Below are 72089 nucleotides of genomic sequence, written 5' to 3'. Positions count from 1 at the left end.
AAAATAAAAACCACAGAGGCGATCAAATACCACCAAAAGAAAGCTCTATTTGTGGTGAAAAAAGGACGTCAATTTTTTTTGGGTACAACGTCGCACGACTGCGCAATTGACGTTTAAAGTGCGACAGCGCTGAAAACTAAAAATTGGCCTGGGAAGGAAGGGGGTGAAATTGCCCTGTATTGAACCGGTTAAATCAGAGGTTTATTTCAGCTTGAGTCTGAGTGGCTGAGCTGGGTTTAAATGTGTATGAGAATGTTAATATCGGTGAATTGGTGAATTAATTTTACATTGTGTTTTTGAAAAAAAGCAAGGAAAGAAGCCGCGGCCAAAAAAGATCCAAAAAAAAAAAAAAAATGATGAAAATGAATAGATATATTAAATAAATAAATAAAATTGATTATTTTTTTTGGTGTTTTTGTTATGTTCAGGCCATCCTGTCTGCGATACCATAACTTTCCCAGGATACTGCGATGCAATCCCGAGTGTGGCTCGGGGTTACCGCTTTTGGTAATGAAAATTCACCCAGAGCCACAATCGGGATTACCGCCAGGGGGGTTAAGGAGAATCTTATTCAAGAAGTGTATCTAATATTATTATGGGCTCATAAAATCCAGGCGTGCCACATCCAAAATACTGTATCTATAAAGGAAAAAGGATAGGTATATCAAATGGGCTTTTGTAGGTACCCACCACACAATACACTTCCTAAAATCATAGATTTGTATGAAATACAGTACTGTGCAAAAGTTTTTGGCAAGCATGAAAAATGCTGTAAATTAAGAAAGCATTCAGAAATTGAAGTGTTAATAGTTTCTTTTTATCAATTAACAAAATGGAAAGTAAATGGACATAAGAAAAATCCAAATCAAATCCCTTTGCCTTCAAAATGGCATAATTTCTTCTAGGTACACTTGCACACAGTTTTTGAAGGAACTCAGCAGGTAGGTTGTTCCAAACATCTTGGAGAACTAACCACAGGTCGACTGTGGATGTAGGCTGCCTCAAATCCTTCTGTCTCTTCATGTAATCCCAGACAGACTCCATGATGTTAAGATCGGGGCTCTGTGTGGGCCAAATCATCACTTCCATCCGTGTTCTTCTTTACTCTGATGATAATTCTTAATGACATTGGCTGTATGTTTGAGGTCATTCTCCTGCTGCAGAATAAATTTGGGGCCAATCCCCCATCACTGCCTCTCTGATAGTATGGCATAATGGATACATATCTATCTATAAACTATTAACACTTTTTTATTTACAGCATTTTTTTTATACCTGCCTAAAACATTTGCATGGTACTGTATATGTCAAAGCTTAAATTGCATGTATCATAAAAACATATAGTGACATGAGTTAGTGGTTTCAATTACATATGATTTTTTCAACTTTGACATTTACAATAAAAATAATTTTAAAGGATTGCATTGGGTGGTGGGTACCTCAATAGTCAGTTTAATATACAGTACCTATCGCTTTTCTTTTTTTGAAGAAACAGTGTAATGAGCAAAGTGCAGTACTGATGCAACCAATCAGAATTTACTTTACTTTAGTCAGACTAGTACAAAGTAGATTCTGATTAGTAGCGACTGCACTGCTTTATTGAGTAAGCTATATCTAAAAGGTTCTGACAGTCTAACTTGATTATTATATTGTTGTCCTACACTTCAAGAATCAAATCAAGAATTTCTAGAACTAAACAATCAGGCCTCATTCAGACGAGCCTTGACACCAGTCCTGCCCGCAGGCTGCCTTTGAAAAAGCACAAGGTTTCTCAACCGGGGTTCCTCTAGAGCAGGGGTAGGCAACCTCGGCCCTCCAGCTGTGGTGAAACTACAAATCCCATCATGCCTCTGCCTCTAGGAGTCATGCCTGTGATTGTCAGGGTCTTGCAATCTGTCATGGGACTTGTAGTTTTAAAACAGCTGGAGGGCCGAGGTTGCCTACCCCTGCTCTAGAGGTTGCTCTGGGATCCTTGAGAAATGAACAATTTCTCCCACATAAGTTCTGCCTCCCAGTTCCCACTTATCTGGAACAATTCTGCCTCCCAGATAAGTTCCCACTGACACCATTGATCTTTTTAGCTATCTTAAAAGGGTAATTCTTCCCAATGACCACAAGTGTAAGGTGTATTGTTCCCACAACCATCACACTAATGTATCATGAGTTCCAGATATAGTAAATTTTAGCAGGAGTTCCCTGAGATTGCAAAGTTATTTCAAGGGTTCCTCTGTTGATAAGTTTGAGAAAGGCTGATCATCAAATCCAATAAGCCTCTGAGAATGTCAGATTTACCTAGCTATGCTTCTTCTCACATAAACCCCTACATCAAAAAGCACAAAGGGGTGATGTATTCAATGAAGGCTCGCCAAACCAGGTACATAATAACTGTCTTCCACTATGTAATTGCTCAAGGCTGCCATATTGTGCAGTATCTGCCTGTTTTAATATAGCGAGATTATGGTGGACAATACTGAGCTCACCCATCTGCGTGTTGTATGCCAATAGAAAAGGTATACAATATTCTTCAAGGACTCCTCACATTTATTTTATAAAAAAGGCAAAGGTATCATTAATTTGCTATACTGTTTAAGAGAATAAGTATAGCCATCCCGCCGTAAGCTGGTGTGTCTATTCAAATTTAGTGGTGCTAAGCTGCGTCAGCTTAGTTGAATTGATAATTCAGCTTTTTTATTAGGTTAAGTTACTGTCAGTTTCTGTCTGCTGCCAGTAGGTGTTGTTGGTGCCTTTGGCTGTACTAATCAGAGCTAGGAATACTCATCTCCCTGGCCAACCACTAGAAGGTTTATTGCTAGTGGTGCATCCTAGGAGAAGGTACAAATATTCTGAGAGTGTCATTGGGAAGTCAGTTCTCTCCTGGGCGACAAGAGGAAAATCAATCACAGATTGAACTAAAGGATACTGCGAATGGTAGATAAAGAGCCAAGGAATACTGCATATGAGATACATGCTGAATTGCAAAGTCAAGGTAGATTGGGCAACAGTGGGCTCAAAAGGAAGAAGACCCACGTAGAGTTTGACTACTGAAAGAAAAAAAAATCAAAGAACCAGACCGTAATTAGCTAAAATGCATACTGACAAGCCATAATGCTTCTGCATGAACATCCTTTGGACAGATGAGACAAAGCTGAAGCTTTTTGGCACATTACATCAGCTCTTTACTCACAGACTAAAAAAAAAAAACTTTCAAAGAAAAGCACACCATTCCTACTGTGAAACATGGAAAAGGCGCAGTTTTCTTTTGCGGCTGCTGTGCTGCATCTGGCATACAGTGCCTTGAATCTGTGCAAGTCACAAATAAATCTGAGGACTATCAAGGCATTCTGAAGAGAAAAGTACTGTTCAGTATCAGTAAGCTCTGTTTTAGTTGAAGGGCATGGGTCCTCCAAGAGGATAATGTCCCAAAACACACAGCTTGCACCCAAGAATGGCTAAGAACGAAACACTGGACTATTGTGAAGTGGCCTTCGACGAGTCCTGATTTGAAACCTATCAAACATCTGAAACATGTATTCTGTAAAAGGCACCCTTCAAACCTGAGACAACGGGAGCAGTTTGCTCAAGAGTGAGCCAAACTACTTGTTCGTGGGCGAAGTCTCATTGAGAGCTACAATTTGCAGTGATTGCCTCTAAAGGTTGTGCAAAAAAATGTTAGGTTAAGAGACCCATCACTTTTGTTCGTGTCATTTTCATATGTTTTATTATTTTAAATATTGCAATGAATCAAAATCTGATTTTTATGTAGCCCCCTGGTCCTAAACTGGGGCTACTATGTAAATTTAGTTTTTGGCTGAGCTGTAGGCAGCTCAAACTGATCGTACAGTTTATATCTGGTCTTTGCCTAAGCTCAGTTGAGTTATGCATTTCTCACTGTCGCCAATAGGTGTGACTAATCACAGGCCATAGTATGAGATTTCACAAACAGGCTGAGTTATGAATAATTATATTTCTTCCAGCCAGCCCAGTAAGAGAGTCATGGCCACTGGTGCATTCTGGGAGAGGATATATAAATTTGGGGTGGGCCATGTGTTCGCTCTCTTGCCTCAGGCTGAGGCCTGAGGAGGTGCTGCTGAAGTGAGCTTGGTCATAGCTCCCAACTGTCCCTGATTTCGAGGGACTGTCCCTGATTTGGAGCAAAGTCCCTCTTTCCTCTTCATTTGTCCCTCATTTTAGTATGATCTATATAGTTGTATATAAAATGCACTTTTTATCTTTCAATCAGTGTTTCCCAGTGCTAAACCATTCATCCAAATTTCTAAATGTCTGCATTGTAAATTTCAAAAGCCAATATAAAGGAATTGTAGTGGTTAAAAAAAAGCACTTATAAATTTAACTAATCATTTTTTTTATTTTATAATTCTCTTTTAAGGGGGGCGTGGCAGTGTGTGTGTGTCCCATGCCTACAATTCTTTTGCTAACAGGTGTACCTTGTTCCCATCTCAAAAAATTAGGAGGTATGAGCTTAGTGCTGAGGCCCAGAAGCCTGTCTGAAGCCTACAAATGCTGAGGTGGTCTTGAGGCTATTTTTGCCCAATGTGGAGGAAGCAAAGCCAAGGTGAGAAGACCCATGGGGGGCCCCTTGCTGTAGAGAGCCAGGATGAAGGCTGGTCTCTCAGAAGGGCCTGGTGACTTGCAGGACACACCAGAATCTGAAAATATGCTTTCAGTGTTGCTAGGTCAGTTCTGACACCCTGAATCTGTATCTTGTTCTGGATCCTGGGAGTCTGTAAGTAATCTGCTGTGGTGTCTGAGACCCCTAACCTTCTCTCCTACCTCCTTTCAAAGCTCAACATTAAAGCTTTAAAAAGACCAAAAGAGATTGGCGCCCAATTTCTGTTCAAAACTCTCCATTATCGCCATGGACTCAGCCCTGGGGTAAATGCTAGCTCGCCCCCTGCCTCTGGAGGTGTTATCCTGCCTTTAGAAGACCCAGGAGGGTGCTATATTAATAAAATATAGAACATGATGGATGCCAATTGGCTTGGTTAGTTTCCAGTTATTTCATAGAAAAAAAAAACTGTTTTTGTTTTTATGTTTGTGTTTTTAAGGGTACCAACAAATTTGCTGCAGAAGGGAAGGACTATTTTATAGATTTCAGAGCCTGTAGTGATTAAAACCTAATACTAGAGGCTGCAGCATATGCCTTCTAATAAAACTTTCCATAAAAGCTATGACGATTAAAAAAAAAAAAAAAAATGCTCATTTACTATAATAATCAGTTTCATCTATTGTGTCCTCGGATATAGGGTGAGCATTGAGTTCTGTAAATTATGAGCTTGTTTAAAAAAGCAAAGTAGTCTGTAAAACATAAAATGATGACCAGCTCCACCTGCTGACTCAAAAGAAAAATGCGTCATGCTGATTATAAACAAAAATAAAATACATAAAAAGTCATACACATTCCTTTAAAAGAACAATAACGATTTCTATTTTATATTGGGTTTACTAGATTACTATCGTGCTCCATAGTTAGACTAATGTCCATAAAAGTCTGCCTCTTAAATATCCTGTAGTTTAAAGAATAACTAAAGGCAAAACTTTTTTTTAGTGTTGGATAGAGTGGAGATGGATTAGAACACCTGTCAGTTTTTATTACTGTCTGTGCCCCCATTAAGGTGAGTCACCCTCTCTATTTGTCCTGTTTACCATTATCATTGAAAGTAAAAGAAAATCCCAAATGTTGGGTTGTCCCCAGAAAAGTAATAGAGGGGAAATCTTCCACTAGGGACATTAGTTCTATTGACCTGGAAGTCCACAAGGAATTCCCTTAATTTACAGAGATTTCCCATCACTTTCTGTTTTGACTATGGGACAGGAAGTGCAGGTAACTCTCCCCAGTGGGACACAGATGTAAAAAAAAAAAAAAACCTGACAGGTTATAACCCTCTCTTACCTGTACTGTGTATATATGTAGATAGCCCTGGCAGCAGCTACAAAAGTGACAGCTGTGTATAAAAGACAGGAGCTGCCGACCATTCCCCATCTATGCCCTGAAGAAGCCCTGGTCAATGGGAGGGGAGAAACGTGCAGGCGGAAGGGGACACCCCCCCTCTCCACAGAGTACCTGTAATTGCTGCTCGCATATCGCAGTCCATGCCGATGTGAAAACTCCATTGTGGACTCTATGGACATCTTATGGACACCCTGCATCATGGCTCAATTGTGAATTACAGCTCAAATATGGGTGGCTTTATTTTGGATGCTGCAATAGTAGCCTTACATATATAGAAGAGGAGTCTGCCTCATGTCCCGACTGGAGTGGTGAGAGACTCCCATACTCTAGCGATTACATTTTGCTTAATCCTACACCTGCAATTGTCCTACTAGCCCATGCAGAGTGGAGGTCTCAATTCACCGATATCGGTGCCAATACCAAGCATTTGCGTGAGTATCGGTACTTGCCCAAATACTACTGATACTTTGCAGGGCAATTTGCGTCAATACAAAATAAATGGTAGCAAATGGCACTGCAAAGAATAGCATGCGATTTGAACAGGAATTTCCCCCGCTGCTCCTGTGTTTGTGTGTGTATATAGAAAGGAATTAAAGCGCCATCTAGTGGGCAGTTTAAAAAAAATGTTAGAACTCACCGTACATAGAGCTTGCATGCACAGGGCGCTGGAGGAGATGTAGACGCATTCCGCCCCCAAGCTGACATCACTTCCGCTATATACCCACGGGGTCCCAGAACCTCTCTTCCAGTATTCATACTGCAATCCCCTGTACAGCAGCATTTAGACAGGGAAATGGATGGGCAGGACTGAGAGCCAATCAGGTGTGCTGCTGCAAATAAATATGCCAACAAGGAAAATGCTGATTTGAGGAGAGAGCAGACTGAGCAGAGAGATGACCTCATCCATCTGCTGCTGCTCCTAATACAAGGGGCTCTGTTACGTGAGGGTCACAGAGGAAGGCATTTTGTAACTCTGCTTTTGAGAATGCTAGTTTCCTGGAAGTCATGTGGAAGCTTTGGCTTGAGTCACTGATCCAGAACATGTATAGAGATAAGAACTCTGACAGCTTTATGACACTCATTTTCAGCTTGTTCTAGGTCTGTGATTCAAAAGCACTTTAGTCAGGCACAACCGGGCAACTAGCATTTTCTACAGAAAGCCAGTAACAGCAGCCTCTGCACTTCCCTCGTGATAGTGTCACTTTCACTGCCAAGTCGGCAAGCTGGAGGTGGAGGGAAGACGTCACTGCAACACATGAGCAGGTTAATTCCCCTGATTGTGCTGTGTGACAGAGCTGTATACATTTCAGGACTGCATACACAAATATAAATCCATTGATTGTTACTGTATATGCATTTCATAGTTATATTTAGCAATATGTCTGGAGTTAAGCTTTAACCTATAGGAAAAAGGAAGGAAGTCATCCCTAACAGGGAGAACACCCCTATAATAGGGTTCTCTCAGCTGCAGGCTTAATCGTAGAGGATATGATTAAGCTTGAAAATGGGTGAAAGGTGCTGGGTAGGGTGTTCTTCCATGGCTGGGGATTGAGCTGAAGCCATTCTAATAGCATTGTGACTGTTAGTGTACCTGCACAGATTGCAGACGGGTGCCATTTTGATGTAGTCCTGATTGAGCTGGATGAGCCTATGTTCACCTTGACCAGCACCTGGAAGCAGCATAGACAACCAGCTGGAGCAACTGAATGGGGAGATTGAGCAGTACCATTTTAGTTGTTTTTTGGGTAATAACGTGGGTTGCAGATGTGTATATACATTTAACGGCCACTTTTTTAAGTACACCTGTTCAATTGCTTGGTAACACAAATTGCTAATCAGCCAATCACATGGCAGCAACTCAATGCATTTAGGCATCTAGACGTGGTGAAGATGACTTGCGGAAGTTCAACCCAAGCATCAGAATTAGGAAGAAAGGGGATTTAAGTGACTTTGAATGTGGCATTGTTGTTGGTGCCAGACGGGCTGGTCTGAGTATTTCAAAAAATGCTAATCTACTGGGATTTTCACACACAACCGTCTCTAGGGTTTACAGAGAATGGTCCAAAAAAAGAGAAAATATCCAGTGAGTGGCAGTTGTGTGGAGGAAAATTCCTTGGTAATATCAGGGGAGAATGGGCAGACTTCTTTCACCAACTGCTCCACGTTCCTCAGATTGGAAGGGTTCTGTTTCCCAATTGCTGTTTTGAGATCTCTGCACAGGTGCTGTATGGGATTTAGATCTGGACTTATTGGTGGCCAGTTCAGTATTCTCCAGCGCTTTGTCTTAAACCATTTCTAGGTGCTTTTTGACGTGTGCTTTGGGTCATTGTCCTGCTGTAAGACCCATGACCTGACAGAGACCCAGCTTTCTGACACTGGGCCCTACATTGCACCCCAGAATTAGTTAATAGTCTTCACATTTCATAATGGCATGCACACGGTCACATCCAGTGCCCAAAGCAACCCTAAACATCAGTGAACCTCCACCATATTTGACTGTAGGGACTGTATTCTTTTCTTTAAAGACCCCATTTCTTTTTCTGAAAACAGTAGAATGATGGGCCTTACCAAAAAGCTGTCATTTTGTTTCATCTGTCCACAACACATTCTCCCAAAAGGATTTTGGCTTCCTCGGGTACGTTTTGGCAAATTCTTTGATCTATTTTTCTCATTCGTTCTCTCCCAGGGAGATTAGCTACAGTGCCATGGGCTGTAAACTTCTTGACAATGTTGCACAAAGTGGACACAGGAACATTAAGATCTCTGGAGATGGACTTGTAACCTTGAGATTGTCCATGCTTTGCTACAATTTTTGTTCTCAAATCCTCAGACAATTCTTTGCTGCCCTTTCTCTTCTCCATGCTCCGTGTGGCACACAGAGAGACACAACAGAAAGGTGGAGTCCATTTTTCACCATTTTAACTGGTTGCCAGTGTGATTACTATATTGTCAGCACCTGTTAATTGATACAAGTAATTACAAATTACAGGATCATCACAAATTTGGACTGCAACTATTTCTTACAATTTGAGAAGGTGCCAATAATGTTGTCCAGTCCATTTTTGGAGTTTTGCGTGGAATGTGTCAGATTTGGCTTTTTGGTTCTCCACTTTTTTGTGTCATACCATTACAAACAAAAGAAATAAACAGGAGAATGCCTAAGCATATGTAGTTGCAGCAATTTTCTGGTGCATTATCTGACAGAAATGCAGGGGTGCCAGTAGTTTTGGTCATGACTGTTCATGTTGCTGTTGTGTGCTAACTACTCAGCATCCCCAGCACTATGACTGATCTCCCACCCAATGGTGACAACTGGGAGCTAGAAGAAGAAAAAAAATTGGCTTAACATTTACATTCACTAAAGCATACTATTAGCACTGCTAAATTTGGTCTGGGATCTAGGCATCAATAACCACCCCTAGGTATGAAAGAGTTAAAGCTTTTTTACACTCGCAGTTGGACGGGCAGTAAAACCTTGTAGTTAGGCCACATTTTTACAGCCCCTCAACCATTCCACCTTCTGCAGAGGCATTGGCCAGGGGTGTACACATGCAGCAGCCACAGCAGGAAATATACCCTGTCGTTTATTTTTTTGTTTTTTTTTTCCTCTGCCTGTAAACTTTTTTCAGGAGCTTAGTGGCAGGGGAATATACAGGCAAAAAAAAAAAAAAACCATCACTAGTGCATTCAGGAGGAGCTTTTGCGCATACAAAATGCTAGGCACATTTCTGTATTAATGCATTCGATTGGCCAGAATTCTGGGCAATAAAAAATATTAACACCAGATGCAGGGACGCTCTTTAACACTCGGGAGTGCACATTAACGCCCATTTTTTCTGCTGCTAAACTCTTGTCAAAGAAAAAAAAAAAGCATCAAGAGCATACAGAGTGCATGAGGCCTTAGGATGGCCAAACAGTAGGTTGAATGAAAAAAACTGACCAGATTCCCCCATCCACACATTCAAGGGAATCCTCCCTGCTGAGCTATTGTATTCTGACAGCAGGGAGATTATCCCTGCTGTCAGAATACACTGATCAGCGCTGCAGCCTATTGCCTGTGGTACAGATTGAGCGGAAATATACAGACAGGGTAGTTGAACAGATGTCAACAGGGGCGGACTGATAACTCATGGGGCCCCCGGGCAATAGGAGATTATGGGGCCACACAGTATACACACACACAGTATACAATCACACAGTATACACAGACAGATGTAAAAAAAAAAACACAGATTTATACATACTGTCCCTGGTTTTACTGAGGCTGGCAACCCTGATGGGGCCCCCTAGTGGCCCAGGGCCCTCGGGCAGTGCCCGAGTGGCTCAAGGGTCAGTCTGCCCCAGGTTAACAGGTAGATCAACTTCTGTTCAACTACAGTGGCCACACGTGGATTGGAATTTGTATAGTCCCACAGAACCACCTGAATTTTGTTCCATGTATAACTGGCTTTAGAACCCCATCGCTTTTTTTTTTAAACAGAATTTTTTTTATTTATTTATGCTGGAAAAAAAAAATTTAAACAACCAACCAAAAGTGACATTACCACCATAGGTCATACTATGGCCAATGTCCCAGCCTGTGAGATTTACCCTCTGTATGTGTGGCGGCATTGTCAGTGGGGTAGAAAATGATGGAAAATCCAACTAGCAATACAGTGGAAGTTTTCCAACTTAGACAACTACAGCTCCTCACACACAGGGCAATCTAAGAGCAATGTGCCCCTCCCAGCTTTTTTTGTGTGGACAGGAGAAGCATCCAGCTCCGCTGCAGGCAACCTGTCAAAATCGACAGCACGAATCAACTGGAAAGGGCTAAACGCTGCAATCAGTGATACCCTCCACACCAGCAGGTTTGTGTATTATGCTCTGTATAATGTACACCCGCCTGCTGAGTGTTGTGTAGAGGAGGTGCAAGGCATTAGTACAACACATCACACCGTTTACCTCTTTATTTATTTTTATTGAACAAAATGTCATACAACTTCAAGCAATGTGCTGCATTAAAGCATGCAATCTGTCCTACTTTTTTGCAGACGTACACAAACGCAGTGCAGTGGGCATAAAGCATTTTGCCTTGTCAATGCATCTGGGCTGATATGAATGAGCCTCAAAGTGAACACTCCCCCAGGGTTCCCAGGCAGCCAAATACCTAAAAAAACAAAAAAAAACAAAAAAACACTCACTTAGATATACTTTAAAGTAACCTTCTGAGGAAAGTGCATGGGGCTACACAAGGCCTGAAGTAGTGCACAATGAGGTAACCCATGGTAACCATATTGCTGTGAAATGTGATTAGTTGCCCTAGATTACCATTAATCTAATAACGGCATAAATACAACCATATGGTACATGGGCTCTCTCAGGTGACAGTAAGGCACTTAGAAATCGCTTCACTTGACCATCTACCTCACTGCTCAACAATTCACCACCAAACTACACAACACACCTGGTGGATGAGAGGGAGGGCCCCCGACTCTCCAGTCCTTTGTCATCAGGTTTGCTGGCCAGAGATAGCCAATCAGGAAGCAGCAAAGGCATAATCCCTGCCCATGTTCTGTTCCGGGTGCAGCGCTCAGCTTCTAGAGGCTGTCCACTCCAGCGAAGAATAAAGGAACAAGTTAGGCGCTAATAGGGCGCAGGGCGAGCGCAAGTTAGGTGCTAATAGGACGCAAGGCGGGTGCAAGTGGACCTCAAGTTAGGCACTAAAGGGGCGCAGGGCGGGCGCTAGTAGAGCCCAAGTTAGGTGTTAAGGTGCTGGGTGGGCACAGCATGGGTGGTAATGGAGCTCAGTCCAGTCTTACTTTCGCCTCTTGCTCCCCGTCCTACCTCTCCCAGTTCCACAGTAGCTGACAAACCCCACCCCACACCTCTGCCCCCAGCACAGAATATTAGCGGGGAGTCTACCTTGCCGCTTTCTGATTCACTGGGCGGCTAGAAATTAGGTGCTGGTGGGTGAGAGGGAGAAGTCAGACTCTCCGGTCCAGAGTCTTCTGCTTTGCTGGCCAGAGATAGCCAATCAGGAAGTGGCAAAGGCATAATTCCCACACATGTTCTATTCAGGACTCGGCTACTAGAGATGACTTGTCAGTCCCAGTGAAGAGCAAAGAAACAACTTAGGCACTAAAGGGGCACAGGACAGGCACTGGTGGAGCCCAAATAAGGTGCTAATAGGACGCCACAGGACAGAATATGGGTGGGGATTCTGCCTTGCCACTTTGATTTGCTGGGTGGGTAGAAAAAGTATGGGGAGGAGAGTAGTATAGGGATATCGGACAGTGATTGGAGGAGAGGAAGCATGTGACTTCTCCAGTTGTCACATGCACAGAACTCGGCCTGTATTACGGTGTATACATATATAACATTCCCCGATAGCAGCCCTCACCTTCCCATCATATATGTGACAAGCATCACACACCTCACACTTCCCTCGTGTACAGCCATCTACTTAATGATAATGTACTGATCATACAGATGAATGGCTGCACATGACTATGGGAGGCAGCAGTGAAATGTGCCTTTCTGCTCTATGGTTGATGCAGTGATGACCAGATTTCCAGCTTCATGGGGCTCATTCACTCCACAAAGTACATTAAATATATCACCATCATCCACAGCAGTATTTCTCAACCTTTTTTCGGTCAAGGCACCCTTTAAAATTCTGCACAACCTTGAGGTACCCCATTCTATAATGTAAACTAATATTTTTACATAATACAGCAACATCCACAAGCGTAGGACACCCAACGTTAGGGGTGATGCAAACACACCTTTGCATGCTGGTACTGACTAGTATTCCAGTGTTTCTTTTTCCTGAGTCAGCTAACGTGACCCCACTGCTGACAGAGAGGGGTAAATAAGGAGATGTGCAGGGACCCAACATCTTTCTTATGAACAGATTATGTCATTTGGTTGTTAGGACATTGGCAGCTTGAAGGTTGTAATGGTGCACAATGAAAACCCGTGGCTTTGTGTAACTAAAAGGCAGGCTTGATCCAGCTGTTGGCTTGTTGCCAATTTTTAAGCATTTTGCCAAGGAACCCCTGAGCACCCTGGTTGAAAAAGGCTGATCTACAGTACATATCATCAAAAGATGAAATTCGAAAAATTTCTGTGCGCAAGGGAGAAGACCAAAATGCAATATTGAATGCCTAAGATCACTAGATTAAAAACAGGCATGACTCTGTGATGGACATCACTGCATGGGTTCAGAAATACTTCCAAAAAAAAAAAATAAAAAAAATCACTGCATGTGAACACATTTCGCCAAGCCTTCAAAAAATGCAAAATAAAGCTCTGTCATGCAAAGAAGTCATATCTGAACATGATCTTAAAACACTGCTGCTTTCTATGGGCCAAAGCTCATTTAAAATGGTCTGTTGCAAAGAGGAAAACGGTTATATGGCAGACAAATCAAAATTTGACATGCTTTTTGGAAACCATGGACTCTGTGTCCTCTGGACTAAAGAGAGGAACCTTGTGGATTGTTAGCAGCGCTCAGTTCAAAAGCCTGCATCTCTGGTGGTTTAGGGATGCACTAGTTTGTATGGAACAGGCAGCTTGCACATCTGGAAAGGCGCCATCAATGCTGAAAAGATATATCCAGGTTTTAGAGCAGCATGTGCTCCCATCCAGACAATGTTTTTTTCAGGGAAGGACTTACATATTTCAGCAGGACAATGCTAAACTATATACTGCATCTATGACAACAGAATGGTAGAAGGATCCAGGTGCTTAACTGGCCTGCCTGCAGTCCAGTCTTTCACCAACTGATTTATTTGGTTTACATCTTGAAACAAAAAATACAACAAAGACCACCCAGGAATGCTGAGCAGTTAGAATCCTATGTCAGACAAGAATGGAATGGAATTCCTCTTCCAAACCTCCAGTAACTGGTCTCCTCAGTTCCCAGACATTTACAGAGTATTGTTTAAAAGAAGAGGGGATGCTACACCGTGGTAAACATGGCCCTGTCTCAACTTTTTTGAGATGTGTTGCTGCCAATTTTAAAATTGTTTTTTTTTTTTTTTTTTAAATGGTATGTTTTCTCAGTTTAAACATTTGATATGTTTTCTACTGTGAATAAAATATGGGTTTATGAGATTTGCAAATCATTGCATTCTGTTTTTATGTAGATTTTACACAGCGTCCCAACTTTTGTGGAATTGGGGTTGTATTATAGCAGGTGCATTAACTATCTTCTCCCTTCTCCACAGCCCTCTATATATCAAGTGTTACCTGTATATTGTTCTGAACAGTAATATAATTAAAAGGAAAATGAAGACTAGTTCCTTCTAGAAAATAGGAGCAAATATGAAGTTTTATGTCACTGCTGACAAAACAACTGTTGTTGAATAATTTTTCCACAAGGTAGCAAGGTCATGATTGCTGTAGAAATAGGTCATACAGAGGAATAGCATATATACACACACAAGTTGAAATTTGGTTTTCAAATATTAAAAATCAGTCAAATTTGGTAAAAGTGTAGAGTTCAGAGTTATTCAGAGTTCCTTTATACACTGTCAAGCATCCAGGTGCTTGTTAAGCCTCCGTATTTTTTCCTTCTTGTTTTTATTTCCATGCTTTTTCCAAGGCTTTCCTGATATACATTCTGTGCTGGTTGTAGTTAATGGCATAGGGCCACTGCCTGGCTTGTACCCCATCACACACTGCACACCTTTGGTCAGAGCACGGACATTTGCCTGCAAATAGAAAAAAAAAAAAAAACAAACAAAAAAAAAAAAAAAAAAAAAGGAAGTCACTACAGGATAAAATGCTATAATATGAACTAACTAGCAGGCTGATTTCCAACATTTTCATATTATCCAAACCAACTGACTTCTAGACCTAAAAAGATAACTGATCATTCTTCATTCACTTTTCCTAAATTACAGTTTATGTATAGCTGACCATTTCATGACCTTTTACTTTAATGATATAAGCAGCATGCCATTGCTAAGCACTCCTTGTAATAATTCTTATTGCTCATCATGCTTACCCAATATATTCACTACTTTGGGTCGCTGACCCAGAACAATCAAGCAGCTTCGGTGTTCACATTTTACTGCAGTGTGCTGCAATGGTTGCTACCAGTCACTGACTCAAAGTACAGAATCCAGTGCTGGCCAAAAAGATTAGCATTAAAATCCTTCATAACTATCAGTACATGTTTGCTGGGAACCTTCTGTGATCACCCCTGTCCTAGTCATAGAAGCACAGCAAATTGCAGGAAGGAATGCAGGATGTCAAAGCTATAACATGAGATGGTCGAGTTCAGGGGCTCCCAAGAAGAGCAACGAAGTTAGGTTTAAAGCACCTTTGAGGCTTACCTTTAAATTACTTAGGCTAACTTTTTTATTTTTTTTGCCACTATAGCTTTCCTTGGAGGTTGTTGTATTGTACCACCTTGACTGAAATGTGGATGTTGCAGTAAGGCCAGATTTCATAATGGGAAGTATAGCCAAGGTGTGAGCACCCTTCTAAAAAAAAAAAAAAAAAAAAAAAAAAAAAAAAAAAAGGGGAACAGTTGGGAGGCTACCCTCCCTCCAGTGACACGCATTCACATCAACAACATCAAGTGATGCCATCTATAACATGGCCTGGTGATGGGAGCCTGCAAGATAGAGGTGCCTTTGTACACCCTGAAGGAGACTGGAACTATACTAGGAGAAGACTGGCTATCAGGCAGCTACCTGGACAGAGGTGGTATGGGGATTGCTTAAAAGAGTGGTAATGTGAAGGAATGTAATGTAGATTATGATAATCAGAAAATGCCTATTTTCTTATGTGTATACATGTTTCTATGCAACTCCTTACTTATTATATAATATACAGCTTAGCTCTGCTTTGGAACTGAAGATGGCGACTACCTCCCACTCCCCCTCATTGGAAGAATGAGGAAGTGAAGAGGGAGCCAGCAACAACCAAGCCTCAGCATCAACTTTCTGCATTCTTCCTGCATTTCAGCCAATAAGATGCTCCTTTTAGACTGCTGACCATATTTACATAATAGTGACATATAATCTATTGTACTTTGTGTATAAAACCTTGATCACAGCCCTGCAATAAACAGAGATAAGGAAGTGATCGTACTGAACAGACGTGTCAGAGTGACTTCTTCCAGCATGCACGCATACCTCCACCTTATAATTAGAAACAGCAACAGAAATCTAACCTTGAACTCGACTGAAGTTCTTAACCATTACAGTAAAGTATACCTTAGTACTACTATTGGAAGCAAGGACTCACATACTTTAAATTAGGAATTTTGGTGAAACCAGTGCATGCGAGCTGTTGCAGTGAGGAGGTCCGGGTATGGATCAAAAGCATAGTCAGATAAAGACTGACTATGCACACAGATATCAGTGATTGAGTCAAGCCTGCTTTGCTGCTTAAGCTTATAGCGCTATTGACCTGCTGGACTGATCAAACTACTTTACTGTCAGCACTGATAAACTCCAGCTGCATGCTGCTACTTTTATGCTTTTTTGTTTCCCCTACCCCGCCTGACACTATCCATCTGTCTTAGGACAGTTGTACTGAAGTCAATCCATCAATCATCTTCAGTACAACCAGCCGTTGCGTTTTTCTTGTGCGATCACTGCCGACGGCTACAGACTCCCTCTGTCAGAATACAATAGCATACTGACTGTGTTGATGGGGGAATCAAGTAATTCTCTCCTTCAATCTGTGGTTGAATGAAAAAAAAAAAAATTGTATAATGTATGGCTTGCTTAAATAATCCATCTGAAATATATCCAAACAGGCACCCTTCCCCCTACACAGGTCTTGGTAGGTTGTGTTGATGTGATACTTCAGCAAAAACTTCTCCGCAGGACGTGGAAACCTTGCAAAAAGATCCGAACAAATTAATGGGGTGCGCAACTACATGGCAAATGAGGTTCAATGTAGAAAAATGTAAAATAATGCATTTGAGTGGCAAAAATATGAATGCATCCTATACACTGGGGGTGGGGTGGGGGGGCCCTCTGGGGGAATCTAGGATGGAGAAGGATCTGGGGGTCCTAGTGGATGATAGACTCGGCAATGGCATGCAATGCCAAGCTGCTGCTAACAAAGCAAACAGAATATTGGCATGCATTAAAAGGGGGATTAATTCCTGAGATAAAACGATAATTCTCCCGCTCTACAAGACTCTGATCTGGCTGCACCTAGAGTATGCCGTCCAGTTCTGGGCACCAGTCCTCAGGAAGGATGTACTGGAAATGGAGCGAGTACAAAGAAGGGCAACAAAGCTAGTAAAAGGGTCTGGAGGATATTAGTTATGAGGAAAGGTTGCGAGCACTGAACCTATTCTCTCTGGAGAAGAGACCTTGAGAGGAGATATGATTTCAATTTACAAATACCGTACTGATGACCCCACAATAGGGATAAAACTTTTTCGCAAAAGGGAGTTTAACAAGACTCGTGGCCACTCATTAAAATTAGAAGAAAAGAGGTTTAACCTTAAACTATATAGAGGGTTCTGTACTGTAAGAGTAGCAAGGGTGTGGAATTCCCTTCCACAGGCGGTGGTATCAGCGGGGATAGTTTTAAGAAACTATTAGATAAGCACCTGAACGACCGCAACATACAGGGATATACAATGTAATACTGACATATAATCACACACATAGGATAGACTTGATGGACTTGTGTCTTTTTTCGACCTCACCTACTATGCAACTATGTGACTTTAAGTGTCCAGCTTTATTTATGTTGATCTGCAATTGGTCCATAGTAAAGGCAATTGGTGCAGGACTCCAGCTGTGCTACAAAAAATATTTTAAGATAAAATATCTTAATTTTCTGGCCAACTTAATTCTTTGCAGTGATAGACGAGAGAAGGTCCGCACTATCCTAAAATTCAAAGAAGGGAGGTAGGAAGTGTAATTACAACCATTATATGCAGGGTTATACAAGCCAGAGTTCATGCTAAAAGCATGCAGGTTGTAAGAAGCCAGGTAATACCACTGATTTTATGACATAACTAAAAACTGTTTATTTTGTTTATCACTGTGAGGCAATTGAACTATTTTTATTGTAACTGCTCCGATCCCCTATCTAAAGTGCTAAACAAACATTTCTGTAAAAGTGAAGCGAATATAGAGATTCATGAACCATACCTGATGGAAAAAGTTTTTGTCTACTACGTTTTCAATGTGTTTGACTTTCTTGCTGTTCTGAGTGCCTGTCTCGGCTCCATCACATGCCACTTTTCTTTCCTGATACGCAGTGTGCCGAGGCTGGAAATCTGATGCATTTATCCCAGGAGGAGAGTGACAATACAGAAGCTTGCCCTAACATAGAAATACATTTTTTAAAAATGGTCCAGAGAAATAATATTTTCCTGAATGTCTCATTTTATTTTAAGGCTTCCAATAAAAATGTGAGAAACGTACACTGACATAGTCCTTCAATATGTATCGCGCTGACCTTGGCTGATCCGGCTGTCCGTGTGCGGTCATGAATCCCCTCATATCTGCAAGAATACATTTCCATTACTAGTGTATATCAACAGATTTATCAGTTCTGCCCATCTACATGAAGTAAATGTGCACTAGGAGAATGTCTAAAGAGGAGTGGGATCTTTTGAAAGGCCATTAAAATAGCCATCCTTCAGGCTTCCCCATCATCCAGTAGCTACATAAGCAGACATGCTCAAATAAGAGGAATGTGCCTGTTAAAACAAAAGAGATAGGATTGAAAGTAAAGCCGGCCATAGATGAATCAAAACTTGGCCAGTTCAGTATGGATTGTCGAATTTTGACCCATCTATGGGCAGGCTGGTTGCACAGATCTCTTGATCGACTTCTGTATAACCAGCCTGTTGGAAAAGCTTTGCTTGATCAGTGCCACCAGCTATAGCCAGCAGTGTTGAAGAGTGTATTCTGACAGCGAGGAAGCCTCCCCACTGTTAAAATATAATAGCTCTGCAGGAGGGATTCCCCCATCTACTTGAATGTGTGGTTGGGGGAATCAATTCATTTTCTTTCGTTCAATTCACTGGTTGAGCAAGACCATGAATCAAGTATGGCCTGCCTAAGGAAACAGCATGTCTTCTGATGACCATGTGTATTTAAAGCCAGTGCTTGCCAGACTTTTGAAAGGTTCCTTAACCTTTATCTCACGTACAAAAGATTCTTCTATTAATTCTAAACACTTTATCTGCTAGAAGAGTATAGCCCCATAGAAGTATACGGGGCCCGCCCCCAGTCACAGAGGTGCACAGGCCCCAAAGACTTCTATCGGGCTCTACTGCAAAAGTGTAGGCAAGAGACAGGTGAAGGTGTAGCCAGACGACAGAGGACTTGCAGCACTGGACGTAAACAATTCCTGGGCGGCCACACCCGTTGAATCAATGCAAGTATGCATTCTTGGAGGGGAGGTGGGATCAGTTCAGTTAGCTTAAAAGGGGCAAACAGGATAAGTGCACTTATCCTTTAAATAAGCTTTCTTAATGAACAACCAGGGGAACCGCACATTTCAAGGCCACCAAAAAACCAAGTTAGACTTACCGGTAACTTGTTTTCCAGAAGTCTTTCAGGACAGCACCTGAGAGATAGCGACTCCACCCACCGGAAACAGGAAACACCTTCTTCCTCCAAACTGTAAAGGGAGGCGCCTCCCTACCATACCTCAGTTGTAATAGAGAAGACCTCCGGCCCCGGCTGGAACACATAAACACATACGTTAGTCACAGCATAGTATATACAATACAATAGGGCGGGAAGTTGCTGTCCTGAAAGACTTCTGGAAAACAGGTTACCGGTAAGTCTAACTTGGTTTTTCCCAAGGCGTCTTTCAGGACAGCACCTGAGAGGATAACAGAGACTTACCCCCTTAGGGCGGGACAACAGCTTGCAGGACCTTTCTGCCAAAGGCCTGATCATTAGCAGATGCGAGGTTCAGCCTGTAATGTTTCACGAATGTGTGAAAACTCGACCATGTTGCCGCCTTGCAAATTTGTTCAGGGGTGGCACCAGCTCTCTCTGCCCAAGTGGCCGCTAGTGCTCTTGTTGAGTGTGCAGAAATTCCTGCTGGAGGAGACACACCTGCATGCGAATAAGCCTCAGAAATGGCTAGTTTCAGCCATCTCGCTACAGTCTTAGAAGCCTGGCAACCTTTCCTGTTGCCCGAAAATAGCAAAAACAGCGAGTCTGACCGTCTAAAGAGCTTTGTTTTTTCCAAGTAACATAACAAAACTCTTCTAACATCCAATATGTGGAAACGAGTCTTCTTCTCCCCTGCTGGGTTGGGGCAGAAGGTCGGAAGTACAATGTCCTGAACACGATTCTGTACTGAAGCTACCTTTGGTAAGAATTTCTGATCTGTTCTAAGTATAACCCTGTCTGGGAAGATAGACAAATAGGGTTCCTTAATTGATAAAGCATTAAGCTCACTGATCCTGCGTGCAGAGACCATGGCAATCAGAAACACAGACTTCCAAGTGAGATATCTGAGTGGCGCTTCTTCCAAGGGTTCAAAGGGACTCTTTGTTAGAGACTGAAGGACTATCGACAGATCCCATTTGGGAAACAACTTAAGTGGTGCTGGTCTGGATCTCGTAAGGGATCTGAAAAATCTGGTTACCAACGGATCTGAGGCCACAGATCTTTCTAGGAACACTGCTAGCGCAGCAACCTGCACCTTCAAGGTACCAACTGCTAGTCCCTTGTCAGCACCAACTTGTAAAAATTCCAGAATGGTAACAAGACTCCCTGGGTCTTGGGCAGATGAATTACACCATGTATTATAAACCTTCCAGACCTTGGAATAGATATTCCTAGTCACCCTTTTCCTACTTGATAATAGTGTTGAGATTAACCGGTTGGAAAAACCTTTGCTCTTTAAGAGCTGCTCTTCAGATACCAGGCTGTGAACGCCAAAGTGGCTACCTCTGGGTGATTTACCGGACCCTGAAATAGTAAATCGTGCCTGAGGGGCAGATGCCAATAAGGCCTGACCGCCATTCTCGTAACAGTTGAAAACCAGGCCCTTCTTGGCCAAAAGGGCGTGATTAGGATAACTGGTACCATTTCCTTTTGAATTTTCCTTAATACTAAGGGAATTAACTGAAATGGGGGGAAAGCGTAGCAAAGATGGAATCTCCATGGATACGCCAAGGCATCTGTTCCTAGTGACCCGTCGTGATTGTTTAGGGAAAAAAATTGCGGAACCAAGGCATTCTCTTTTGAGGCGAACAGGTCCACCTCTGGCAGCCCCCACTTTTTGGCAATCATGGTGAAAACCTCTGGTTTCAGTGACCATTCTGCTTCCTGAATTGGGTTTCTGCTCAGGAAATCCGCCACCCTGTTCAGGGATCCCCTTAGATGGACTGCTGATAGAGACAGCAAATGTCCTTCTGCCCATCGGAGAATGCTCATGGCTAGTACTTGCAGCGATTTGCTCCTTGTACCTCCCTGCCTGTTTATATAAGCCACGGCCATGGCATTGTCTGTTAGAATTTGAACATGCTGTGCCTGAAGCCCCTGAGCTCTCTCCAGTTGGAGGACTTTGACGCCTCTTTCCTGGACCAGTTTCCCTGAGTGAAACTCTTTCCTAGGTGGGCTCCCCAACCCCAGGAACTGGCATCGGTTGTCAGCCTTTTTTTCGATTGGAAAGGCCCAGACTAACCCCTCCGATAGGATATCCTGCCTTTTCCACTACCATAGTGACCTCTTCACTTGGGTTGGAATTTTTACTTCTTATTCCAGGGATTCCAAATTGTGATCCCAAGATCTCAGAAGAAAGGCCTGCAGATGTCTGACGTGTAGTCTTGCCCACTGAACAGCTGGCATTGACGAAGTCAGAACACCCAGAGCTGACATGACCAATCTTACAGTCAGCTGCTGGTTGGTCTGCAAGAAAGACCCTGTATCCTGGATTTTTTCTTTCTTCTCTGAAGGAAGAAAAATTTTTTGGCTTACCGAATTTATTATATACCCTAGAAACCGAATCTCCTGGGATGGTTCCAGGAAAGATTTTTGGAGATTTAGGATCCAACCTAGAGACTCCAGATGGCTGCATGCTCTGCTTTAAATTGCTCCTCAATTCTTCTCTTGAGGGGGCGAAAAATAGCAGATCGTCTAAGTAAGGAATTACTGCGATTCCTTGAAGACGCAGAGGAGCTAGGGCCTCTGCCATTACCTTGGTGAAAATTCTGGGTGCGGATGATAGCCCGAAGGGTAGGGCTCTGAATTGCAGATGCTGAATTCTGCCTTCCATCCTTACCGCCAACCTGAGAAACCTCTGGGACTGGGATGAGATTGGAATATGCAGGTATGCATCTTTTAGATCCGCTGACGCCATGAAACAACCTGGAGTCAGAAGATTTCTGGCGGTGAAAATTGAGTCCATCTTGAACCTTCTGTATTTGATGGCTTTGTTTAGTGGTTTTAAATTGAGAATTAATCGAAATCTTCCTGTTGTTTTTTTTACCAGGAAGACATGCGAATAGAAGCCCTCGTGCCATTCTTCTGGTGGCACTGGGATTACTACACCCTGTTGCATCAGTTCCTCCAGAAAGGACTTCATGGCCAGGGCCCTCATTGGATCTTGAGGAGCATTTGTTATCAGAAACTTTCTTGGGGGGCTTATGGAAAACTCGAGAGTATAACCCTGCGAGAGAGTGGTCAGAATAAACTGATTTGAAGTTATCCCTGACCACTGCGGAAGAAACTCTCGTAATCTTCCGCCGACCCGCAGGGATGAGTCATTGTGAGTCTTCGGCCTGTGAAGGAGGACGGAAGAGAATTCCGCCTTTGCCCTTCGCCTTTTGCGCAGACCAATTTTTCCTCCTGCCCTGAAACTTATTTTCCTGCTGTTGCTGTTGAGTTTTTTGAGGTCGAAAAAGACATTTTGGGGTCTGCTTTTTCTTTTTGACCGGGAAGGACTTCTTCTTATTGGCAGTTCTGTCTAGGATATTATCTAGATCAGGGCCAAAGAGAAGGTCACCTGAAAAAGGAATACCACAAAGTTTACTCTTTGAAGCTGTATCACCTGGCCAGGTCTTTAGCCATAAAGCTCTTCTCGCAGCATTTGCTAAAGCTGCAGACCTAGCTGACATTTAAAAGGGCTTTTTCTCTGGATCTTGCCATTCTTTAGTAATGGCGTCAGAAATGACCGAATGGACTGGAAATGTTCACCCCTTAGGCTCATTTAACCCTGCATACATGCGGTCATGAAGAGATAACTCCTTCTTTTCCTCACTTAAGCCAAGTGTAACATGGATAGCCTTAAGGAGTCCGTCCACCTCCTCTAGGGAAAGCTTAAATTTGGAAGGAGCCACCTCCGCCTCCTCACCCTCCTCCTCCGAATCTTTAACAGAAGGAGCAGGGGACTGCTCTTCCCTGATTGAGGGACCTTCAGGTAAAGCTTCTACCATGGGGATAGAAATAGAACCCTGGGAAGCCTCAGAAGTGGATGGCTGACTAGCAGCTGGATTGACTAAACAGTCACGAAAAGTCTGAATCGTGGCATATAGTTCCTCCTTTATAGAGGCAACCAGGTCATCACAAACCGAAGCTGATTCCTCCTTAATTAAAGAAGTGATGCATGTACTGCATAAGACTTTTTTCCAATTTTCTCCCATTTTGGCCCTGCAAGAAGGACATCTCTTTTTTGGGTCAGAGCTTTTGGCCTGTGAGAGAAAAAAAAAACAAAAAAAGGGAAAAAAACCAGGGGACCTTTTAGTGAGACCCAGTCTCAGCTACACAAGAATCACCCACAGGTGCACTAAGAAGAAACCAGTCAGCCTCTAGTGCCCAGACAGGCCCCTTGCCACTAGGGGGTAGAGAAAAAAAGAAATAGACCAAACCCAGGAAAAGGAAGAAAGGCAGACTTAAACTGCTGCTCCTACCTGAGCTTTACTGGCACCTGTGCCTGTCCCAACCGCTGCAGACGCTGAGTCCTCCATCTCTGGTGTGCAGCTTTCCACATGTGGCTTCATATGCCGCTTCCGGACTCCCATAGTGCATCTGCACCGGACCGGAAGTAGGCGCTAGTTCCTGCCCTCCCTCCTCCCCCCTTGCATCCACGCCGGAAATTACGTATTTGCTGACCCAGTGACCCGCCTTGTCACTTCCGGCACGACTGCCGGCCAAAAACATGGCTGCGGTACGCGCGCACCACCGCTCCTACGACCGCGCGGGCCACCGGGTCTACGGCTCTCACCGAGCACCAGGGGGAAAGAGGAGCCCGATTACTACCGCTGCAAAGGCTTGGGTAGGCCGGGAGGGCAGCGGGTCTCTTGAAGGAGGAAAGAGAGAAGCCCCGTCTCCCAGGAGCACCTGAGAAACCTTGACTCCCCTCCCAAAAGATGTTCCCTCCGGGCCGGAGGAAACACAAAAACTGAGTTATGGTAGGGAGGCGCCTCCCTTTAAAGTTTGGAGGAAGAAGGCGTTTCCTGTTTCCGGTGGGTGGAGTCGCTATCTCTCAGGTGCTGTCCTGAAAGACGCCTTGGGAAAAAATAATAATTACACACCACACTATATACCTACATTCATATAGTGTGTGGGTGTGCGCGCATGTCTAAAATCTCCCCTTGATTTTTCCATCAGGGGATAAAGAGATGCTACAGGGAATGAGATTATCTAGAACAGTGTTTCTCAACTCCAGTCCTCAAGTCGCCCCAAAAGGTCATGTTTTCAGACCTTCCATTATTTTGCACAGGCAATTTGATCAGTTTCACTGCCTTAGTAATTACCACAGCCGTTTCATCTGAGGGAAATTCTGAAATATGACCTGTTGGGGTGCCTTGAGGACTGGAATTGAGAAACATCTAGAAAATACACTTAGGAAATTATGATCAGCTGTAAAACACTACATTTATGGACAGACTTCCAAAAACATTTTAGCTTGAAGAAACATTTGCAAGCAAGAGCTTTACTTACAGCACACATCCCCTCTTTATAAAAACAGTAGCTCAGCCTGCTGAACCAAAGTTGTAACTTACACCCATAAGCAAAGAGCAGCTCTTCTGAGGTTGGAGCACGGTCCTGATCTTCATCTTCCCTAGGTCTGATAATATTGATCCCATAAATGGCCTCAAATACATCTCGTGGGATTCGCTGAGCAATGTATGTTAGTTAAGAAATACTGGACCGCAATAAAACAGGAAGTATACAACAAACCTAAAGTTCAAAATAATAACTCAGTTGAACAACAAACTAAATCTTTTAGGTGGAGGGAAGTAAAAATAAAATAATACGGTTGCACAAGTGTGCACATCCTTAACCACTTAAGGACCGAGCTGCTTTCTGCGATTTGATGTTTACAAATTAAAAGCAGCTTTTTTTTTTTGCTAGAAAAAAATGTATATATATATATATATATATATATATATATTTTTTTATTATGTTTGGGGGTTCTAACACCCTAGAGAATAAAACTGTGGTTGTTGCAATACTTTCTGTCACACCGTATTTGCGAAGCAGTCTTACAAGTGCACAGTAAAGTCAGCCTTTTTTTTTTTTTATATTGTGAAAGATAATGTTACGCCAAGTAAATTGATACCCAACATGTCACGCTTCAAAATTGCGCCCGCTTGTGGAATAGCGACAAACTTTTACCCTTAAAAATCTCCATAGGTGACGTTTAAAAAATTCTACAGGTTGCATGTTTTGAGTTACAGAGGAGGTCTAGGGCTAGAATTATTGCTCTCGCTCTAAGGATCGCAGCAATATCACTAATGTGTGTTTGAACACCGTTTTCATATGGGTGCTACTCACGTATGCGTTCGCTTCTGCACGCGAGCTCGGCGGGACTTCTGCAACCACATTATTTTAGTTTTTTTATTTTTATCCCCCCCCCCTAAAAGATTTCAGTTTGTTTTTCAATTGAGTTGTACAGTTTAAAAAGGTCACATTAAAAGGTAGAAAAAGTTCTGAAATTATTTATCTTTGTCTCATTTTTATTACATCACAGAAACCTGACATTTTAACAGGGGTGTGTAAACTTTATATCCACTGTATAATGTTATATAATAATTACCACATTTTTATTAGTACTAAAAATTGAGTGAGCACGTTCGAAAATGCAATGAAAAATATAATTGTCTTCAATGACGGCCATAAATTGAAATCTACAATAATGAGTTTGCCTAAAAAAGCCATATTAAAAACAAACAGTCTCTCTTACAGGAGATGGGCCAAGGCTGCCAAAATAAAGTGCACCTGTGATCAGACTATGGACTGTAAAGTATTTACAGATTTCTTAAGTAGCAAAGAGATTTAAAACAAACCATCCCTGACTTCTCTAGCTGCATAAATGTGAAGCAATTCATTCTCAAGGATCACAACAAAACTCTATATTCACGCACAAGCATTTACAGGCAAATTTGGAACAGTTTTTTCAGACATATTCAGGTGGAGCATTTTTGTTTTAGCCAATGGAAAACTAGTTACTAGGAAGAGGCGGAAATTGTTATACAGGCTTGAAAAACATAATTTTCCAGATGTTTTTCAGGCACTTCCAGTGAAGTTTAGGGGGCCAAAAATGCTCGATTCTGCTTCAAAGGTACCTTTTTTACCTTTTTGAGCTTCAGGACGTCAGAGCTACAGGCACCTTATTTCTCATTCCTAAACAACAAAAGGCACAATTTAAAAGCATGGGATTTTGTTTGTTGAGCATTTTGGATCTTTAAGGCTTCATGAACACTGGCAGCTCCTAAACTTGATTTTAGGAGCTTTTGGCGTTTTTTTGCCAAAGCTCCTAAACTCAACTCCATAGAAGCCTGTGTGTCAATGTACACAGTCTTTTAGCAAAGTTTAGGAGCTACCACGTTTAGGTGCGCTTCAACCTCCCTCTCCTGAACGTGGAAATTTCGCATTCAGGATAGGAATGTTTTGACCGCCAGCTGCGGCAAAATGGCGCTGCGAATTTGCATTTTCTCACGGCCACAGTAAATGTAGGTCTGTGTGCTAGTGTACATTAAGACTAAGCCTCAATCCACAATCAGGGTTTTAAGTTTGTTCAGTTTGTAACAGCTTAGATCATGGGTGCTCAGCCTGTGGTCCACCAGCTGTTGCGGAACTACAAATCCCATCATGCCTTTGCGAGTCATGGTTGTAACAGTTCAGCCTTGCAATGCTTCATGGGACTCGTAGTTCCACAAACAGCTGGAGTGCCATAGGTGGAGCACCCATGGCTAGATAAACCTGCTGTGTTTACATTAGAAGGCTGGCAGCCTGTCAAGATTCTGCTTGAAACAGATAAATGGAAAAAAGCTGCAATTTCAGAGCATTTGCTGTGAGCTTTGAAAATTAATTTCTATACAATGCCTATAACTAAAGAGGTTAATGTTTTTGTTTTTATTTTAATGCTGGTTTAGGATATGTAAACGTACCTTAGTGTGAATACTGTAGGTACAGATTCACTTTAAAGCAACCTCGTCTTGACATAAATATATAGAACACTATTGCTTAGCTTCACTAAAATATGGTAGATGTCTGGTTATTTATTGTGCAGCTCTTCAACTGGGTCTTCAATTCTGTAAAATCAGTAAACTGTAGCAAGTATGCAGACCATGAGTTTTGACTTGCAGTACATGTGTTGCTGCCGGTAAGTGAAACAGAAATTGCTGAACCCAGCAGAGGAGACTAGCATTTTCAGGGAAAGGTAAGCAATGGTAGACTAAATATTTTTGCATGAGCCAGAAGACTTTCTATTGAAGTAATAAAGAACAAAAAAACTTTCTAGGAATTTTCTCTTTTTCTCTGATCAACTCCTAAAGGTGGAACTACACTTCATCTGAGCAGCACAAACCAAAAATGCTATTTAATTCATTAATTCATATATCTTTCCTAAACTAAAACTATACTACACACCCCAACTTCTAACTAAACCCCCCCCCCCCCATACCACAGTCATATCCTGTGTAATGTGTATTTTTTTTAGTTTGGTGTAGGGGCCCTTTCACATGGTCTGTCTAATCAGGTCTGCCTGTAAGCTTTTCAGGCGGACCTGATCGGAAGCTCCATTCACCACTATGGGGCAGTGGATGTCAGAGGTGACGTGTCCACCGACACCCACTGCTATCCAATCCTGTTCGCCAAATCCAGACAGATGTTGGTCCTATTTGTCCCAACCGTCTGGAGGATCGGTTGAAAAACGGACAGGCGGTCCATTTTCATTTGATCTACCCATAGAGGAGAGCAGGACTCTGACAGGTCCATCTAAGTGGAGACAAACCTGTCATCTGCCTGCTCAGCAGGGATCAGTGGATCGATCCCCGCCGAGCAAGCAGAGTCCATCAAATGGATCCACACCGTGTGAAAGGGACCCTAAAGTAAAGTAGAGATTTCTCTACAACAAGGCACCATGTGGGTGTACCCTTTGTATTGGTAAACGTTTACCAGACTACCTAAAAAAAAATAGCACTACTCTAGAGAAAGAAACAGTCTACAATATGTCCAGTATTTGCACATGCATCATATCACTTTGAATTAAGACTGCTGGTCTATATAAAGAGGAAATATGAAGCACAGATTGGAACACCACTATGACAGATATGGCTCTAAGCACATTTAAGCTGAGAGGCTCTTGCTTTTCCACCTGTCACGAGCCAGAGACACAAACTTGGGGGATTGTCCCAGGTGGCTAGAGGGAACAAATGTACACGCTTCTGCACACAATTATTAAGTGACATTTACATGGTTGTATTTTTTTTTTTTTTATTGAGATAAAGAGGATTTACCAATACAAATCCAGTCAGTGCCATTGGTTTATAATCGCCCATAATAGAGCAAGGGAATGTACATACATTACGGCACACTGTTAAAACACCACCATGTGTTGTATTACAAAAAAAATGGTGCACGTCAGTGTATTCCTGAGTTTGGGTCTATTGCTAGCCCATTTATTTGAAGAAACTGAATTAACATGTTTCTGTAACACACCGATCCATCTAGCTTTGAGTGGACCCCAATAATCATGGCTATGCATCTGAGGGAAATAAACTTTACTATGGTAATGCTGCAGGATGAACAAGCTTATGTCATCAGCACTTTAGCCCACCCACATCTCAAGAGTGAATGCAATAGACAGCTGTGCCTGTTCTTAAGAGGTCTGATGTAGGTCACGATTAATGAACAAGCGTGAGGCACTGGACAGCCATATCCACATACACAGTGACTGATGACTGCTGTAACAAACTTAGTAACATGGTGGAACTACAGATTGCTTAAATAAATAGAACAGGGATAAAAGCAAAAGCAATTATAAACTCCTTAAGTGGCAAGGTGGATATATATTATAGATAGATATTTATTTTTAATTTTCAAAAAAAGTAAATCGAAATAAAACGTCACAGTTTAGTATTGCTATGAATTGTACGTTAAAGGATATGAGAGAGATTGGTGGGACGTGATCTCGCATTTGGTCAATTGGCAGAATGCCACTACATATCATCTCTGCTTTGGTGGAGACAAAGGATGGCATTACAAGACCTGGGCAATCACAAAGGCAGAGGCCAGGCTCCACATAAAGTGTCTACAACAGAAGAAAGTGACATTCATTTACACACACATCCTTGCAAGCAATACTGCATTTCAGGGGTAGGCAAACTTTGACCCTCCAGCTGTTGTGGAACTACAAGAACCATGATGCATTGCAAGACTGACAGCCAAAAGCATGGCTCCCAGAGGCATGATGGAAGACTGAAGTTTGCCTACTTCTACTGTATATGATTAATGTCTATCTAAGGCTCCATTGACACCTGTGCGCAGCGATTTACTGGCGTTTTTCGGCCATTTTTTAAAAAACGTTTTACAAACATTTTGCAGCTTCAGACGTTTTTGTTTAACCAATAGAAAGCACTAGGAGAGGGAGAGGAAATTAGGGTAGGTGAGATGCTATTTGAGCGTTTTTATGCTCAAATCAGGTGTTTCTCTTGAAGTCTATGAGGCCAAAAACACTTGTAATCTGCCAAAAAGAAGCTCATGTACTTTTTAAGCAACAGGCGTTTTGCTTCAAGCAACAGAATGCTCAGATGTGAATAGAGGCCATTTAAATAAATGGGATTTGGCTTGTTGAGCGTTTTAGAGCTACAAGCTTCAAGCAGAAAATTTCTCAGGTGTGAACAGGGCCTTACGTTCTCCTAAATATCTGCACCAAAACATTATATAAAGTAACAGAAATAAGACAAATATAGACTAAGCATGTCCTACAAAGCAAGTGATTAGTTGAAGGGGAAGGGAGGGTTAAAGCTAATGAAAACTGACCATATCAAGAAAAAGGAAAAAAAAAAAAAAAAACCTAAGCAGAGGTTACATACATACAAAAATATCAGTAGATCTAGAGATAAAGCGAGTTGAACAGGGCACCCTCATTAACCAGTACTGAAGGTCAGGAACAAAAAGGGGTTTGAATTAAATGCAATTTTGCTAGAAAAGGAAATATTGGCCAATACTTCAACAGCTTCCATCTGTGGATCATCTAATCATTTTACTAAAACGGGAGCAGACAGAATCTGCAGTAGCCATGCATAGAAACCAATCACGTTCCAGCTTCAGCCTGTTTGGTTGCTTCAAAAAAGAAAGCTAGAAGCTGATTAGTTACCATCCACATTAATGGAGCTTCAGTTGACCAGGTTTGCAACTGGGTCACTTTAAAGTATTTTTTGCTACAGTTGCTATGCTAGGAAAGGTTATGGACAGAGGTGAGAAAGACAAGAGTATCCATGCAAAGCAATTCTGTATAGCTTTCAGGACCATACAGATGGGTGCAAATATCCTTCAAGACAACAAATGGGTCTGGTACCATTTTAAATATATAACTAAGTGTTACTCCAGCAAACAATGACTACAAAGGCTATAGTCCAGACACCATAACATAATAGCCTGAATTTGGTTCACTAGACCTGTGTGTGCAGCAGTTAGTAAGACTGCCCATAACTAGACTCACAGTCCCCTCCCCTTCACATATCCAGAAGTCGGTTCTGCAGAATTAACGTAGTCTCTGACAAATAGAAACAATTTCAGTGGGTTCCTTCCTAAATCCCTGGGGCTTGTGAACACAATATATCCTCTCAGGCAGAATAACCCACTTTGAGAAGATATTTCCCCATTTTATGTGTTTCCTGAAGGTTTAAAGTTTAGTTTTTCTTATGAATGTTTTTTACAGGATTGTCACTTAAAAAGGAATTTACATCAAATACCTGAAAGTGCTTTGTATGTCCTGGAGTTGCCGAAACAGAAACTTTTTTGTTCCCCAGGATTGTGTTAATGGTTGAACTCTTGCCAACATTGGGATAACCCACCTAGCAGGAAAAAAAAAAGTATTATTTCACTGTCCCATAAAAAGTTTGACTTCACTGGCTGCCTCTAAAGTTGGCCATACACTGATCGAATTTCATCTAGTTTCCTATGAACTGGCCAAAATTCACTCAGTGGGTTGCCCTGTTGGCCACCTCTCGCCCTACCATCCTTTGACTGAAGGAGCCGGGATGAAAATTTTTCGGCCAAAGAGCAGTTGCTTCCAATCCAATGGAGCCGCTGTACGGATATTTTGATAGCTGGTGAGGTGGCTGTCAAAATACCACAGCAGGAGATTTGTACATCTGTGCTCTATAGCATGAATAGAGGTATTAGATTTAGCTTAGCCCACAGGCTGAATGCAAAAAAAAAAAAAAATCTATCAGTGTATGGCCAGCTTTAGATGGCTATCAGCCTAAAGAGAAACACTAAAATGGTCATAGGTAATAATTTTATTGAAAGCCAATGCAGACACAAAAATAGCTTCACTTCTGGCCTAGGATCCCATGCTGCAGTACTTGCGAGTGGACTGCGTCACGGTCCTGGCCATTAATTACAGTTATGTTAGAGATGAATAAAGTAACTACTTCAGCAAAATTAGGGATTTTTTCAGTTCATTGCCAAATCATGTATTTCATTGCTGCACACCATGTATGCATGGTCAGGAGAAGGGTACAAATGAAGGATCAGTTCTTCAAGGTTCTTGAAACCATCTGGCAACCTCTACCTCCTGCTACTGTAACACAGAGTGCAAAGTTAAGCTGGTCATGCACTAGTACAATTTTGCTTGAATGTTTTTCAGTTTAAGAACAAATGTTCATTTGATTTTCTAATTGTTACCATGGTCAAAAATCAATGTTAATTTTTGATTGCAGCAATGAGAGAATTCAAAGAATGGAAATTTTTCTCGAATGGACAAGAATGTGGTTTTTGTTCGGAAAGTTCCACGCATTCCTAAATCGAACGTTAAAAGCAAAAAAAAGGAGCCTAAACGAGAATAAAAGAGCATGGTAGCAGCCTTATTTAGAGAATGTATTTTCTTTTTAGGGTTTTTTTTTTTTTTTTTATATTTTCTTTTTAGGGCTCATTTTAGCTGCACCTTCACGCCCCCCCGTTTTACAGTGTATGGAATGTTCCTGAATAACAAAAAAAAAAAATCAATTTTAAGTTTTCTATTAAAGCATGCAAATATATATTTTTATATGTATATATTATTCTGTATGGTACATACATTTTCAAAAAGTTTATGACTAAGGAAGTGACAAGAGAGCAACTTAAAAAGGTGTGCAAAAGCAAACAAAAATGCATAATAATAAAAAAAAAAAAAATGCATGCAAATCTGAGCATACATGGGCTCTGCATTCAAAAGTGATTTCATTTTAAAAGTGCATTCATTTTTGAACACATGCGGTGTAAAAGAGCCCTCAAGAGATACATTTGTGAAAGATCATCTTTATGTAAATAATCTTCGGATTTTGTCTTTAAAAGGGGTTGTAAAGTCTCTCTTTTTTTTTTCTAATAAAAAAACATGTCATACTTACCTTCTCTGTGCAAAGGTTCCTCTTCTGGGGTCCCTCCGTGGCGCTCTTGGCTCCTACTCTTCTTGAGTGCCCCGACGAAGAAGTGGGGGCACTCCTGCAGGCGCGCTCCTGTGTCCATCGACACAGACAGCAGGGCCCGCCCCCCGCGTCAATGGCTCCTGCTGCCATCAGTCTATCCAATGAGGACCCGAGACACCGGCTGGAGCTGGTGTGCTCGGCCCCATCGCTGGAAAGTCTGTGTTCAGGTAAGTAAAAGGGGGGCAAGCTGCAGCACAGGTGGTTTTTCACCTTAATGCAAGGAATGCATTAAGGTGAAAAACCCTGAGGGTTTACAACCACTTTAAAGTCTAGTCCACACTATGTACTGGCATTATCCCACATTGGATAAAAAAAAAAAAAAAATGTCACTCACTGGGGGCCCCCTTGGGTTCCAGATTCTAATAAGTCACCCCCAAAGCCAGGGTAGTGGGGAAGAGGCCCTTGTTCTCATCAATGTGGGGACAAGGTGCTTTGCCAGGGGGCAATCTCCCCTGGCAAAGCATCTCCCCATGTTAAGGGCATATGACCTGGTATAGTTCAGGTAGTGGGGCTGGCGCTCTCGTCCCCTTCCCTTTCCCGGCCTCCATGCTTAGATAAGGGGGGACCCCCACGCCTTTTTTTTTTTTGCCCTCAGGTCCCCCCTTAAAATCCATACCAGACCCATAGGGCCTGGCACGGATTGAGGGGGGGGGGGTGCGAAACCTTATTCTATTTATTTTTTATTTGTAGTCCTTTTGTTTACATTCTGCTGTCAGTTGGGAATTTTCCTCCGATAGCAGGGATAAGTCATAGTTGTTAGGATGCCAGCCCCTAACAACCAATGCAGGTAAGAAACATTTGTTTCCAACATTTTAGGTCCACTTCCTGAAAGGACACGGACAGAAAATATATAATTATTAACAGATGGATAAAAAACAAAAAGAAAAAACAAACAGACGGACAGAATGGCCGTGTGAAAGGATCATTAAAATAGTAAGGCATCAAGTTTGTTTTTGAATAATTTGTTACAAATAAAGATACTAAATTAACCGCTTCAGCCCCTGACCATTTGGCTGGCCAAAGACCAGAGCACGATTCGGCACTGCGTCGCTTTAACGGACAATTGCGCGATCGTGCGACGTGGCTCCCAAACAAAATCGACGTCCTTTTTCCCCCACAGACAGAGCTTTCTTTTGGTGGTATTTGATCACCTCTGCAGTTTTTATTTTTTGCGCTATAAACAAAAAAAGAGCGACAATTTTGAAAAAAAAAAAAAAAACACGCATTTTTTTTTACTTTTTGCTATAATAAATATTCCCAAAAAATATATAAAAACATTTTTTTTCCTCAGTTTAGGCCGATACGTATTCTACATATTTTTGGTAAAAAAAAAAAAAAAAAAAATATCGCAATAAGCGTATATTGATTGGTTTGCGCAAAAGTTATAGAGTCTACAAAATAGGGGATAGTTTTATGGCATTTTTATTAATATTTTTTTTTTTTTTTACTAGTAATGGCGGCAAATCAGCGATTTTTATCATGACTGCAACATTATGACGGACACGTTGGACAATTTTGACACATTTTTGGGACCATTGGCATTAATACAGCGATCAGTGCGATTATAAATGCATTGATTACTGTAAAAATGTCACTAGCAGTAAAGGGGTTAACACTAGGGGGCAGTGAAGGGGTTAATGTGTGTCCTAGGGAGTGTTCTAACTGAAGGGGGATGCGGACTGTGCAGGGAAACTAACAGTTCTCCCCTCAGAGAACCGGAAACTGTGTGTTTACACACACAGATTCCGGATCTCCATGTGCCCCGAGCGATCGCAGAAGCCCGACGGTGATCGAGACCGCCGGGCACTCGCATCGGCTCAGGAGGCGAGCAAGGGCGCGCACACGCCCCCTAGTGGCCACAGGGCGAAGCGACGTTACATAGCATTGTTTCACCCAGCCGTGCCATTCTGCAGCAGTACAACTGCGACGGCTGGTCGGCATGTGGTTAATATGTAAAAGCACAGTCTAAGCACAGCAAAAGTCACATGGCCAAAGAGAAAAAAAAGGCAGATTTTTTTTTTTTTTTTATATAAAAAAAAAAAACACACCACACTACTATTCTGAAACAAAATACATTTAAATGTTGTCATGTTGACCTCCAGTCTGATAATTAGGATCAATCACAATTTAGTACTGCTTACATTTACTGTGTAAAAAAAAAAAATCTCAAAAGATATAGAATACTGAAAAAATAAATTCACAAAAAAAGACTGCTCACCAGTCCTACAGTGACCTGTTCCTCTTTAACCCTATTGCCTGTATGAATAGATTTGAAGATCTCCAGCAGTTCATCACTTTGCACTAAGTGGCTATAGTTATGGACCTCTGTTGGTTCAGTTCTTCTAGGCTCTGGGTCTGGTAAAATCCTTTCATTTTCCCCCTCTGCATCTTCAGAGCAGGTCTGCCAGCCTTCATCATCTTCACAGTCCTCATACTCATCATTTGAGCTGTATTGATTAGAATCTCCAATGTCACTTAACTTTTCTTCATCCTCACTGTCTTCCTCATCTGAAACATCGTCCTGCATCGCATCTTCTGGCTCAGCACCCTGCTAAAGAGCATACAGAACGTTAGCAACAATCACAAATGCAATGCATTACAACTGCCAACCGACAAAGGAATAACAAGGAGGATTTCGCAGTGGGAAAAAAAAAAAAATAAAAATGCACTGCAACTGTGAGCTGGTTGAACTCAATGGGCAAGTATGACAGACAGTGCGGGGGTGGAAGGGTTAGAACCTTGGTTTAGCCATCTGTTTTTACTACCTCTTGGTCGCCTGTGTGAAAAAAACCTTACATCTTTTCTGTAAAAAGCATCTCTTAGAATAAATGGCTAGTATTAATGGCTTGATATTTCGAGAACTGAAAAGTATCTACAGTAACAGTGCTACTGACTAACAGTCTCAGTGGTGCCAGTCATAAATAAGACTTAACACTTTAGATATCTTCTGCTTTCCTGTGACAGGCAATGGGCTAAGCTAAAATCAAGTCACAAGAGTTGAAAATAAGTTTTATAAGTAATAGGCAACATACATGTAAAAAAAAAAAAAAAAAAATCAAGTAACATACCGTGACAACTTCAGTAAGTCTCTGTGCTTCTACCAAGGCTGACCAGAAGACAACTTTTATTCCTTCCTTCTCAAAATACGTTGCCCAGGCTTGACGCTGCTCAGTTGTTAACAGGTCTGCCTTGTTTATAAGGATGATATTTTCTTTATGAGGACTTATTTCTTTCACGTAATGCTCCTGAAGAAATTGAGAAGAATTTTGTATAAAATCTGACATGGAGACCTGCTGTGCCCCTTGTGAAGGTTAGTGTAGCTGTAGGGACAGACTCTGTGATAAAAGACATTACACAAACCAATCCAAATGGGTGTAATTCCTTAACCACTACAGCCCCGGAAGGATTTACCTCCTTCCTGACCAGAGCACTTTTTGCGATTCGGCACTGCGTCGCTTTAACTGACAATTGCGCAGATGTGCGACGTGGCTCCGAAACAAAATTGATGTCTTTTTTTCCCCCACAAATAGAGCTTTCTTTTGGTGGTATTTGATCATATCTGCGATTTTTATTTTTTGCGCCATAAACAAAATAAGAGTGACAATTTTGAAAAAAGAAAAACGCATTATTTTTTACATTTTGCTATAATAATTATCCCCAAAAAATATGTAAAAACAACATTTTTTTTCCTAGGTTTAGGCCGATCCGTATTCTTCTACATATTTTTTTATTTTCCTGCTCCGCTGATCCCCGCTGAGCAGGAAAATGACAGGTCCGTCGCTGCACACTGTCGCTCTCCCCTATGGGGGAATCGGATGATGACGGACCGTAGAGTCCATCGTCACCCGATCCGATAACTGATGGAAAAGTAGGTTTTTCCTCCGTTATGCCGCGTACACACGGTCGGACTTTTCGTCTACAAAAGTCCGACAGCCTGTCCGACAGACTTCCGGCGGACTTTCGGCGGACTTGCAGCAGACTTTCTAACGAACGGACTTGCCTACACACGACCACACAAAAGTCCGACGGATTCGTACGTGATGACGTACACCGGACTAAAATAAGGAAGTTCATAGCCAGTAGCCAATAGCTGCCCTAGCATGGGTTTTTGTCCGTCGGACTAGCACACAGACGAGCGGATTTCGGGGTCCGTCGTAGTTACGACGTAAAGATTTGAAGCATGTTTCAAATCTAAAGTCCGTCGGATTTGAGGCTGAAAAAGTCTGCTGAAAGTCCGGAGAAGCCCACACACGATCGGATTACCAGCCAGCTTTAGTCCGTCGGCGTCCGTTGGACTTTTGTAGACGAAAAGTCCGACCGTGTGTACGCGGCATTACACTTTTTCGGATTGGAGCGGGTCGGATGTCAGCGGACATGTCACCGCTGACATCCGACGCTCCATAGACCTCCATGGAGTGTCCGTTCAAGTCCGCCTAAAAAACTGACAGGCGGACCTGAACGGACAGTCCGTGTGAAAGAGGCCTTAATCCATCTCTGAGCAATCCTCTTTTATTTTTCAGTGAGATAAATCTTGACAAACAGAGAAAAACGTTGTCAAATCCTCTCCCTTGCTGTGAGTGACAGGTGATTTACATCTCGTGCACTAGCCTAAGACATGCAATTTTTTTTTAATTCCCTCCCACTCCTTTCTTCAGCAGCTCTGCAAGGATTGGCTGTTCCACACCTCAGTATGATTTGGCATGCTGAAGTCATTTTTTCAGCTCTCATAACAGACAGAGGGGAGACATTTGACAGGTAAAGATACATGCAGGAGGTGTGTATATCCTTATAGATAAAACCCCTATGGCAGTAGTTTAGAAAGGATGACATTGGGTTTACATCCAATTTAACCTATATACCATGGCTCATGCCTTGCCCTCACTGTACAAAGAAATAGCCTATCCTAGGACAATGCTGAGGGGTAGATAGTGTGGACATCGATTTTAGAAATCTGTAGGTGTCTCAGAGTCAAATTGTAGATGTTAATACACATACTGTTAACGCAAAAAATTTACATTTTATAGGGATTAACACCACCATTCTGAGCCTTTTAAAGAGCACACTCAGATTTGCTAGTACTATGTTAATAATTTTTGACCTGCACAACTAGACAGTGAAAAATCGGAGAAGGTATTCTGTTTTGTAACAAAGCACAGAAATTTTTTAATACAGTGGAGAATATCACATGGACATTCTATTCTTGTTAATGAAACAGCATCAGTGATCTCTTAAGATAGCAGAGCACAAAGTGCACCCAAGTAAAATCTAAACTCTGCAAAATTCTGATGTACACTGGAAACAAATACGAACTACTTTTCCATTTTAGTAGAAGACTCAAAATGACACATGATTGAAAACAAGCTTGTTAGAGCTTATCTGGATCCATGCCTATTACTTAACAAGCTGCTTAAAAAAAAACAGTAAGATGTGGTATCAATACAACTCATCTTTTCGGTTCCTGTGAACAGAAAGCAATGAAAGATGCATGTGAAACCAGGATACTAACTCACCAAATCCTGACACCTAAACAAAAGCGGGTTTCGGGCATCCACAATCTGTACCACTACATCACTGTTGTAGAAAGAAAAAGCAGATAGAATTTCTCGTAAGAACACTTGAACCAACACACATTTTAAAATGCATCACACATTTAAGAAAAAGTCCTAGGGACTAGAGCCCTGTAAGAAAGGAACTTTACCCCCCTTCCTATGTTTTTTTTTGCCCCCTCACCTTTTCTGAATTGTCTCAAGAACAATCCACATACCCTTCACATACCCACCCAGCAAATCCAGTGCTGTCCTGCTGCAATTTGCCCTGCTGCTGTTACACATTGAGTCCTGCAATGCCGTCTTAAGTGCTGACATCGTCAGGAGCTGAGTGCCTCTTCCAGGTTCAGGCAGTCCAGCCCCTTGATGATGCATCAGAGGGTCCACCCTCCCTATCCCAGAAGGCTTTAGCCCACTGGAGATGTCATTCTTGCTTAGGCAAGAATGGGAGCCAGGTAGAGAAGGTGAGGGGGGAAGATTGTGTAGGATTTAACCGATAAAAAAAACCAATACAGCGTTTGCACCTTTGCATCAAACCACAACCATGGCTGCCAGTGTCAAGTGAAAATCACGTACTATACCAGTAATTTTTGAGTTTAAAATTATAAGCTGTCAGACCCAAATACACAGGAAAAAAAAAAAGCAACTTGCTTTTGTCTTGTTAAAGCTAAACTTTCAGCAGTAACACAATATGTATCTTCATGGCTTTTCTTCCTAAATAAAGTAGGTCAACATATAGAAATAAAAAGAAAATATAAAAGTGCAAGCAACATGCGAAACTATATGGCAAAAAATGCTACTCAGCAATCACTGCAGCCTTGTTAAGATCAGACAGTTTGCCCAATTTACTTTAAAGCTGAACTCCAAGAACAAATAAAATTTAATTTAAATATATTTCTCAATAGTCACAAACAATATAAAGCAACTTTGTGTACACCAAATGCCTTTGCAAACTCAGATATTAGTTTGTAAAGTAGCTGTGACATCAGTGTGCTGCACATACAGCTTGTGCAGAGAGAAAAGCTGTGAGTGGGACCTAACCGGTGCACCCACTACAGGCTGCTTGCAGAAAACTAGACCAGTTGATCAACAGAAGGAAAGAGCAGTGGTGACTGCTCTTTATTACAGGAAGCTCCTGCACAGAGGCAAAGTTTCACACTGGATTAATGCACAGATCTGCAGTATTACTAAAAGCACACCAAGGTTCAAACGTAAGAAATCACATGCTCCTTGTATTTAGACATTTGCTTATCCAGGAGTTCAGTTTTACAATTTCTCCGCAATTCCTTGCAACTGCATATTCATTGGCCGTACAGGAGGTTTGGGAAAATGTATTTTTAACCTTTTCACTTCTGAGGATGTAGCAGCTAGGAGTTAGTTTATATTTCTCCTAAATGTTGGCCTTCTTGTAAAAAGTGTGGGTATAGTGGGTGGGTATATAGTGATAACATTTACACTTCCAGGTTCAGAACTCTCAAACACAGAGTGCTCTGGTTGAAAGCGCAGATTGTGACAGATCCAACTGGGACAGGGGCCTATGGTCTACTGCTTCTCCCAGCCAGAGCATGGTAAAGAGCTCAGTTCAGCCTCTGATTCCATGGAGAGAGCAGATCATCCTCTAATGATGAACTGCGTGATGAACGCTGAGAGTGAGGCTTGGATTTATTCTCTGAATAGGGACAATAAAGCTTCGCTTCTGGAGTGGAAGGAAAGGTCGGGTGTAATATCAATCTTGTACAGGTGAATGGTCAGAGGGAATATGGTGACCCTCCTGCAGACTGGGTGGGAAAAGCCCCTTGACTTGGGACAGAAATATTTATCAACAATATCCCTCAAGAAATCTATGAAGATAAATTAATTCCACTTTTTCTGACTGCTGAAACATAATATATACGTTTTGTCTCACAGACTGTTGTAGGACAGTCTGGGATCCTAGATTAATCTAAGCATTGTCTATGTGTGAATTCTCATTGTTGAGTTAATCGAGTCACCTATTGTTTCAGTCTGTTGGCTAATCCTCTTGGAAGTTCCCACATAATGGGATTAGCCTTGTATCAACTTTAACTAGTTATCGAACCATTCTGTGATGTTTTGGGTAATATTTGGTTTTATTGTTCATGTGGCGACTACCCTACTTTTGAAGTGTATAAAACCTGTATTTCTGTTCAATAAAGAGTCATTCCTTTGGTTTTACCTTAACGTCTTGTCTATGTACAATGCTTGGGGTAAAAAGGGCTGGTGTTATCTCTAGGTCTGCAAGAAGGGTTTGGAGAGCATGAAGCACTGTTTAGCAGTAACACTAGGCAGGGTGCCAGTGTTCCGTCACACTGATCAAAGTCTGTGCTCAACTGGCTTCAGCAGAGCTCAGGGATCACATTAGGGGGTCTAATGAACTCCTGTGATCTCCTTAAAGAGAACCTGGCACCTGAACTAGGCTATCACACAGGAAGCTTATCAGCCCTCTATCAATCAAAGCTTAATAAATAACTAATTTTTTTTTTTTAAAGCCCCCTGCCCCTAAACACAAATGAACGCAACGGGTGTATGCATAAAAAAACCCCAAACAAACACACTACTCGCCACATAAAGTAAAGTATCGCCACGCACCCTAGCAAAAATTCTAGGGCCAGCACTACAAGTAGGAAGGGGAAAAAAAAAATAAAAACAAACACAACACTGGAGAGGAGTTAAGTGTCACTTATATCTTTAACAACATCCCCTAGGATATGCAGAGAGCTGTGTCACGACTCACAGAAAGAATGTGGTTGTGATTGACAACCTGGATTCATCTTCTTTAAAGGGGTTGTAAAGTTAATTTTTTTTTTTTTTTTTTTTAAATAACAAACATGTTATACTTACCTTCACTGTGCAGCTCGTTCTGCACAGAGTGGCCCCGAACCTGGTCTTCTGGGGTCCCTCGGCGGCTGTTTCAGCTCCTCCTTAATGCGAGCTCCCTCGCTCCCTCGCACGGTGGTGAGTGCTTGCGGGCGCGCTCCCGTGATACAGCCGGCGGCTATAGCCGCTCGCTGTATCACTCGGCCCCGCCCCCCGGCGCGCCGCGTCATCGGATGTGATTGACAGCAGCGCGAGCCAATGGCTGCGCTGCTTTCAATCCATCCACTGCAGCCAATCAGCGACCAGGCTGAGCTGCAATGAAGATGACGAGGACGAGCAGCGAAGATTCGAGGCGTCAGGTAAGTAAAACGGGGGGCCTGGGGGCGGCGGTACTGTCAAAAGTTTTTTCACCTTAATGCATAGAATGACCATAGAACAACCCCTTTAAATTAATCAAAGGCAAAAACTGGAGTTTTTGTTCACCATTCACATACCAGCAAGTTGTTCATAAGCTGGATAGTTCATAATTGACAGATGGTCTTTAGAATCGTTGGCAAAGAAAAGAATGGCTTTTTCTTATATTATACTTTTCCTCCTTCTACAAGAACAGGATATCAAGCACTTTTATTTGAGACTAATATTACCTCCTTTCAATAACTCTCCAGAGCTGACGCCAGAAGTCTAGATTGCGTTCAAAAGGTGTGAGAATTAACTTCTTCTCTTCTTCGAGTCTGTTACGATAAAAAAAATGAATAAAAGTAAAACTGCATCCTTTAGTTCATTCATGTATCCATTAAAATCATTAAGTGTATTCTAATAGCTACTAGTATAATGGCTAGAAGATTGTTCTCATATCAATTTGACTGGGACAGTGGAGATTTATAAATCTGTTCTATTATAGAATGTTGGGCAAGCCAACATGTTTTCAGGCACAGGAAGCTGCTTAGAAAAGAGCACAGGGAAGACATTTCATGATTTCATTTCATGCTGCTGTTTTCACAGTCCAATGACTAGGCAGGTGACAGCAAGAAGTTACATTAGTGTACCTTCCTGGCTATGCAAGGGTTTGAATAAGAAAACTGGACGGAAAGAATTATATATCCTTTTTGCAGGTAAAACAGTTCACATACAGTTAGGTCCATATATATATATATATTTGGACACAGGCACAATTTTCATACATTTGGCTCTGTATGCCACCAGAATAAAATTAAAACGAAACAATCCAAATGAATTTGAATGACAGGCAGCAGCTCTCTGCATGGGGATCTGTGAGAACCGAGCCATTGGCCATGTTCAATCGCTTGGTTCATAGTGCAGAGGTGGCGAGAAACAGATGTAGCATTGGATTGAACTGGAACACTACCCAAGACAGCTTCAATATACCACGACTCATATATTAGTGGCTTTTCTGTTCTTCAGGCTTATGAATGATTTGCACCTTGTGGTGAACACTCTGTATTTGCTCTCAAGAGAAGCCTTGTGAAGGCTTCTCTTGATTGTAGACTTTGGCAATGATACGCCCACCTTCTGGAGAGTGTCCTTCATTTGTCTGGATGTTGCGAATGGGTTTTCCTTTACCACAGAGAGGATCCTGCGATCATCCACCACTATTGTCTTCCGTGGATGTCCAGGTCTTTTTATGTTGCTGAGCTCACCAGTGCATTCTTCTTTCCTCACAATGTACCAAACTGTTGATTTGGCCACTCCTAATGTTGCTGCTATCTCTCTGATGGATTTGTTTCGTTATTGAAGCCTGAATATGGCCTGTTTCACTTGCATGGACAGCTTCTTTGAACGCATGATGTAGGTTCAAAGCAATAGATTCCAAATGCAAATACCTTAACTTAGAATCAACTCCAGACCTTTTACCTGCTTAATTGATGAAGAAATAATGAAGGCATAGCCCACACCTGGCCATGAAACAGCTTTTGATTCAACTGTCCAATTACTTTTGGTCCCTTGAAAAAGGGGGATGGTTATTCCTAAGAGTTGTAATTCCTAAACCCTTCCTTAGATTTGGATGTATATACCTTCAAAATTAAATCTGAGAGAGTGCACTTTCAGCCCATATCCATTATATAAACTATAGCTTGAATATGTTTTGGTAAATACCTGAGAAAAAAACATAACTACAATTGAGCCTGTGTCCAAATCTATATGGACCTAACTGTATGTATTTAATGGTTTAGCTGGGATTCTATTTCAGGAGGATCACTGCAGCCAAATACCTGTCCCTTTATATAATTACATACGTAGCGAGCTCGCGCCTCCACTTCAAGAAGTCCTCTCGTTCTGCTTGCTGTAGATCCTCTGCACTGGTATTTTCATCCCAGCGTGGCCTTAAATTGTAAAATACAAAACAGCAATAGTCAATGTCATTCTTAATACTCACACAGCTATAATGTCTCCATAGCCCAACAACATAAGGATGGTACAAAAAAAAAAAAAAAAAAAAAAACCTTTACACCTACAAAATACTTTATATATCTGAACAAAAATGAAGTGCATCTGTCTGTTGTATAAACAAACGCCAATCATTCAGATCATGTACCTACCTCCTTGGAATACATAGAAACTGTTTATACTCTTCATGGAGTTTATCGATTCTGTTAGACTCTTCAGATGTTAGCAGACCAGTTCTAGCTTCAGCTGGGACAAATTTAATATTCAGTTTCTCTGGAAAAAGAAATGTAAGGATAAGCTCCATTAAAAGAAATAGAGAAAAGTATGAATGACGGGCAACAAGTCATTTTAACATTTTCTTTGTGCACAAAATCTAACAAACTGACAAGATATTAGAAAATGGTCAAATATGCAAGCATATATAAACATTTTTACGACTATTGGCTTATCTTCAGGCCTGACCTAAAATTTTCAGGGCTCCATCAACACGTGTGTTATTTAGATATACACTAATAGGAAGGGAGAGAAAGCGCAGTACGGTGTCTGCATATAGTCTAGGTGCTTAGGAAAAACAACACAGGTTGCACATTTTTCTATCTGAACATTTCCATGTCTCTCATTTTGCGAGATTCCTTATCACTTCTGGCTGTTTGTACAGCACAGGGAACAAGGGGAAATCTCCCCAATAGGAAACAGATGGCAAAAAAATAAAAAACAAAACACACCCAACAAGGGTTCTAACCTTCCCCTAATCTATTCAGAAAGAAAAAACTAAATGTTTTGGCTTTAGACATACTTTAAATTGATGCCAGGTACACGCAAGCCAAAAATCATCTGAAAACAGTCATTTCAGCAGGAACCAGCCAACTTTCAGCCCATGTGTACAGCTCCCTGTCCGACAGAAACCGGCCTTATGACTGGCTTCTGTTGATAGGGCATGCTAGAAAACCAGCATCCGGCTGCCAGCGCTGATCAGCGTGCGCTGGCGGGTGGGCCGTCCCCCAGTCTGAACACAATAGCAAAGCAGGGGAGATCTCAATACTAACATCACTTTTGTTAGTACCGCAATCTATTAAATGACAAAAAAAAAAAAAAAAAACCTGTGTGTACCAGGCTTAGAAATGTGGGAGCTTCAGTTACTGGCCTTCTTTTGCAAGTTAACTGGCTACCACTGTTCTAATACTTTGAGTTACTCAATCAGAACAAGTTGTCTCCAAAGTCAAAACTCCTACTAAGCATGCTTGTTCCAGGTCAATAACAAAGTGGTTAAGAGGTGCACCGAATGGAAATTTTGGTGTCAAAAGCGAAAATTCAGAATGCACTTGGCCGAAACCGAAAATGAGAGTTTAAATGATTTTTTTTAATATAATATATTATATTGGACTTTTTGATATCATAAATTTAAACGATTAAGAATTTGTCGCCCATTATCGGCACCTTTAGCGCAAGAAAAGCTCAAGAAAAATGCATACCTTTAAATTCTATGTATGTCTTCACACCGGTCAATTGCGCTTCCATTGTGGTGTTAAAAAATCTTGCTTGCTTGGTAAAAAAGCACCAAAAATGCACCTCTCGGATAAATGAATTGAAAATGCATGCACCCGTGTTACGTTTTTGATGCAGTTTTTGAGTCACATGACCCACGAAAAACACATAAGCAGAGAAAAATTGCAGCAAAATCATGTGCGTTTTTGGCACCCTTTTCTCTATTGGCAAAGTGCCGAAAACACAATTTTCAGGCGATAGGTTTCAGTCACCGAAATTTTGGTGGATCTCAATAACAAAGTATTGACTGCGCTTTCTACCCACCATCCTCTTTTCATAGAAGCCGTACCATAGTTTTTCCAAATGAAAATCTCTCTATTAATGGAGGATAGGTAGATGGATGAAAGGTTTACCTCCTCCATTCCTAGAGTGTTTTCATTAAAACAAAGGCACACTTTCACATAACTTCAACCTGATCTACTTTATCTCAAGTAAACACTATAACAGACAGAAGATCAAACAATACCTAGTTTCCAGATCCTGCATCAACTTTGTTGCAAAAAAAAACAAAAAAAAAACAAAACAACACACACCACACAAACACACCTGCTGTCAGCTATAAATTGCAGGCACATACTATACCTGCAGTAGCAGTGTCTCTGTCCCATTCTAATGGGCTTACTCTTCCCTTCCTACTATCTGAAAATCCCTACTGGTCACGGAGGCTGCCCAGCATAGAAAATGGCTAATAGGAATGCATTGGGAGCAGGATGGAGCCCAATCCACACTACCAGGCAGCTAATCCAAGCATGTACTTTATACCCAACAGCATAATTGTTTTATCATTGATTTATTTAGTGACAGAATCAGTTTAAGCACATTTCACTGAAGGGTTGTATGTAAAATCTAAGCACTTCAGAAATACTGTTTTCATGTCTAATCTTTATTAAATTTAATTTGCATAGGTCTAGCCTTTTTCTCTGTGCTATACAAGGACATCAGTGTACATTAATGGAAAGAATGTTAGAACCGATTTGCTCACCTGCAACAAATTCTGTCCCTGCCAACTCCGCTGTGGCAAGAAAGTCATCAAGGGAGCTTTGTTCTGTCACTGACTGCAGATTTAGCCTGCCCCAGTCATAGCCATCATTCAGCTCACTCGTGTGCAGCTGCAAAAGGACACAACGTGGGTTAGAAAGACAAGTGTGACCTGTAAATGCATCCTATTACAGTACATAAAGAATTATCCCCAAGCATATAATGCTTCTGCAGTAATATAAAATATTATTCTATACTTTGGGCACAACTGTCTAGTTACTCAAATTCACTCAGCTGTGGAACATGTCAGTGCATTGCTTCCAGTAACACGGTTTTGGTATCTAAAATTCTATTACATTGCTCCATTTAAAAAAAAAAAAATCCCTGGAGATCTTTGGAGTTATGGATTAATAAGCAACCCCAATGAACAAATTGAAATAAATCAGTGAACTGCTACTGCGATCGAAATCTCAGTTCAACTGTGTTAAAGGAAAACATCTGCTTTAATTCTTGTAAACCTGGCCCAAGGCAGCACATTTTCAGATGCACTCAGGTTATATCTGAGATTAGGTTTATGAGGTCATTCTAAAATTACTTTGCATGTGCTACTGGCCGCGCATTCACATTGACTTATACAAGGAGAAATGCAGTTGTGGTGAAAATAAAGGCCGCTATTTACTCAATGGTAGAGCCATGCATGGCTAGTCAATTATGAGTTACAGGAATTGAGATTCTTTGTAAAAAATAAAGGCACACTAAATCCAGCAAGGTGCATAACCTTCTGGGGATAGCTCTATTATTTATATCCAACAGCTTTATAGTACTCCTGGAAGATATCTATCGCTGTAGATACGAGAGGGCAAAGCTGATCCTACTAAGCTCTCCATCTTGAACAGGAGAGTCGCTGCAACTGCTGTGCCCTCCCCACCTCCTGCCCATTCACAGAAGCCTTTGTATTAAGTGAACGCATTCACAAAATACAATTCTCTGAATGGACAGCAGAGGGGTGAGGGTTGGCAAGCTGCTCCTTGTGCCCCTCTCCTCTCTCATAGCCCCAAGTGTCTCAAAGTGTAATTCCCAGCAGAGCAATAAATGTGTCAGATAAAAACAATAGAGATAATCCCAGGAGGTATCATGCAGCTCCTTGGACTTAACTCAGTGTGCCTTCATTTTTCACAAAGTGGCTGAAATCCTGGAATTCAACTTTAAGGATTTCAAGCATTATTTGCATTTATCTGTCTTTTTCTAAACACCAAAAAGAGTGTTATAGGCATCTCTGCAGACTGAGGAACATGTCACAAATACTGACATTCTAACTCACTGGAGCGTTTTCCTTTGCATGGGCCTGGAGCTTGTTGACATCATGTCTGTTGAGCTGCATTTTTCTGCACCCTACTACAATGTTACAGAATATTTAAAATGTACATTCTATATAAAAAAACACACACACACACACACTTCAGAAAAGCAAGCAAAGAGTAGACAATACTTTGATTTCAACCTAGGTTATTTTCAGGGACATGCCGCAGCTGTAATGTAGAATAAGAAGCTCATAGTGAAGGCGGACCTAATGGGGAACTAGTCCCCACAGCATCTGTTGGGTGGGCAAAGCCTGAGAGACTAGTTCCCCCATCAGATATGTCTTGCTTTTGATTGGCAGTGGGTGGATTTGAAAGTCACGATTGGACTGAATAGCATCTATACATCCGTCCACTGCCATAAAGGGATATGCTTAGACATGTTCGTACACGGGTTCAAACTGTCTGAGCTATCCAGCCAGGAAGATGTAAAAGCTGACAGCCAATCATAGCCGTTGGAGGCATTCCCCACCCCACAGCTGCAGCTATACACGCCTCTTGCATATGTGCAGCTGCAGGGCATGCTTCTGCCGGCTATGATCGGCTTTGACAGCTTTCAGGTGGGAAAGCTTGGTCAGGTTTGAACTTGTGTCAGAACATGCCTGAGCTCATCCCGAACCGCATCAATCAAAAGAAGAGAACTAATCTTTCAGGTCCGATCAGGCCCCCATCCACCCCAGTACATAACTCCTTAGCCATGTGCCTGTGTTGGGCGCATTGACCAGGGAGCACACTTACAAAGGGGGGCCCAATATGCACACTCTGACACATACATGAATCGGGTGCATGCACCAACAATTTCAACATGCAAGCCCAACAGAATTCTAAAGGTTTTCTACAATACATTTATGAAGTTTGTCCATAATATTTCAGCTTCAATCCATTTGATTATATGCAATTTTTCTTTTTTTAAAACATTGACTGTGGTAAATATGCAGTTATTTATAATGCAGCTTGGCATTAGTAAGACAAAAGGACTGTCCAGGGAAACAATACATAAATAGGGACTGTCCCTGCACAAGAGGATCAGTTAGTAAAATAAAGATCCACAGAGGATGAGCCTAGATATAAAAGGGGTGTCATGTTCTATATGCTCCTATCAGAAGCATATTAGAGAATGACAACCCCACAGATGATGAGGCACCCTAAATACAAAAGAGGTGTCATGCTGTGTCTGCTCCCATCAGATGCATATCAGAGAGTGACAATCCCAACGGGGATGAGGCAACCTAGATATAAAAGGGGTGTCATGTTCTATCTGCTCTTATTATGATACATATCGGGGGTGACACTCCCACAGAGGAAGAGGCAGCCAAGATATAAAAGTTCCCATCAGACACATATGAGGGTGACAACCCCACAGAGGATGAGACAGCCTAGATAAAATGGGGTGCCAGTGTTATCAGCTCCCATCGCATATAGGGTTTTGACAGCTATGCCCGAGTTTCTCTCCTCCTGAAACCCAGACACAGCAGCATAGGCTCCGGCCAGTGTGGGAAGTGGCCTCGCCAGCGACCCCCCTGCTCCTGTCGCTGGATGCACACTCTCCTGCCCACCTACTACCCCCGATGGCTCCTGTCCTGTAGCTTCAGTGGTGAGCGTTCTTGTCCATCCACCTCGCCCCTGTCAAATGTGCCAATGCCGATTGGCAAATGCAGCCTGCCCTGAATACGCTCTCTCCTGCCAACAACACGCTCCCCGTCACCAGCGGGCTAATGATTTTTGGCAGCTTCACTGCCACTGGTGAGTCGGTCTCAGTCTGGTCCCCCTTGCCCTGTCAACGCAGCGCTAGGCTAATGAAAGAAATCAAAAAAAAGACTGCGCTAGAATACCTATTGAACACCTTGTATGATTAGGTAATTAATAAAAAAGCAATAAGTCAATTATTCAAAGGTGAATGAATGAATAATAGGTGAACCGAATATGACACAGATGATGACATTGAAATATATGTGTCAACTGCCAAGAATATGTCCAAAGGAATGGTGAAAATGTTCAAAAAAGAAGTGAGTCTCTGAAGTCAGAGCTTGATAAAGGGTGATCAAACGGTTACACTCAGCACCCAGTGAGAAATCCTCCACCTTATAAGATATACGCTTACCAGAGGTAAGCTGGATAATAGCTTATCTATGGATATCCACACAGGGGACACAACTCTATGGACCTCCTCGCCAGGAAGGGGTAGACAGGAACTCTCTTGCAGCGGACCTCAGACAGCATACCAAGGGGACCCAGAAATAAAAGGAATTTCCTCCATAGTGTGAATCCGTTTTGTATTTTAATGTGAAATAAGGTAAAAGCACTTACATAAAATCTGGTTAAAATCACAGAGACAGCCGGCCGGCTAGCATACACCCGTTCGGTGAGATGAAACGATGACGTCAGCGCGTCGACCTTCCGACGTACGTTTCGTCCTATTGGACGTCGTCATGGGAACAGGCGACGCACTGACTCATCGCTACTTATAGGAACAAATCGAAACCAAGCCTCGCTGTGAAGCTCGGATGGCGTCATCACAACATCCTGTTGGAAGGGGATGTGTGTATCAAATAACATGGCATAGGCTGACGTTTCCCTCATCAGCCAATCATAGCATCCTATTGTGAGGAAAGAGTTAGATTAGTAAAACACATTGGAGGGCGTGATCGAAAACTCATACACGCCATCTAGTGGACTGAATGAAATAAACATTCAAAACCACATACTGTTGCGTGGAAGGAAAAAATAACCAGTAAGTTAAAATAGAAAAAAGAAAAAAGAAAAAAATTGAAAAAACTTATGTAGATAGAATTGTGATATCTAAATGTTAGAAAAAATGACTTATTGACGCCATCAGAGAGTCAAAGGAAGCTTGCAAAATTGTATGAACATCATATCAATATAAAAATTGTAATGCAACTCTAAAATAAAAATAAAATAAAACTCATCCAAATAATGCGTAGGGAATATCACCCCTCTCATCCTACTCAGTAGATTAGATGAAATAATGATAGGATAATGGAATTTAAGCCATACAGTGTATTAATTTAAGAATTATCTAGAAAAGCGTTTAAATCTACGTCAACATTGAGCCCAAAGGGGGTATAACACTTCAATCTGTGTATCCAGGTCATCTCGAGTCTGGAAATCCCTCGTAAAACATACCCCCCCCTCCAATGTGGAGTGTACCTATCAATACCTAAAAAGATAGTTTTCCTGGGGTCACGATCATGTACTTCTAGGTAGTTTCTTGAGACCGGGTGTTTGGGAAAACCAGTTAGGATGTTGGTAATATGCTCGTTAAGCCTTACGGATAAGGGGCGCTTTTTCAATACAGCGGGAATAGATTTTTTAAAATTTCTCATTGGTCGCAAAAAAACCAAACTCATCAGACTAGACGATGAAATCAAGATTATTAAAGAGAAACTAAACCCCCTTAAGGAGAGTAATGACTACAAAGAAAAATCGCTCTCCCTCCTCTCCTTATTAGAAAAGGAGGAGAGAGACCAGAGAAGTAAAAAGAAAAAGAAATACAATAGAGACCTACTGGACTACCAAGGGGCAGTAGTCTTTGAATGGCAAAAAAAACTGTTAGCTGAGCAAAACTCAGCTGAAAATATGGAGTGGGGTCCATCTAACCCAGGAGGACCACCCCCAGCCATGATACGTGCCCCCCCTCCATCACAGCCCAACCTTTCCGGGCCTTTCCCGAGAGGCCTTAATGGCCTCTCTGGCAGGTCCCAACAAGGAACACAACCCTCTTCCTTTAGACGAGGGGGTGGGGAGAGGGGTGGTGCTCCATCTTATTACCCGCCCTCACAATCAAGACGATCTCGTGGGACAGGTGGTTCTAACCATGGAGGACGTGGGAGGGGTAGAGGTTTTGGTAATAAAAGACCTATGGGTGGTCACCCTATTGGGGGTAGACCACACGATCAATACAATGGATATGAGGACCATTTGCCATCTCCCCGCATTTTTAATTTTGAAGCCCACCCAGACCGTTCTTATGGCCCCAATTATGACCCCAATACAGGGTACTATGAAGGTAGGTCTCGAGAATTTCAAAATTCTGGACCCAGAAATTATAGCAGAGGGTACTCGGAATACAATATTAGTACCCACAATCAATTTTACCCTTTAAGCGACCTCGATGGCCCCCCTACCAGTTCTACTATCATGGAAGTACGCAATGAATTGGCTCCACAGTTCCATCCCAGATTGGGGGGACCCATGGACGATGGGAACATACCGGGCCCCTCCAACTCCAATTACCAGCAATGGGGTTTTCACAGGCCAGGCCAAGGCACCAAAAGGCCAGCCGACCAAAGAGAGGAACTAGAGGGGGGAGGCGAGTGCGATCTAAAAAGGAAAAAAGCATAACCAGTAATGGCATATTCAATTTAAGTTCTGTTTCCTTAAATGATTCTGAGAAATCCTTACTCAACAAGGGTCTCAAATTTGCACCACCGAGAGGTTTAAATAAGTTTCAAACTTTTATAGATGTGCACAAATTTGTCCGTAAGGTCAATATTAAGAGATATTTAACCTCTAATCCTATCACTAATACTATAACTGGTCCCAATGAGTACCGCCACTCTGGGTTATCAAATGCCTCCCTTTTCAATCCTCCTGGAGCTGTAGCCCCTTCATTGAAGGTGTTTAAAGATCTAGTCCTTAAGGATTTAGAGGAATTACCCCTTAAAAGAGTATATTTTGACAGGAATTTGAAAACTGGTTTGGACTCTTTGTGTCACAACAAAAACTTAGTAATTAGACCAGCAGATAAGGGGGGTGGCATTATAGTTCTGGACAGGAATGATTACCTCAAAGAAATGTCTAACATATTGGGGGATCGTGACACCTATACCCCCCTTAGATCAGACCCAAAAGTTCAGTATAAAAAAGAATTGGAGGTGCTGATTAAGTTCGGATCAGAGCAGGGTATCCTAAATAACAAGGAGAAATCCTATTTGGTACCGAAAGCCCCCCGTACCCCTGTTCTTTATTACCTGCCAAAAATTCACAAGCATCCTACCTGCCCCCCGGGACGTCCAATTGTTAGTGGAATTGATTCCGTATCATCCCGGGTGGGCAGGTATATAGATTTCTACCTGCAGCCATTAGTTACTAAGATGCCGTCGTACCTAAAGGATACCCGTCATGTAATCAATTTGCTCTCCAATTATACCCCTGGGCCCAATTGGTGGTTGGTGACAGCGGACGTCGCCTCATTGTACACCGTAATACCCCATGACTTGGGGTTGTTTGCGGTTGAATATTATCTTAGACGAGATTCGTCATTGTTTGATGAACAAATATGTTTCATCATGCAATTACTCCACTTTGTGGCCACTAGGAATTATTTTTGGTTTGGGGGTCAGTTTTATAGGCAGGACAGGGGGGTCGCCATGGGGGCAAAATATGCCCCCAGCTTGGCGAACCTCTTCATGGCCCTGTGGGAGGAGGATGTCATCTATGCCCAACAGAAACCTCAGGTGGTGTTGTGGGCTAGATACATAGATGACATCCTCCTCCTATGGAATGGTGATCGTGATGATCTCGATGCATATATGGTGGGGTTGAATAACAATGACCGGGGGATCCAACTTTCATATGAGGCCAGCCAGTCCGAGATTAATTTCTTGGACCTAAAGATTGGTGTGAAGGATGGGGAATTCACCACAGCCACCTTCTTTAAAAACACAGATCGGAATTCCTATATACCGACTGACAGCTGCCACCATGAGGCCTGGTTGAAGTCTGTGCCGAAAAGCCAATTTATCCGTTTAAAACGTAATTGTTCTAACCATGCTGAATTTCTAGCCCAAGCGGATATTTTATTAAAACGTTTCCTAGAAAAGGGCTACGTGGAGACATCTCTGAGGAACACATTGGATGAAGTGGCCAAGATTGATAGATGTACTTTACTCGAAACTAAGAAGCCTCACCGTGAGAGATTACCCGCCATTCCTTTTATTACCACCTATTCCTCCCAACATAACAATGTAGCTAAACTAATAAAAAAACATTGGCATGTTCTTAAAAATGACCATGTGCTTGGTCCTATCCTCCCGGCTAAACCACAGGTAATTTATAGAGGTGCCCCCTCGCTTAGAAATAGAGTGGCTCCGAATGTCTTAGATCCTCCTCTCATTAAAAAAGGATTTTTTGAATACATGACTGGTTTTTATCAGTGCAGGAGGTGTAGGGTGTGTTCCCTTAGTGGTTGTACACATAGAAGGACACATAACTTCATTTCCACCAGCACTCAGATGGAATATGAGATCAGACCATTTATCACATGTTCCACAGAGCGAGTGGTGTACCTTCTCCAATGCCCTTGTGGCCTACAATATGTAGGAAGAACCAAGCGCCCCTTATCCGTAAGGCTTAACGAGCATATTACCAACATCCTAACTGGTTTTCCCAAACACCCGGTCTCAAGACACTACCTAGAAGTACATGATCGTGACCCCAGGAAAACTATCTTTTTAGGTATTGATAGGTACACTCCACATTGGAGGGGGGGGTATGTTTTACGAGGGATTTCCAGACTCGAGATGACCTGGATACACAGATTGAAGTGTTATACCCCCTTTGGGCTCAATGTTGACGTAGATTTAAACGCTTTTCTAGATAATTCTTAAATTAATACACTGTATGGCTTAAATTCCATTATCCTATCATTATTTCATCTAATCTACTGAGTAGGATGAGAGGGGTGATATTCCCTACGCATTATTTGGATGAGTTTTATTTTATTTTTATTTTAGAGTTGCATTACAATTTTTATATTGATATGATGTTCATACAATTTTGCAAGCTTCCTTTGACTCTCTGATGGCGTCAATAAGTCATTTTTTCTAACATTTAGATATCACAATTCTATCTACATAAGTTTTTTCAATTTTTTTCTTTTTTATTTTTTCTATTTTAACTTACTGGTTATTTTTTCCTTCCACGCAACAGTATGTGGTTTTGAATGTTTATTTCATTCAGTCCACTAGATGGCGTGTATGAGTTTTCGATCACGCCCTCCAATGTGTTTTACTAATCTAACTCTTTCCTCACAATAGGATGCTATGATTGGCTGACGAGGGAAACGTCAGCCTATGCCATGTTATTTGATACACACATCCCCTTCCAACAGGATGTTGTGATGACGCCATCCGAGCTTCACAGCGAGGCTTGGTTTCGATTTGTTCCTATAAGTAGCGATGAGTCAGTGCGTCGCCCGTTCCCATGACGACGTCCAATAGGACGAAACGTACGTCGGAAGGTCGCCGCGCTGACGTCATCGTTTCATCTCACCGAACGGGTGTATGCTAGCCGGCCGGCTGTCTCTGTGATTTTAACCAGATTTTATGTAAGTGCTTTTACCTTATTTCACATTAAAATACAAAACGGATTCACACTATGGAGGAAATTCCTTTTATTTCTGGGTCCCCTTGGTATGCTGTCTGAGGTCCGCTGCAAGAGAGTTCCTGTCTACCCCTTCCTGGCGAGGAGGTCCATAGAGTTGTGTCCCCTGTGTGGATATCCATAGATAAGCTATTATCCAGCTTACCTCTGGTAAGCGTATATCTTATAAGGTGGAGGATTTCTCACTGGGTGCTGAGTGTAACCGTTTGATCACCCTTTATCAAGCTCTGACTTCAGAGACTCACTTCTTTTTTGAACATTTTCACCATTCCTTTGGACATATTCTTGGCAGTTGACACATATATTTCAATGTCATCATCTGTGTCATATTCGGTTCACCTATTATTCATTCATTCACCTTTGAATAATTGACTTATTGCTTTTTTATTAATTACCTAATCATACAAGGTGTTCAATAGGTATTCTAGCGCAGTCTTTTTTTTTATTTCTTTTATATATTTGTGTGCACGCCTCACTCTAGGATTGCAGCTTGCTTTATTCTACTAATCATTAGTAGTACAACCTTTATGTTAGCGCGGTATTTTTTATGGTTTATTTTAGCTAGGCTAATGAAGCCTGAATGCTGCAGCTCACTGTGCACTCTCTCCCACCAGCACCAAGCCCCCCTCCGGCACTGCCAGAGCGGCCAGACAGTGAATTGACATCTTTGCAGTTTGCAGGCATTGGTTACTAGGACCAGAGGTGTCCTAGCAACCTGGACAATTTTGCATGTGAAAGCATGGGATTTTACAGTGGCTCCAGGAAGGTAAGGGTTTTTTTGTCTCACTTTAATGGAGGTCTCTATGGGGGGGCACAGGGCACTGATATAAAAATAAAGGGACTCAGAGCTAACGGGATCTCTAAGGGGGGTGCTTCTAATATAAAAGGGACTCTGATCTAATGGGGGTCACTCTGTAAGAAAGGGTGATGATCAGTGGCATCGCTACAGGGGGGGTCATTCACACCATAGTTGCCACTGGTGCTGATATATGGTGACTCTGAACTAATAGGGAATGCTGGGGAATGATTTTACCACCATTATATCAGAGTCACCTTATATCAGAACCCAAACCCAAAGAAAAACAAACAAATGCTCCTGCGCTTGAGAAAAAATGTGTGGCTGTTTGGAAATGAATGTCTTCCCAGTTCTAGCCACCACATTGGCTGTGCTGCCACTCCCAACGGGTCAGGGAAACCCAAGTATAACTCTGAAAAGGAAGAGAGGGCGCACCAGCCTAGTGCATTACCTTTGCACCGATTTATTATTTAAAAGATGTATAAAACAAACTCACAAAGCTCTGAAGAAGAGGGGACACCCACGAAACATGTCAGCTTCTTTTGGACTCTCCATCCCACGATTGTGTCTGGTCAGCGGATCATGCTGGATGGAACATCTGGTGGACCTTACATTTTGCTTGATTTTATTATTCATTTGTGAGTATGTTTTATACATCTTTTAAACAATAAATGATCACAAAGGTAATGCACAATCTGTTCCCTTTCCCTGTCAAAAGGTACAACCCCTCAGGCCAGTTTCACATATGTGCGTCCGCCGGTTTGTTCTTGGGGTCCGGTGTATGTCTGTGCGTTGTGATTTCATCACAAAATATATGCATAGTGTATACTACAGAAAAAAATGCAGCGCGCCGCTAAAGTGTTCGGGTTTGGCTTGAAGAAAAGGTGACAACCCTAATCGCATATCGGAGGGGCGACAACCCTAATCGCATATCGGAGGGGCGACAACCCTAATCGCATATCGGAGGGGCGACAACCCTAATCGCATATCGGAGGGGCGACAACCCTAATCGCATATCGGAGGGGCGACAACCCTAATCGCATATCGGAGGGGCGACAACCCTAATCGCATATCGGAGGGCGACAACCCTAATCGCATATCGGAGGGGCGACAACCCTAATCGCATATCGGAGGGGCGACAACCCTAATCGCATATCGGAGGGGCGACAACCCTAATCGCATATCGGAGGGGCGACAACCCTAATCGCATATCGGAGGGGCGACAACCCTAATCGCATATCGGAGGGGCGACAACCCTAATCGCATATCGGAGGGGCGACAACCCTAATCGCATATCGGAGGGGCGACAACCCTAATCGCATATTGGAGGGCGACAACCCTAATCGCATATCGGAGGGGCGACAACCCTAATCGCATATCGGAGGGGCGACAAACCTAATCGCATATCGGAGGGGCGACAAACCTAATCGCATATCGGAGGGGCGACAACCCTAATCGCATATCGGAGGGGCGACAACCCTAATCGCATATCGGAGGGGCGACAACCCTAATCGCATATCGGAGGGGCGACAACCCTAATCGCATATCGGAGGGGCGACAACCCTAATCGCATATCGGAGGGGCGACAACCCTAATCGCATATCGGAGGGGCGACAACCCTAATCGCATATCGGAGGGGCGACAACCCTAATCGCATATCGGAGGGGCGACAACCCTAATCGCATATCGGAGGGGCGACAACCCTAATCGCATATCGGAGGGGCGACAACCCCGCAGAGAATGATGCAGCCTACAAATAAAAGGGGTGTCATGTTCTATCAGCCCCCTTCCCCATCCAGGCACACATGTCAGAGTGAACACTTACCCAGGAGTCTTTCACCCGCTGCCCTCTCTGGCTCTGAGTTCGGTCTCGGATCAGGGCTCTTCCTAAACCACATGCTGCTTTTTTCTTCCCCATCCCTATCACATAGGACTTGCGAAAGGAAACACGTGCCCGGAATCAAATTGGAAACACACACACGAAGCCACAAGGGTGTAACAGGAAAAGCGCTCCCCGTGTTTTGGTACGTGAGCTCTGAGTTCCTCCTAGCTTCCAGGATGCCGCGGGTTCACCCAATCAGGAGAGGGTGGGGGTGTGGCTAGGTCGTGCTGATGTGTGGTGACTGTGCTCTATTCTCCTATAGGAAGAAATGTGTGAAGTCACCTGGAAAGTCTCTATAGAAAAGCCATCTGACTACCATGTTATTCCAATGACATGAACACTTTCTAAGTGTCTGATGTGGAACAAGTAGCAGCCAACAAACTGTGACATTAGCTGCTCAGACATCCCAACCTGCAGAAACTCATTTCAAGGAGGTGGCGCTTCGCGTCCGCAAACACCCACCCACCACCCTGGCAAAATTTTATTTAAATTACTTTTTCATATTTTTTCGCAGTGCTTCTGGGGAAGGGGGTGGGTGGTATGTGGACGGCGTCAGTAGTTTTTTTTATTTTTAATAATTGATTTTTTTTTACAATTTAATTTGTTTTTAATTTTTTTTTCACAATGCTTTTTGGGGGGAGGGGGTTGGGGCAGTGGATAGTGTTGGTAGGGCAGGGGAGAGTGGTGTCAGTGGATTTTTAATTTTATTTATTTACACTTTTTCATTTTTTTTAGAATTTGTTTACAATTTTTTTTTAGATATATTTTTTGGAGGGCTTTGGTGAGATGTCAGGGGGTCTAAACAGACCCCTGACATCTCCCATTTGAGACAGACAAAGGGACTGAGGACACACATTCCCCAGTCCCTTTCTTGGCACTAAAGATGAATGAACAGAAGACAGAGGCTCCTGTCCATTCATAAACTGAGCAGAGTAACACAGTTTCTGCTCATTTATCACAGGAGCGATCTCGCTCGCTGTGTCCATTAACTAGTTTCCCCCGCAGCCGGCAGGAGAGGAGGGGGGCCAGAGGAGAACAAGGGGGATGCGGAGAAGGACATGGAGGGGGCCGGAGGAGAACGGGGGTGGAGAAGGACATGGAGGGGGCTGGAGAAGGAAATGGAGGGGGCCGGAGGAAAACGGGGGTGGAGAAGGACACGTTGGGGGCCGGAGGAGAACGGGGGTGGAGAAGGACATGGAGGGGGCCGGAGGAGAACGGGGGTGGAGAAGGACATGGAGGGGGCCGGAGGAGAACGGGGGTGGAGAAGGACATGAAGGGGGCCGGAGAAGAATGGGGGTGGAGAAGGACATGGAGGGGGCCAGAGGAGAACGGGGGTGGAGAAGGACATGGAGGGGGCCAGAGGAGAACGGGGGTGGAGAAGGACATGGAGGGGGCCGGAGGAGAACGGGGGCGGAGAAGGACATGGAGGGGGCCGGAGAAGAATGGGGGCGGAGAAGGACATGGAGGGGGCCAGAGGAGAACGGGGGTGGAGAAGGACATGGAGGGGGCCAGAGGAGAACGGGGGTGGAGAAGGACATGGAGGGGGCCGGAGGAGAACGGGGGCGGAGAAGGACATGGAGGGGGCCGGAGGAGAACGGGGGCGGAGAAGAACATGGAGGGGGCCGGAGAAGAACGGGGGCGGAGAAGGACATGGAGGGGGCCGGAGAAGAATGGGGGCGGAGAAGGACATGGAGGGGGCCAGAGGAGAACGGGGCGGAGAAGGACATAGAGGGGGCCGGAGGAGAACGGGGGCGGAGAAGGACATGGAGGGGAGCAGAGAAGGACATGGAGGGGGCCGGAGGAAAACGGGGGTGGAGAAGGACACGGTGGGGGCCGGAGCAGAACACAGGTGGAGAAGGACATGGAGGAAAACGGGGGTGGAGAAGGACATGGAGGGGGCCGGAGCAGAACGCGGGTGGAGAAGGACATGGAGGAAAACGGGGGTGGAGAAGGACATGGAGGGGGCCGGAGCAGAACACGGGTGGAGAAGGACATGGAGGAAAACGGGGGTGGAGAAGGACACGGTGGGGGCCGGGAGGAGTACACAGAGCGGCTGGAGAGACAGCTGTGATCACCGATCTCCCTGTATAGCTTTTTAGCTGACAGCCGTGGGAGGGAGAGAAGGAGAAGCGGCTGTGAGCTAAAAATCTATACAAAGAAGAAAGGTGATCACAGCTGATCCCCGCCCCACCGATTATTCCCGGGAGATCAGGAGGCGCTTGCAGGTGTGCGGGAGCCGCCGAAGAAATGCGGGAGTCTCCCGCACCTTTCAGGAGACTTGAGATGTCTGGCTGCTGCAGACTTGTTGGTCAGTGACAACAGACTTTAGGGCTCAATCACACCAATATTGTGTCCCTTACACAAGGACAAGGCATTACCCTTATGTCCTATGCCTTCCATGCCCTCAGCACTGATGGGCACTAATAGATGCCACTGATAGGCAGCACTGATGATGAGATACTGACAGTCATTACTGATGGGCACTGATTGACACTTTGATGGGCACTGACTAGCCCTTTGGTGGGCACTGATTGGCAGCTGTGGTGGGCACCTCCGAAGGGGGCTGAGCTGATAATCAATGCACTGATTATCAGTGCACCTCCCACCCCCACTGACAGGAGAGCCGCCGATCGGCTCTCCCTGTCAGCGCAAACTGAGGAAAGCCATTTACTGGCACTTTCTGGTTACACGCTATGATTGGTCACAGCTGATCACATGATAAAGAGCCTATGTCATAGGCTCTTTACCACAATCGAAGTTGCGGTGTGTCAGAGTGACATACAGCACCACCGGTCGCCGCGATGCGCACCCCCGCAGGCACGGCTTATTCTGCTGGACATCATATGACGCCCAGTCAGGATAACGCAACTTCCCGCCCGGCCTACAGCAGAATGAGAGCCGGGCGGGGAGTGGTTAAAGGGTCACTTTACCATTACCAGAGAATTGTCTATGTAGGTAAGAGGTGACTCTAGATAAAAGCAAACTGTTCTGCTTTGATGAATGCCCTTGCTATAGGCGTAGGCCAGTGGTCACTAAACTGCAGCCCTCTGCTTGCCTTTACCCGGCCCTTATTCCTGCCACTGACACCAACAATGGAGCACTAATCCTCCTGCTGACACCAACTATTTCTCCCCCTAATACCAAAGATTGGGCATTGTTTACTCCTATCGGGCACATTCTGGCCCCCTAAAGCCTAAAGGACAGTAAACTGGCCCTTGCTTTAGAAAGTTTGGAGACCCCTGGTGTAGGCCATTTACATACTCCCCAAAGCCTGGCCAAAAAACTCCCAGAAAAGGCATTAGTTATATTCCTGAGCTTCCTTGCTGCAGGCTTCATACAGGCTACACACCAAACAATACAGCACTAGAGCACTTAAAAGACTGGCTTCGCACACACTATCTAATTTGCATTATTGATTATGGTTACCACTTCTTGTTCTACTGAAAAGAGCAGCTTTATTTTTCATTTATCACACACATTTTTAATAGGTTTGGAGGTTTACCTGCCAAATAATAGAAGTAACAAATAAAAGCAAACTACAGACACACTTTAATTAATTTTAAATCCAATTAATTTATGTAGAGTAGGGGCCCCCGTAGTTCCCCAAATTAGCCACTAGGTGTCACCATAGTTAGTGCAAGGAAACCTTTTAGCTTCAGTTCAGACCATGAACTGCATGTGATAGCACAGGAACAGCACCACATTCCTGTTCAATTCACATGCGATTCAGTGCATTGCAAATTTAGTCCATTTATTTTGAATGGGTTCAAATCGCACTGCATCACACAAAAGTTGTGCATGCCCCAATTTGGGAACTGCTGTGCAACTGGATTGCATGGTAATTATGGCATTTGTGACCTGCGTTTGTGTTGTGGCTAAGATTGCACTGAGACCTGCTGCAGATCGCAAGGGCAGTGCAATTTGAATGTGGTGCGGGAAACACGCATGGATCACTGGGTTTCCTAAACCACATTAGTGTGAACCCAGGCTTAGTGCGTGTAGGCAGTGTAGTAGCTTCTACAGGTCCCCAGAGTAATCAGTGAAGTGTTACCATGTATAACAAGACTTTGTCGGCCCTGCCCCTGCCAATGTGGGACATCCTTAGTTCTTCTCAAGACCTTCTGCTCTCTAGCTCCCTCGTCACCTCCTCCCATGCTCGCCTCCAGGACTTTTCCAGAGCCTCTCCAATCCTATGGAACTCCTTACACCAATCTGTCCGATTATTTCCTAGTTCCTATTAGCTTATAGATGATCCCTGAAAGCCCTTCTCTTCAGAGAAGCCTACCCTACCCCCACCTAACAACTGTATTTTCATTTTCTCCATCTGATCAACCCCCACAGTTATTACCTTTTGTTCCATTTGACCCTCCCTTCTAGATTGTAAGCTCAAATGAGCAGGGCCCTCTGATTCCTCCAATATTAAATTATATTGTAACTGTACTGTCTGCCCTCATGTTGTAAAGCACTGCACAAACGGCGCAATATAAATCCTGTATAATAATGATAATAATAATCTTGGGAAAGAGGGCTCTATATACATAGTGTGGTGAGACACTGCCCATTTTGGCCATTATGGGAAGAATTGCAAGGACCAGTTTGTGGCAAAAATGTAATCTTTGATGCTTTAGTTCTGAAAGCTTCCTGTTAGGGGGGAAGCAGGGATGGAGAAGTGTAGGACTTTTGAGACTACTTTGACAAACTCCCTAATAAAGTATGAACTCCTCGATTCAGCTCTCTCTGCTTGTTATTGCTGATTTCATCATTTGCAGCTTGAAAGGAATGCGCCCTCAACTCTAGGATAGAAATGCAGAAAGGAGCGCCAGACCAAAACTGGATGAAAACATCCAACATGATTTTAAATGTTGATAAAATAAAGTCATATAAAAATACCCAACACATTTCGGGGGCAACACCACTTCCCCTTCATCAGGGTAAACACAGGATAAAACCTAGACCGAACTCAGAGAAAAGAATGACTTAACAGATCTATACTAGAACCAGTATTGAACTCTCATTGAAAAGCAACTGAACAGCAGTAACTGACCAGCAATGGAGCCATTGCCAGAGCTACTGAGTTTGTTTGAAGTTCTCCTTCATCTGACTACACATGAAAGTCTAAAAGTTTCCAGTAACCCTTTAAGCATGTTGTTCTGGAGTCAACTCTAGGATGACTGAAGGTTTACATATGTATATAAACTGGTTCAGTAAACAGATAAAAGGCTCTCCGTTTTTTGGGCTCCTCCTTCCCCTGACCACTAGATGGAAATGCCATTGGAAACAAACAGGTCCCTGGTGAGGTTGCTATTGGGTTCCATTGCTGTAAGGCCTAGGAAAGTATGGGATGGACTACTGGTAGTGCTAGTTAGATCAGGGGCCTCCTGGGGGTACTCGCATATTGGTGCCCAGGGGAGGATTAAGTGCCCAAAGTACCATGGAAGTGGTTGTGAACCCTTACATATACACAGGGAAGGGACTATCCTCAGGTGATACACAGAGATGAAACAAATCCTCCTACATAAGTTGTACCTGTCAGCCCCCTCTTTTCTACATCTGTTCAAAAAGCCAAAGTATAAAGCTTGTCTGAGAGTTCAGAAAAAGGGGTGGGGAGCTGAAGTTACACTCTGCAGAGCTCAGTGAGGAGGGACACACACCCCCTTCACACAGCAGCAGAAACAGAGCTGAGGCTGCCAATCAGCTGGAGTTCCCTCCCCTGTCACCAATTTTCTTTTGGTGTCAGGAAAACATGTCAGAAGTGATTCATGCTGATATCAGAGGAATGAAGCAGCAGACAAAAAACATACTTAATGCTCTTAATTGTGACCAGTATACACTATAGAGGCAAATGCTTTGTTCATATTTCATGTGTAAGGTTTACAACCACTTTAAAGTGGTTGTAAACCCACGAAAAAAAAAAACAAACCTGCAAGACAAAGGCATAATGAGCTAGTATGCTTAGCATACTAGCTCATTATGAAATACTTACCTTAGATCGAAGCCCCCGCGGCGGTCCCGGCATGCCGCTATGGCCGGCGACATGTCTCCCAGAGTTATTTCCGGGTATTGCGGGCTCTGGCGCTGTGATTGGCCGGAGCCACGATGATGTCACTCCTGCTCTTGCGCGCGGGAGCCGCTGGTAGCGGCACAGAAGCTGAAGAAACGGCACGAGTGGATACAGTGAATATCTCCTAAATGGTGCAAGTTTAGGAGATATTCACAGTACCTACAGATAAGCCTTATTATAGACTTACCTGTAGGTAAAAGTGGTGTGTAAGGGTTTACAACCACTTTAAAGAGCAGCTGCTCAACCCACCACATGGTTGTTAGTGCACAGGGAGGATATATAGCCCAGCATGCCTCTACACAACACTCACATAAGCTTTAACATGTAATTCTTAAAAAATGATTAAATCTGCAGCTGAATAAATGAATAACTGATAAGCTACCTTGTAGGTTCTTGTTAAGGCATTTCCTGTGACATTGTGGCAATTCTGTGTTTCTACCTCCCAATTGTTATGAAAAAAACCCTGATGGAGACTACATGCTGTCGTGTCAACACACATTGTGCTGGCACAGTCCACATTAGTGATATGAAGCTGACGCTTGAGCAAATAAATGTGGATAGGAAGTGGTGGAAAGAGACTGGAGGAGACCAGCAGCACTGAGATGCAACAAAGAATGAACGACATTTGAAAACAGTGAAACAAAAAACACATGGAAGCCAAATTTAATACATCGTGCTTTAGCAGCTAAGTCCCAGTTCATGCCTGTGCAACTTGTCATGCGATTTGACAGTCACAGTGTATTTTCTGCAATGGAACCATTCATATCACCGTGACTCATGTTGCAGCAATTATGAAAAAGGTTCCTGCTCTACTTTTTGAGGATTTAATTGCGACTTGCATAGACTTCTGTTAAATGAAGTTGCAAGCCACGATTAAATCGTCAGTGCAAATCATACTTATGTGCAGCTTTGAAATTGCACTGAAGTATTTCAAAGCCGCACCGGTGTGAACCAGGATTAAATATCATCATGTTAGGGTTTGCAAATATTTAAAAGTACTTATAAAATAGAAAAGGTGAAATACACCCTTCAATATCTCCCCTGGTCCCCGCTGCACCTACCTCCATGAGTGATTGGCTGTCACTGCCCACGCAACTGGCACAGTAGTCCAGGAAATTGAAAGCCCGGCTCTTTTTTCACTTCTTTCCTTAGGTTTGCGGGACAGATCTGAGCGAGATTCTGATTGGTGACCACTTTGACCAATACAAATTACTCTGATTTATCCTGGAAGCCCTAAGGAAAGAAGTGGAAAGGAGCAGGGCTTCACTGGTTGCATGAGCAGTCACAGCTAATCACCCATCAAGGTAAGTGCAGCATGAATGGGGGGAGCTATAACCACACCATTCTTAATAAAACTTTCAATAAGTAAGCACACTTTGAAATTTTAAAACAAAGTCATTAGGATTTATAACATTAAAAAAGCACACTTCCAATTTCGTGTCTTCATTTAGAATAACTTAATAAAAAAAATAGAACAAACAAAAAAAAAACAGCTAACGCGCATTTATAAACCCAAAATAAAGTTTTCTTAATGATTAGAAAACTGGATAAAGAACCTATGCAAAATTGATGAGTGGGTGGCAAGCATAAGCAAGGTGATTGCTAAAAAAAAGAACATGATCTGAAACTTCCTACGGAATTATAGAGAAACCAGTAGCGCCCACTCCCAAAGGCATTCAGATCATGAGTGGGCACACATTTGCAAGTTAAACTAAAGTCACGTTTTAAAAATGGGTTTGATACATTATTCTTTATGGTGTCTGTAACAGCTGCTAAACAAACTGTGTGTTGAGCGGGCCCACCCATTAGATGATTTGCTCTGGATCCACTATGTCTTGAACCCTAGGTTCACATCGATGAGTTTTTTAGTGCGTTTTGCAGTTTGCAGAAATGCACTACAGTCCATTTAACATGGTTTCCTATGGTACAAGTCAGGGGCGGATCCAGGGGGGGGGTCAACGGGGCAATTGCCACCCCCGAGAAATCTGTTGCAGCCTGGCCGGGCAGGTGAGCTCCGCGGGCGGCTCCGCCGCGAGTGGCTCCGAGAGCGAGAGCGGGCGGCTCCTCCACCACGGGCGGATAAGAGAGCGGCCGGCTCCGCCGCGGGAGTGTCGGGCAGCTCCGTGTGAGGGCGGGCAGGCAGCAGGCAGGAGAGAGAGCGGATTGGCTGGAAGGCTCCGTGTGTGGATGGGTGGGTGAGCAGGCTAGGTGTGTGTGTGGGGGTGGCTGGCCAATCAGCGAGCCGAGGGCGGGCAGGCAGCAGGCGGAAGAGAGAGCGGATTGGCCGGGTGACTCCGTGTGTGGATGGGCGGGTGAGCAGGCTAGGTGTGTGTGTGGGGGTGGCTGGCCAATCAGCGAGCCGACAGGCAGGGGAGCAGAGAGATGACATCATCTCTCACTGCCCCCACATCTCTGCATTAACTTCCGCCCTCACTGTTCAGGTAGCGTGGGCAGCAGGGAGATTACATTATCTCTCTGCTGCCTGTCTCTGGAACAAGGAAACAAGGAAGACACCACCTTACCTGGCACGTGACACTCCACATCTGGGTGGCAAGTGACAATCCGCATCTAGTGGCAGATGACGTGGCAAGTGACAATCCGCATCTAGTGACAGATGATGTGGCAAGTGACAATCCGCATCTAGTGGCATATGACGTGGCAAGTGACAATCCGCAATGTGTGGCATATGACGTGGCAAGTGACAATCCACAATGTGTGGCATATGAAGTGGCAAGTGACAATCAGCATCTAGTGGCAATTGACGTGGCAAGTGACAATCCGCAATGTGTGGCATATGACGTGGCAAGTGACAATCCGCATCTAGTGGCAGATGACGTGGCAAGTGACAATCCGCAATGTGTGGCATATGACGTGGCAAGTGACAATCAGCATCTAGTGGCAATTGACGTGGCAAGTGAAAATCCGCAATGTGTGGCATATGACGTGGCAAGTGACAATCAGCATCTAGTGGCAATTGACGGGGCAAGTGAAAATCCGCAATGTGTGGCATATGACGTGGCAAGTGACAATCTGCATCCAGTGGCAGGTGACGTGGCAAGTCACAATCCACAAGGTGTGGCAAGTGACAATCCGCATCTAGTGGCAGCTGATGTAGCAAGTGATAATCCGCAACATGTGGCAGGTGTCAATCTGCATCTGGTGGCAGGCAAGTGACAATCCACAAAATGTGGCAGGCGACGGTGGCAGGTGACACGCTCAGGGTTCCCACTGATTCTGCATTATGGTGAGTTGAATGATTTAATTTTATATTACAATGTAATAATAGAAATAATGCGCTTCAATCATCCTGACACCATAACAACCATGGTGCTGGGATGATTAAAGCACCAGCAACAGCCATTTCCCCGATAAATTGTCCGCAAAAAAAATGTATATTTCTGGCAGTGCCCCTCCCGAGACTAAGCTCTGGATCCGCCCCTGGTACAAGTTCACATCTATGCGTTTTGCAGCTGGTGCATTTTTGGAAAGGGTCGGGGATTTTTTCCCAGCGATTTTTGGGTAATAGACGTCAATGGAACCACACCAGAAATGCAAGTGTTGTGTTGGTGGTGCAATTTTTTATGTGTTTTGTGTTTTGCGGTCCATCAGGTCTAAAATGGATCCGGAGGGGGACAAACCCCCCCCCCACACCAAAATTTGTAAAAAATGGCGTCCCCCCCCCAAAATCCATCCAGACCCCTATCCGAGCACCCCCCCCTCAGGAAAGGCAGGGGGCGAGCGAGCACCCCCCCCCTAAACCATACCAGGCTGCATGCCCTCAATATGGGGGTTGGGGTGCTTTGTTGATGAGGACAAGGGCCTCTTCCCGACAACCCTGGCCGGTGGTTGTCGTGGTCTGTGAGCAAGAGGCTTATCAGAATCTGGAAGCCCCCATTACCAAGGGGGCCCCCAAATCCCGGCCCCCCCCATGTGAATGGGTATCGGGTATATCGTACCCCTACCCATTCACCAAAAAAACTGTGAAATGTTAACAAACTACAAGAGCCGTTTTTTGACAAGTCCTTTATTAAATAAGAAGCCCGGGGCCATCTTCTCCCAGAGCTGTCATCTCCCGGTTCCGTCATCTCCCGTTGCTGTCTTCTTGTGCTGTCTTCTCCTGTGGAGCTGTCCTCTTCCTCGCTTCCCCCTATTTGTTGTTCATCACCGCCGCCTCTTCTTCTTCTTCCCCGCAGCAGCCGTCTTCTTCTTCTTCCTTGCCGCCGCCATCTTCTTCTTCCTCGCCACCGTTGTCTTCTTCTTCTTCCTCCTCCTGCTCACCGCCCCCATTTTCTTCATCACCGCCAGTTACCTGCTAAAAAACAAAAAAAGCCAGTCTTGTCCTTAAGATGTCTTTCTCCGTTGTGATGTTCCCGCTGTCCAGCACCTCTTATATAGGCATGGGGCGTAGCCATCAAATTATGTCACCCCAGAAAGCCCGCCCCTTGTGACGTCATGTGATGCCACAAGGGGTGGGCTCTCTATGCGACCTGGGGGGACCCCAAGACATTTTTTTCGTGATTTCTTTTTGACTGCAATTTTTTTTTTTTTACACTCAGCTTTCAGCAGGGAAGCCCGCTGACAGCTGGTTGTTAATGATGCAGCGGCCAGCTTCCCAGCCGCCTCCTTAGCAACCAGCGATATACAGCGGGTTTAAAAAAAGCAAAACATGCTTGAAAAACGCATCAAGAGCAGCCGCATAGATGTGAACCTAGACTAAATGGCCCTGATCCTCTTCTTCATAAAATTGTTTTACTTTCTCTTAAGCTGACGGTTCTGATTGGAATCTGGAAAGAGTAGTAACCGGTAATTGCTTTTCTCAGGAATCTTGTAGGATCTTGTAAGAATTTCTGTAAGATCCAAAAGTCTGGACGGCTGCACTCCAAAAAACATCAAACTTTGATGACTTTTAAAACAACAAATACAGCACTATAACACCGTGGGAACAGCAAAGTATATCAACGTGTTTTGTGTTATCCCAGTGCTTTGTCATGATTAAGCAGCTGCTTCTAGATATCACCCTTGATATCAAACCAGAATAATAAAATTAAACAATAGCGCTGTTAAAGCGGTATTAATCCCAAAAGCATGCATTTATTACATTGCAGTTTACCAATTCAAAGATGTGATAGCCGCATTTGTTTTGTTCTTCAGGCTGGGTTCACAGTTAGGCGAATTGGATGTGGGTTTCCCTGCATCCAAATCACATGACAGGAGATTGTGACTGGCTCTCAATAGAGCCCGTTCACACATCTCTGGGGCGGCTGCGGAACGCATTGCACAGGGGTCCTGTGCGTTTTTGGCTCAGTTCCAGGTCCGAATTCAGGTAAAAATGATTTTTCCCTGAAGCAGAGAACAGGGACACACCTGGACCCAGTGGCGGCTGGTGGTATATTTTTTTGGGGGGCTGCAAACAAACAATACACCCGTCGCCATCCCCCCCGGTCAGTCAGGTTACAGGCACACCCCCTCCCCTCTCTCGGTCAGTCACCAGCCCCACACTTACCCCATCTTGTTCGCGGGCAGCGCTTCCTCCTCCAGGCGGCAGCTCTCCTCCTCCAGGTACTTCACTGCAGCTTTCCCTGCATCTCCTCCCTCCTCCTCCTTGGCGGCCAATAGGATCGCTTCTACTCTCTGCCAATGAGGGGACGGGTCTCAGGACCTGCTTCCTGATTGGCCGAGAGGAGAATCAGGAAGATAATAGAGGATATTCATTTGCTAATGTCACACACACCCTTTTTTGAAGCCTATTAAAGCCTCTGGATCTAATCACATGCTTAAAAAAAAGAAAAACCCACACTGGAATACATACGCCCAGGTGCCCCATATGTAGATTAGGTGTCTGGACGCATGGATTAGGGGGGCGATGCCCCTCAGCCCCGTATGGACAGGCCGCCACTGACCGGATCCCTGCTGTGAGCCGCATCCATATTAGGTGTGAACCCAGCCTTAGGGTTTCTTTCTTCTATTTTCATCTGGCGATCCAGCCAGTAAGTCTATTGTTTTTCAAAAGAACAAGCTCTCCTGCAAATGTAGCAGTTAGAGGGTTGAGAGAGACCATTTACCACTGGCAGGGGTGCTTTCAATGATCAGCTATTGATTTATGTAAAACCTTTATCCAAAGGAAAAAAATAGTTGCTGTAATTGCTTGTGCAACTGCAGTATGAGCTGGAGTTTGGCTTCACCTTGTTAGTGTACCTAAATCTGGTAGTATCATCTAATACTCCCCTCCCCACCAAAATGATAATGCTGCTGCCCAAAGGTGTCCTTGTGATCCTTCATCCAGAGTGCAGACACTGTAATACAAAAAGGTGTTACTGACCAGATCTCCAGGTGAAAACAGAGAGAAAAAAAAAGAAAAGGAATGCAGCCACCACATCTAACGACTGGTATGCTGCACTATATTACTGTATTATTTTTTGGGGGTTAAACCTTTTTTTTTTTTTTTTTTTTTTTTTAATACTTACCCGCCTCCAGAGCCTCCTCTTCTGGGGTGCCCTGCCAGCACTCTCTGCTTCTCTCTTCTAAGTGCCTCCATAGCAAGCCACTTGCGATGAGGGTACCTGAGCGGGCACACCCACAAGCCGGGCTGTGTGCATCTATTGACACACATCGCAGCTTGGTTCTGACCCCCGGTCCCTCCTCACAGAATTTGATTACAGTATCAGGAGCCAATGGATCCTGCTGCTATCAGCAAAGTATGCAAAGCTAGAAAGAGGGGAGAAGAGCTGCTGCAGATGGGACAGCGCTGGATTGAGAGAAGACTCAGATAAGTGTTTAAGAAGGGGTGATGGCAGAACTGAATTGAAAGTTTTTTTACCTCAATGCACTGAATGCATTAAAGTAGAACACCTTTTGCCTTTAGAATTACTTTTATACCATTTTAAAGCTGAATTCCAAGAATTAGATGTCATGCACCTCCTTGGACTTAATTCATAGTGTGCCTTTCTCTTTTTTACAAAGTGGCGGAATTCCTGGAATTCCGCTTTAAGGTGCCAAGTGCAAAACAGCGAGAAAACAGTGGTAGTTTGCCAGTCACTTTAAACATACAAAAAGGTGCTGGTGCTAGTAAACCTTAATGACAAGCAGTAAAGTTCTTAGTCAAACAACTACAAACAAACCTATGAAACAACCCCAATGTTAACTAAAGAATAAAACATGAAGTGCTAGTAATATACACCAATTAGCCATAACATTTGGACAACTGACAGGTACTGTGAATACATTGATTATCTCATGACAATGGCACCTGAAATTAGATGGGGTATATTAGAGAGCAAGGGAATATGTTGTCCCTGAAGCTGATGTATTGAAAGTAGAAAAATGGGCAAGCCTAAGGATTTAGGCATCTCCAAAACTGCAGCTCTTGTGGGATGTTCCCAGTTTGCAGGGGTAAGGACCTACCAAAAGTGGTTCAAGGAAGGAAAAACGGTGAACCAGCAACAGGGTCATGGGCAGCCAAGGTTTATTGATGCACGTGGGAAGTGAAGGCTGGCCTATGTAGTCTGATTCAATACAAGAGACAATGTAGCTCAAATTGTTGAAAAAGCTAAAGCTGGTACTGAACAAAAGGTGTTAGAACATACAGTGTTTTGCGTATGGGGTTGCATAGCTGCAGACCAGTCAGGGTACCCATGCTGACCCATGTCCGCAGCCAAAAGTGACTACAATGGGCATGTGAGCATTAGAACAGGACCACAGGGCAATGGAAGAAGGTGGCCTGGTCTTATGAATTCAAGAGTGGTTTAAGAAACACAATGAGTTTGAGATGTTGACTTGGCCTCCAATTTCTCCAGGTCTCATTCTAATTGAGCATCTGAGGGATGTCCTGGAAAACCAGGTCTGATATGGAGGCCTCACCTCAGAACAGACATGACAACAGCTTGGTGCCAGATACCAAAGATTACATACAGATGTTTAGTGGAGTCCGTGACTCTATGGCTGAGGGATGTTTTGGTGGCAAAAGGGGGACCTACTCAATATTAGGTGGGTGGTCAGAATGTTATAAGTGATCAGTGTAAATGCAAATTAACCTTTTAAATAAATCAATATAAAGTTCTTCTTCTTTTATGTGTCGGTCCACTATCAAAAAACGATCCTATATAAAGTGCATAAAGTGCAAATTACGTGTCCAAAGAAATTCATCTTCTAGATCTGAATCCCAAATTCCAAAGTGCTTGTGTCATTGTGAATCCACTTGTCCTCCTGTATTCCTCCTCGTAGATATAAACACTCACCAAATGAGTAGACCCCTTAAAGGATAAGTTTACCTTTTGTAATAAAATTATAAATGCACATCATTTTGCAGGTAAAAAAAATGTGCAATTATAATTTTTTTGTACACTACAACCTATAAAGCATTGCACCTGTAATCAATGCCAGGAGCCTGCAGACTCTCGGTCAGCTGTCTGCCTATACCTCCCATACAGGCAGACAGTTAC

General features: G+C 43.2%; 1 protein-coding gene across 1 annotated transcript; it reads right to left on the bottom strand.

Moving 5' to 3' along the window:
• Positions 1 to 14268: 14268 nt before the first annotated feature.
• On the bottom strand, positions 14269 to 57749 carry LSG1 (large 60S subunit nuclear export GTPase 1). The gene is made up of 14 exons (XM_073626347.1): positions 57534 to 57749; positions 46155 to 46281; positions 43780 to 43900; positions 43477 to 43563; positions 41866 to 41952; positions 38351 to 38411; positions 35909 to 36085; positions 35059 to 35391; positions 31125 to 31226; positions 29315 to 29458; positions 24924 to 25047; positions 18370 to 18449; positions 18094 to 18267; positions 14269 to 14670 (listed from the first exon to the last, which is right to left on the bottom strand). Exons 1-14 carry the CDS (start codon positions 57624 to 57626, stop codon positions 14491 to 14493), a joined length of 1890 nt encoding a protein of 629 aa, XP_073482448.1. The 5' UTR covers positions 57627 to 57749; the 3' UTR covers positions 14269 to 14490.
• Positions 57750 to 72089: the final 14340 nt, after the last annotated feature.

This window comes from Aquarana catesbeiana, linkage group LG04 (genome assembly GCF_042186555.1).
Source record: "Aquarana catesbeiana isolate 2022-GZ linkage group LG04, ASM4218655v1, whole genome shotgun sequence".
NCBI lineage: Eukaryota > Metazoa > Chordata > Amphibia > Anura > Ranidae > Aquarana > Aquarana catesbeiana.
Note: the sequence above shows the minus strand (reverse complement) of the source record. Positions and strands in the feature narration are given on the sequence as shown.

Bases quoted from the DNA above. Each gene is read 5' to 3' on its own strand.
- LSG1 (XM_073626347.1), bottom strand. From the start codon at position 57,626: ATGGGGAAGAAAAAAGCAGCATGTGGTTTAGGAAGAGCCCTGATCCGA. The intron at 18,450-24,923 runs GTAAGTTACAAC...GTATTCTTGCAG, and splicing joins GCTGCTCTTTGCTTATGGGT to ATATGAGGGGATTCATGACC. The intron at 14,671-18,093 runs GTATGGTTCATG...TTCTATTTGCAG, and splicing joins ACAAAAACTTTTTCCATCAG to GCAAATGTCCGTGCTCTGAC.